Genomic DNA, 65,846 nt, shown 5'->3' with positions numbered 1-65,846 from the left:
CAGGAGAGAGCACTGAGATGCAGGTCATAACCCTGGGGAAGCAAATGTGAGGCTGAGACAGGCAAGAAATACCTGTAAACAGTGGGAAGCACTTCCCAGAGAGGGCAACATGGGCCCAGGGGAGGGTGTTGTAAGTGGAGGAGAAGGCGCTCCCCAAGTTGAGTGCCAGCGGGCAGCTGTGCCAGCAACATTGCACAGCACTGATAGAGCCAATCACGGGGGGGGGGGGGGGGGGAGAGGCACACATCTGTAATCCCAGCACCCAGGAGGCTGGCTCAAAGGGGATTTAGTGTTCAAAGCCAGCCTAGCTACATATCAAGTTCAAGGCCAGCTTGAGCTACATATTAAGATCCTTAACTACCAACCAACCAACCAATAAACAAAACACTCTACTGATGGGCCCAGAAAGACAAGATCTGAATGTGCCTGTGAGATTTAGCAGAGAGGTCCCTGGTGACCCCAGCATGATGGGGTATCGTAGTAGAGAAGCTGTGAAAGTTGCCCAAGTGGAGGGAAAGTAGGTAACACCTTCCAGGGGGTCTGGCTGGGATCAGAAGTATCTAAGTACACCCCAGTTGCTATATCAAAAGACTTCAGCCTGGGCGATTGATAGGTAACAAGTCTGGGAAGCTCAGGGTCAAGTGTCAGTGATTCCTCAGCTAGGCTTCATAAACGCCCTCTCCTAGCTGGCTCTTCTAATGGCGGGGGCCAGACAAGCTCCTCCTGGCACTTTTCTAAGGCACTGGTTGCCTGTGAGGGCTCTGCTCTTATGACCTAATTGCTCTTCCCACTGACACACTGGCTGGGTTTTGGTGTCTGGTCCTGTGTGGAATACTTTGGAGTTGAAGGTTCGTGGCATGACTGTTCTTGGTTGTCAACTTGACTGCATCTGGAACTGACCAAAACCCAAATGGCTGGGCACACCTGTGAGGAATTTTTTTGTCTTAATTAAATTCTTTGAAGTGGGAAGACCTACTTCTAATTCAGATCTCTGAGGTGGGAAGATGCACCTTTAACCTGGGCTGCACCTTCTGCTGGCAGCCCACATACAGGACATGGAAGGAGAAGGCTTGCTCTCTGCCTGCTTGCTCTTGCTCTCGCTGACAAGCCCAGTCCTCCACTGGCTTGAGAGACCATTTCTTTGGGATTCCAGTGTACACTGAAGACCAGCTGAGACAGTCAGCCTCGTGGACTGAACAACTCCTGGATTCTTGGACCTTCCAATGGCAGACAGTCATTGCCAGACTCACTGGACCACAGCCTGTAAGCCATTCTACGGCATCCCCTTTCTGCTGTTTGTTGGTGGGGAACCATGAGTGGAGGGTGAAGCGGGGCAGGTGGGGGGTGTCAGTTGCTTTTCTTGGCACTGTGGTAACATACCTTACTATGGTAAGGAAGGAAGGGTTTATTCAGGTTCTCTCAGCTTGTGGCTGCAGTCCTTCATGGTGGGGCAGGCATGGGAGCAGCAGGATCATGAGGTGGCTGGTTACTCTGCATCCACTGTTAGGAAGCAGAGAGCAATGGATGCTGGTGCTCAGCTCACTCTGTCCATTTTAAATAATTTTAACTCCCCGGGGAATGATATTACCCACATTTCGGGTAGGTCTTCCCATGCGAGTTAACTCAGTCCAGAAACTCCCTCATGATGGATGCGCCCAGAGCCTTGTCTCCTAGGTGAGACTCCTTTAATAAATTTTGTCAAGTCAGCAGTATTAACCATCCCTGGGAAAAAGGGATGGTGAGCAGAGCGTAAGATCTCTGAACCTAGGATCTGGGCTCTAGGCCCCAGGTCAGCAGAGGCAGGCAAAAGCAGAGAGCACTAAAGGGCTGTGAGCCGAGGTAAGGATTAGTGATGAGGCTCCTTTGAGACTTTAGTGGGAGCAGAGGCTGTAAGGCACATATGACCACCACTCAGCGGGCCCGGAGGCAGGAGTGGACCAGGCTCAGATCTTGGTGCTGAGCTGATTTAGACCCAATCCTTGCACATCTGATAATCTGTTTCCTTCACTATGGAACAAAGGACTGTTCATCAAGTGAGGGTCTCTTAAATGTTATCTCTGTGCTGGTACCGTGCAGGTAACAAAGGGGTGAAAGGTGTAAGCAGACCCCACAAACACATCTCATCCATGTTGCACAATCCGTGTCCCTCTCCTCCAGGACCACAGGAGGTCCACATGCTCACTGTCCCTTCTCTCCCTAATGTGAAATGGAGAGGTCCTGAGATGTCTCCAGGAGGAGTCACACATCTCAGGAGCATGTATAAACTCAAATCAGAAAATAGCAGGGCGGGGGGAGGCAGAGGGATGACTCAGAGTATAAGGGCCCCTGCTGCTGAGCCTGGTGACTTGAGTTCAAGCCCTGGAACCTATGTGGTAGAGGAAAAGACCCGAGTCTCATGAGTTTTTCTTTGTCTTACACACACACACACACACACACACACACACACACACACTCACACACACACACACACTCACACACACACACACACACACACACTAAATAAAGTAGAGAAAGAAGGAAAGGAAAGAAGGAAAGGAAAGAGAGAGAGGAAGAAAGGGAAAGAAAGAAAGGAGAGAGAGAGAGAGAGAGAGAGAGAGAGAGAGAGAGAGAGAGAGAGAGAGAGAGAGAGAGAGAGACCCTTAGCTCATACAGAGGCCAGCTGGTCAGCAGGCTGTGCCCCGCCTGGACACCACTCTACCCTGGGAGAACTGAGATGGTGACGAGCTGTCTCTCTCTGTCTGGCTCCCACTGCTCCTCCTCCTCACCTCCACCCCCTTAGAGGTGTGAGGTTCTGACAGACATGACAGGCTGGAAAAGGAAAGTGCCAAGGAAGAAGGGGAGTTAAAAATACATCTCAGGAGAGCCTGGGTTCCTTCCCAGCCGTGGGCAGGAGGTCCACAGTGCTCTGTGGAGCGGATCAAGCTCAGCGCTCCGAGTCAGGGCCGCTAGTGTGACTGTCCTTGTCATCCTCACTTCCTCCAAGAGCCAGTGTGACCAGAGCAGAAGTCCATTCGGCTCCAGGGCTAAATGCACCTGGGTTGGGATCTGAGCACCACCAAGCAGCTGTGCCCCTGGGCAACTTCTCCCTGTCCTTTACCTTTTGTAAGTGAGGGTGGTCAGACGATCGATGTTGTCTTAAGTGAAAACATAGTGAGGTGCTTTGTGTGAATGAATACTTTGCAAACGGAATAGCAGAGCAGCCCTCTATGCAGCCCTCACACCACTGCCACTGGGAGAAAACACACACATGCACACGCCCATGCACATGCATGCAAACTCACACGCACACACACACACATCCCTCCCTCTGAGGCTCTGTGCTGAAACGGCCGAGATGCTCCACCTGGTTTTCTTTAGGGCTGTGCTGCCCTGTGATAAGTGACGCCAGGGTACCTCCAACCTTAGCCTAAGGTCTTAGGTGAGGAAGAGACATCAGAACTGTGTCTTCACTGGGAAGACCCAGACTGAGGGCAGAGGAGCTGACTCGGGAGGTTTTGTGATGGGGCCAGACCACCAGGTGCTCTTAAGCCAAGGACCTGGGCACAGTAGGTGAGGCTGACGGTACCCATGTTCTTCCAGAAGCTCAAGAAACATTAGTCATCTGGGAGCTTGGGTGGCCCTTGAAGGATTCTGGAAGTGTGTTTGATCAGAGGAACTGCTCAGGCTCAGGCATGGAGAATGGGGGTGCACGGAGCAGCTCAGTGTGAAGACAGGCTGTATGGAGCAGCTCAGACATGGAGAATGGGGTGCGCAGAGCAGCTCAGGTGTGAAGACAGGCTGTATGGAGCAGCTCAGACATGGAGAATGGGGTGCGCAGAGCGGCTCAGTGTGAAGACAGGCTGTATGGAGCAGCTCAGGTGTGAAGACAGGCTGTATGGAGCATTTCGGGCATGGGGCCCAGGAATACATGGAGTTTCGGTGAGGCTAGGAGAGAGCTCACAGCTTGGAGGTGATGAGTGTGAGTGTTGTGTTAAAGAGCAAGTTTTGCTCCATGGAGTAAGCTGGGCACAGGAAGTTGGGAGCTTGGGGATCCATGGGAAGGTGCAGAGGATACCCTGGGATCAGGGACGTTGGAATTACAGAAAAGAGAGATGGTTGGACAAGGGTCCGGGAAAAAAGTGAAGTGAGCTCTAAGTAGGAGGTGGGACAGGGGCAGATAGGAAAGTGAAGGACATTGCCGCATAGGTTGAGGGGAGAGACGATGGCGGGGGATAGGCCTGCTTCTGAATAGATCTGGGGCTTCAGTTCTGAAAGGCCAGTTTCCAGGTGAGCCTTGTGTACCTGAGGCTGACACAGAGTGAAGAGACACACAGTTCGGGCGGGCTCTGCCCTGGAGCAGGACCCTTGGAGTCACTAGCTGGGGTTATGCTACCTGTCATGTGTGGAAACCTGAGATCTGACATAGGAAGTGGCAGGCCTTGATCTCCCAGACAGTTAGTTACCTGTGGACCAAGCCTGGATCCTTGTCAACAGCATTAACTCAGTACGCAGCTCACCAGTACTCAGCTCAGCACCCACCCCAAGATGTGAGGACTAGTGCCTGACCACCCAGTTCACGACTGGCCACTGACACGGTTAGGACTCTGACTACGGACTTGGCCAGACTGACTACGGACTTGGCCAGACTGACTACGGACTTGGCCAGAGTGACTAGGTTCTGGTCCTGACCTGCCCATTGCCAGCTGTGTGACCTTGAGCAAATGCTCTAGCCTCCCCGTGCTTCAGCTCCCTCATCTATAAATTGGAGACTCTAGTAGGGGGTTGGCAGCATCACCTGAGCCAATACATGAACTGAGAACAGCGCCTGACATATGGTGAATGTCAGTCATCATCAACGCTCCCATTTTTATTACTTTGCTTATTTTGGTGATTTTTGAAGCAGGATCTCACAATGTAGGCCAAGCTTGCCTCAAGCTTGTTGTGCAGCCCGGACTGGCCTCGCACTTAGAGTGAGCCCTTTCCCCAGTCTCCCGAGTGCTGGGATTCCAGGTGTACAGGACGATGTCTGGCAACGCACTGATTTATAGTCAAGGAGTCAGAAGCTTAGAAAAATCCAATAACGGCTCAGTGTCATGCAGCTAGTTATTGGCTGAGCTCAGGCCTAAATTGCTCCAAGGACTAGATCGGCTTGTTCACACGAAACTGCCTCCCCTTGCTGCCCAGTTCTAAAAGGTGGTTTCATATTTTTTAACCCAAGAGACTGGGGGGGCTGGGGGGATGGCTCAGTGGGTAAGACACTTTTGAGGCAAGCATGAGGAACCAGATTTGGATCTCCGGAGTCAGTGTGAAACTTTGCACGATGGGGTGAGTCTGTAGTCCGGGCACTCCTGCAGTGGCAAGAGAGGCAGAGACCGGGAATCCCTGGAAGCACTGAGGCCAGCTGCCCTGGCATGTGCTGGAAGAGATGCCCTCTCAAACAAGGGGCAGCGTAAGGACCTGACACCCTGGTTATGCACCGCAACGCTAACACACACACATACACACACACACACACACACACACACACACACACACACACACACGAGAGGGTGGGGGGTGGGGGTGGGGGGATCCTCCATCCAAAGGCAGGACTCTGAGGCCCACTACACTCCAGTTCTATGCCCAGCTCTTGTTTCAGCACCCACCGTCAGTCCTACTTTCTGGGGCAACCCCCTGCCCTTGCCTTAGGGAGACCACTCTATCTAAAAGACCCGAGACCTGGTTTCTTCCCATGTGAGGGTCACTGGGTCTGCTCTCCCTAACAGTAAAGAGAGGACAACATTTGCATAAGGCCAGCCTTACCCAGGACACTTTAGACATGTGTTCCAGAACCTAAAGTGACCTTGTGTGCTGGATGCAGGGCGTGTGCTGGGGTGATGGGAATAAGGCAGTCTCCAGATGCGAGCTGACGAAACCCTGAATAAACAGCAGTGGTGGAGACGAGGACACTGGCCCAGCTCCCGCCTTTCCTTTCCCCATAGTGTGGGCAACAGCAAACGGGTACCCTGCATAGCCCAGCCTTGGCTCCAATGCCAGGGCAGCCCTTCCAGGAGTGCCGTGTGATCCAGGCCCTCTGAGTGAGCAGCCCAGAAGCCCCTGCAGCTGTGGATCCACCAGGATTCTTGCCTTCCACCCTCAGACTCATGGGCTCACAAGCCATCAGGGAGGAAGTGAATCATCTTCCTGGATGGAGCTGGTGGTATGCTTCCCAGCAGCTGTCCTAACCTTTGAGACCTGGTAATGAATGCCGCAGCACCGTGGCCATGGGTTTCTAGACATCCCTGCTTGCTTTTAGAGAGGAAAGCAATTGTGTTGGATGAACACCTATTACCCCTTGATAGCTCCACACAGGGCACATGTGCTCAGTGCCACCAAGCTGTCCACCTGAAAGTGGGCAGGATAAGATGGGCGTGGTGGCACCCACCTGTAACCTCAGTCGTGGGGAGACAGGGGGATCAGGAGTTCGCTCCTAGCTACATGGTGAGTCCAAGGCCAGCCTGGGCTACGTGAGACCCTGCTCTAAATATACAGTAACGACAACTAAAAGATGGAATGGAGGAAACATGGCAAACTGGCTGTGGTAGTTCACACCTGTAATCCCATCACTCAGGAGAATGGATGCGAGTTCTAGTCCAGCCAGGAATACAAAATGATTGAAGACAAAATACAAAAAGATGAGAATTAAAAAACTGAAGAATGCAGTGGTAAATCTCATGCATGCTTCTCTACTATAAAGTGAAGTAAAGCAGCTGACAAGCAGAGACGCCAGAGCTCCCACAAATAAAGCATCCTTGTTTGTTTGAGGCCGGTGCTTCTAAAGGCCACTTCTGCCTTTCCTGGAATCTGGGAGGAAAGGTCAGGCTGCAGACTTCCTCTCTGCCTCCAGGGGGCAATGTTGCAAAAATCTTTGGGGGAGCCCTGCTTTTCCTCCAAGCTCTTCCTCCCTGGCCTACTCTGGTTCACACTCTACCCCACTCCGTCCGCACCCTCTCCCACCCTGTGTCCCTCCAGCTCTGCCTCACCTATCCGTGTCCTCTCCCAAGGACACAAATTATTAATAACTGTAACCCCACACTTGACTCTTTTGAACACATCCGTTTGTGTCATCCTTCCAAGGTCAGAGAAGAATGAGACCCCTTCCAGCCATCTCCCCATTTTATAATAAGGAGGCTGACAAGTGGGCAGAGGCAGGACCTGGCCAATGCCAGCGTAGAGATAGCAGGGTGAAAGCTGGGGGTCCCAGGCTACCCAGTGCCCAGCTAGACTCCTATGAGCGACGCCCCTAAAGCACCCACAGAGCTCTAGCTGTTAACACTGACCCCCACCCCACCCCCCAGCCAGTCTGCTGAGTTCCCAGTTTGCCCTTGAGCTCCCTTCCATCTGGTGGGGGCCGGGAGGGGGGCTTCCTTCCTGGTGATTTATTGATGCACAGCTGCTGTGATCGGCTCCTCCTTCCTCTGTTTCCAGAATCACAAGTCATCACTGTCGTCATGGCTGCCATATTAATAACGAGCCTGCCTCGGCTCAGCTCTCAGAACTTAGCAAGCACTAATCCATCCATCAGCTCATCCCGGCCTTGACAGCTCCAGAGAGGTATTTCACAGACAAGGGCATGGAGGATCAGAGGGGGCAATCAACTGGCCCCGAGTCACCCAGAGAGAGCCTCTCTGGGGAGAGAATCCTGCCTTCTTGGAGAGAAGCTGCCCACTCTCTAGGGAGATGGGGCACAATGATGACGTTCTGTGTGGTCCTGCCAAGCAGTTCCTTATCTTTTCTACTGCAGAGGAGGACACTGGCCCTCGGAGAATTCTTGCTGGGTCAGGATTGAAGCATCTAGTGCCTAAAAGGTATCAGGTGACCAAACTCCTGCTCTCTGGGAAAGAGGCCTGCCACTTCTAGAGGAGGATGCGGTTTCTAGCCCAGCATGGAGGCAGTGAGACCAGAGGAAGGCTGCTGAGACATAGAACCTGGGGTGATGCCCCCATAGTCTATGAGGTGGAGAATAGTGTTCAGGTGAGCTAAGCAGCCTCGGCAGGCACAAGAAGCTGAGCAGGTTGAACGTGCCAGGGGCTGCCCTGAGCCCAGTGAAGGAGTTTATGGCACAGCTCCTCCCAGAGCCCCTTCATCCAGCTGGCTTGCAGACCATGATTTGCTGGAAACAAAGCTGTGTCTCGTCAGGATAGAGATGGCCAGCAAAAGGGGAGGCCTTGACTCTTAGCCAGATGGAGGCTGGTTCTCCTCTACTGGCCAGGTAGAGAAACCCAGGGAGAGGTAGACAGCCGCTCCTGTGCTCATTGCACGCCCATAGCCTCAGTCTCCCAATCTGAAGAAGGGACTTGAATTGAATGAGCTCCCCATTCCTTCCCACACTGACCTCAACGCAATACACCCACCTTTGATGTCCTTAACTCACAGCCCACCTCCTGCTGTAAAGAAGAGAGAGAGAGAGAGAGAGAGAGAGAGAGAGAGAGAGAGAGAGAGAGAGAGAGAGAGAGAGAGAGAGTTAGTTAGTTTGGGTTGGCTCTGAGCAAGTCACCTTTTTGAGTGGCAGTGTCCTCATAGGAGAAGCAAGCATGACCTTGCCTTCCCTGGACAGAGCTAACGAGCCATACATGGAGCAGGACTATAGAGCAAGGATCTGAGCAGAAGTCTGCTTGTGAGGCTAGGAAAGCCCAGGCTCCCCGAAGACCTTCATTTGCCACCCAGCTAGCCTAGAGCTCATTTATAGATATCCGCTCCCAGACTGGGAGGCCAGAAGGAAGTGAAAATGAAGGTGCTGAGGGCGCAGTCTGGAGTGTTTGGGGGGAAGGCGCCTCTAACTATTTGTCCCCTTCTTTATCTCCTGAGCAAGGTCATGGGGACCATCAGGACCTTCTTGGAGGTTGGTGGTTTGAGGGCAGGGTTATTTAACAGATGGTAAACCTGGGTCCTAAGGAGCAGAGGATTTGCCCAGTATCCCGCAGCAGGGCTGTGACAGAGCTGGGACCAGAACAGAGCTCAGGAATCTAGTTCCCCACATCCTTCCCCTGTACCCTGAAGCAGATGGCTCCACAGATGAAGTCTCCTGTTGTGTCAGGTTTACAGAAAGACCTGTCTCTACGTGGGCTAGCTACTCAGAGGGAAGGGCTCAGCTTCCACCAACAGCTCAGGGTTTACAACAGTTATCAGGCTTGGCATGAACCACGGGGCTGTGAGAACAACGTCAGGGACCCTGGGAGCTGCGGCGTTTTGCAAACCATGCCAACAGCAGGAGGCACTAAAAAAGGCATCAAGTTTCACAAACAACGGGAATCTGCAGATGGTGTGGAGATCACACACCCAGTGGGTCTGCGTGAAAAGCACAGGATGCAGCCAACACCAGTGTGCCCAAGTACACTAAGCCACGGAGCAAGGCAGGCCACGAAGCTTAGCGCTCCTGTAGATGGACTCTCCTGAACTTAGTCCAGGAGCTGGTCTGAGGGCCTGTTAACTCAGGTTTCATAAGTTCACATAGGTCCCTGACCTTTGCTCCAGCTAAACACTCCTGAATTCAGGAATAGTCTGGTTCCATATAAAGAACCTCTGAGGCTAAGCCAATGATAAGAGAGCTTCTAGAAGTCTAAAGGGACCTCCCTTCCTGCCACTGTGCACCTATGACTTGAAATCTGGAGGGTTCCCGCCTCTGCCAGTCTCTAGGAAGACTCGGGGCCGACTGCGGACTGAAGGGCTGAGAGCCCAGATCTAATGTGGCTTTCCAGGCAGGACTAGAGTCCGTTCTTTCTGTCAGTCCAAGACAACTGCTGGCCTTCCTCCACGGTCACGTGCTCACATGGCTGGTCCTTCAACGACACCTTCATTCGGCTGAGTGCCTAGTAAGTGCCAGGCAGATCTGTAATCCACATGCCCCTGCTTTCTATGGCCAAGTGGGCTAAAGAAAGCTTCTCTATCGTTCCAGAGGAAGCTCGACTCTAAACCCACATCCCTATTGTATGCAAACGTCCTCTTCTGGAGATGGCCTTGGGCTCATTTTTGTATCTAAAATCTGGGCAGAAACTCTTCCACTGAGAAGACAGCCTAGGTTGAAGGGGGAACGCCTGATTCTAGCAGCAGAGGGCCAGGACATGCTGCCCCAACTAAGGGGGTACTCTGTAGCAAGTGACTGAGTGACTCATCTGTGAAATGGGGGGGGGGGCGGGCTCCCAGCCTGCTGGGTATAAAGGGCCCTAGGGAGCCTCACATGCAGACTCTCTATGCAAACCAACTGTTTTCTCCCCAGCCTGGGAGTGGCCCTGCCTCCTGCCATGCCCTCCAACTCAGCCTATGGCCTCCAGGCTTGGCCTCTTTATGTATTTATTGGCTCACTGTTCACATCAGCCCTGCAGAGGAGAATTTCTGTCTTTGACAGATGAGGTTACAGGCACTCAGAGAGGTGTAGAGACTCGCCTGTGACTCCTCGTCCCTTGGCTGGGGCCAGCTCTGGGATGGGACCGTTCCTCCAGCTGTCCAAGCTAAGAATTTCCCATTCACCCTTTTGTCTTACTTCCTTCTTCCCTCACTTCCTTCCCCCCTCCATCTAAGTGGCTGTGCCTGATGGCGCTTTGGGGGCCCATGATGCTTGAGGGGGCAGTTGTTCGTTAATCTGAACCCTTGAGGTGGATGGGAAGGGCAGCTGTTAGTGAGGGATGAGGGGACAGGGACAGGAGTGTGGTAAAGGAGGACCAGGGCTCAGTGGAGGCTTGCTTCAGAGCCCATAGACGGCCAGGGAGGCAGCAGCCCCACAGGAAAGGGGGCTCAGATGATTGGGACTGCAGCAAAGAGACAGAATATTCTGGAATATTTGTCTCCCGAATGGCCCTGGATTTAAGAAGAGCCATCAACAGCTTCTCGCTCTTACTTCTGCTGCTTTCCAAGGGAAAGAGCTAGGAAGTAACCCACACAAGTCACAGGGCGGGAGCTGCTTCCTGCCAGCCTGGGGGCTGGACCTAAACACACCCGCCTCCTTTACAAGTCCTGGGCTGTCCCGGCCAGAGATCAGAGGAATTAATTCATGGAGCGGAAGAAGCAGAGACAGCAAGGGTCAGGGCTAAGAGGTGGCCGAAGGAGCAAGCGCCCAGAGACAGGAGCTCTCAAGAAGGGCTCAGACTGAGCAGGGTCCCTACCACCTCTGCCTTGGGAGCAGCTGCTGTCCAGTCCTGAGGGACAGCTGATGTTCCCTGCAGCTGCCCTCTCAGAAGCTGTCTCCAGGAGGCCACTGACGGGCTCACTTGCTCTCTGCTAAGCTCCAGGTTGAACTAGAGGCCACAGTTCTCCGAATTGCCCCATGGGACCCAGAATAGGTAAGTGCAGGTGAAGGGCGGGAGGGCGTGGGGAGGGAGCCTGGAGGCTTCACCAGACACATGAAAGTATGAGACTACAGTGTCTTGGTAGTGTGCTGGGAAGACCGAGGTTCAGCTCTGCGTAGAGCAACCCACTGGTCTGTGGAACACCGGAGGGTGTATGGGTGAATGAGAGGGGCAGGAAGGGAAGCCATTTACTCAGCTGGAGGCAGGGAGCCCAGCCAAACCACCCTGGTAAGCTAGAGTCCTGAGACCTGCCCAGCCACCATTAAGCTGATGTCCCAGTGTGAAACAACGTAGGAATGAATGAATGGTCAAGGCAGAGAACCACGGAGACAAAGAAGAGAGAGCAAGAAAGGAGGGGAGAGAGCATGTGCAAAGAGACGCGGGGATCAGCAGGTGTCAGCAGAACTAAGGGGTAGCCTGGGAGGGTGGCCCTGAAGGGGGGGTCACAGTGAGGACGTGGAGGGACAGAAAAGAAGGGGACTGTGAGTGTGAGCCAGAAAGGCAGAGAACCACCAGACCACAGGGGCAGATGACCAAGGGGACTGACAGGCGGACTTTAGGCCCCATCCACAGGATCCACACAGAGGAGACTCAGAGAGAGGCCTGCATACACTTAGCAAGGTAGATGGCAATGGGGTATGAGGAGGCTAGAGGGGGAAACGCCTGGAAGGCTCCAGAAACCAAGCTTGGCATGGCATAAGAAAAGCACCAAGTGACCAGGGCAGAGCGGCACACCCACCTGTGACAGGGTGGCTGGGCTGGATGCCCTACAGTAACCCCTGGCCTCCCTGTCAGCTGCAGTGTCAACCTCACACCCGGCCAGGCAAGGCCAGGCTTGCTCCCAGGTGGCCACACGAAGGCTCCAGGCCAAACAGACTCTGCAGAATCACAGACACAGCTTGGGGACCCTGGCACACCAGGAAGGGTGGGGATGGATGCTTCCTCTCGGGAGGCCTCATAGGAGAGAGGAGGAGGAGGTCAGGTGTGAGGGGGAGGGGTGGGGTTTGTTTTGGTTTTGGTGACACAGGATTTTGCTTGTCCAAGGCTCATCTCCAACATGCTGTGTCCTCTGTCCTCTGCCTCCCGTGTGCAGGGAGCACAGGCGGGCACCAGTGAACCTGGCATAATGGGATGGTTTCAATGGGCTTACGGGCCATTGACAAACAAAATTCCCATTCATCTTCTCAGTATGAATGGGGGGGGGGGTTGGAGACCTGTGGCATGGGAAAAACTAGCACCCTCACTTCTGTACCTGCCTCCGCTCCCCGTAAAGGCTCAGCTCTGGGTCCTCTAGCGGATCCCTGACACACATGTGATAGGAAGCTGTCCCAAGCCCTCCCACGGAGTCACCAGAAGCCACCTCCACCTGTGCCTCCACAGCTTCCATCCGGGCTGTGGCCAGGCTCACTACAATGGGTAGGAGGATGAAGGAATGCAGTTGACACTCAGTCTTCGAAGGGTCCGGGGCCAGCTGTTCCACTAGGGACAGACATATGTATCTCCCACAGAGGTGGCCTACCAGCTTGCGAGTGTCCTTAGGCAGCAGAGTTCTGTGTGTGTAGGGAGGAAACTCAGATCCCCACACTGTCCCCATGGTGAGATCCAAGGAAGCCATTCTCTGGCCTCAGCACCCTTGCTCAGGGAGCCCCTGCCCACAGCCTTCTCTTGGGAACTTTGACACTTCCAGTACCTCCAAATGAAGCGCCTTCCTCCAAGCTAGAGGAAGCGTGTTAGCCCCACTGCACAGCGGACACCCCCTCCCCCCAGGTCATATTTCCTCACTCTAGGTATAGCCACTGTTGCTTGCTCTCTGTGGCCCTCCATGTTCAAATGAGGTCTTCCCAGGGCAGATATGGGAGGGAAAGAATCATCAGCCTCATGTTTGAATCCCGGCTCTGCCCATGGACAATATGAGAACTCAACGAAATCGTCCCTCTATTTTAATAGCTGAGGAAGCAGATATTCAGAGAGGGTAACTGACTGGCCCAAGATCACCCAGCAGCTGACCCGCAGAGTAGAGGCCAGGACACCAATCTTCCTAATATTAAGGCCCTCTCCTCTCTGTCACTTGCCTGGGGCTTTCTCTTTCTTCCCTACTCCATGCCAGTGAACTCTGGCCTATGTTGTATACTGCTCCACTGGCTCCTCACAAAGCAAATTATTTTCTGGGTGCCACTGCCTGGGGAGCAGATGTGGGGTATGTGTGTTATTTCCCCCCATGACTGGTCTAGGAAGTGCCAGGTGGTGAGCTGGCCTTGACCTTAGCATGGGGCGCCATGTGGTCGGTCAGTGCCCAGTCTGCCTGCCCCTGTTGCTTGCAGGGACTGTTTCTCTATGTTCACAGTAGGTGGCAGGGACAGTCCCTTGGTCCCCAGTGTGTTTATAAGCTTGATCTGTGGAGGGGGCAGCAGAGCAGAGGCTTCTTTGCAGGGACTGGCTGGGCCTTGACATCGGTGTGGGTGACTGAAGCATGGGGAGCCATGAGAATGGTGTTGTACCCCCATAGGCTGCAGCCAAGGCCTAGCAATTGCTCTGGAATGTTAAGGAGCCCACCCCAGGGAGCCGAGAGGGCTGGAGGATGAGGCTTGATTCCATCCATTCTTGAGGCCTTGGACCCAGCCAGGACTGGACAGAGCTGGGATGATTAAGATTGTTCAGTGAGTAAACAGCTCTGTGTCCTGGGTCCCAGCTCTGTGATACCCATCTGTGGAATCAGAAACACAAGCCACATGAATAAAAAATGCCAAAGTTTTCAACGCCTGTGATATAGGCCTGTCATGCCAGCTACCCCAGAGGCTGAGTCAGGAAGATTGAAGGTTCAAAGTCAGCCTGGTGAACTACATCAGTGGTATGGCATGGGCCTAGCATTCATAAGGCCCTACGCAATGGCCAGGATCATAGAAAAGATAAAGAAAAAAGAACACCAGAGAAAGGGGAAGGACAGGGCCAACAAGTACATCCTCATGGAAGAGAATATAAAACTAATTGTTTTTCTAATTTCAATTATTACGTTTTTCTGTTTTGTGGTGGACAAGTGCATTAAAAATATAATTGATAGTGAAAGCATAAAACCTAAGCAAGGCTCCATGGCTTCAGAATGGCTTACTTCAAACTATACAGAGGTTCACTAAGATGTACAGTTTGGAACTGGGCAAGTATTTGAGTGACTGCTTTAATCTAACTGTGTGATGTTTTTATTTGTAATTCCATTACAATAAAGTGATTTCTGCTTAAAAATAATACTGAAAAGAAGAAAAGGCCAAAGTTTGAAATAGGCAAAAACAGTTGGCCAGCAACTGGGAGGGTGGTCTGCCCCCAGAGCGGGTGGAGGGTAGGAATCTAGGCAGAGAGTACCAGCAATGTGCATTCTAGAAGGGCAAATGGACTGGGCATGTTTGTGGGCTAAGTGGGCAACCAGATTAAGGGACAAGGTCCCAGAGAGCTATCTCAGAAAATTAAGCCAAAGCCAACAAGCGCTCTGACACAGAGAGCCCATGTGAGAGCATCACAGAGACTAGCTTAGAGGCCGTCGGGGCTACAGAAGAGGTGACCATGCTTCAGTGATCTGTGTCCCAGGGATGCTCCCCAGAGCACCACTCGGGTGTCACAGTTTTGTGAGTCCAAGTGCAGACTTCTGTCCCGATGAGGAAAGCAAGCCAGAGAGGACCATGACCTGCCTCAGGTCACACATCTAGAGGCAGACCCAGTGACACCCGAGCGCCCTCTGGGTTCTGGGCTCTCAGTCCTCCCCTTTGTCCTCTTCAGGATGGCAGTGAAGGCTCCCAAGGCTCCACCTGGTGCTCCTTTGGGTGTCCTTGTGTGGCCGCTGAGCCTAACCAAGGTCCTCAGACTCACGCTGTGGTGCAAGAATGAGTGAATGGATGACTCGTGAGGTCAGCCCAACCCTGAGAGTGATCGATGAGCTACTCATGTTTAGGAGAAGAAGCATGGCCTTGGGCCAATGGCCTCTTGTTTAGAGCTAAGGAAACTGTCCTGCTTCCCCATGGGCTCAGAACCCCGCTCCCCAAGCTCTAGTCGCTAAAGGTCGTCACGGGTTTAGATGGGGTAGTCAGGGCCAGAACCGGGAACAGAAAGTCCCAGCACAGGGTCCCTGACCCAACTCGGAAACCACCAGATGCCTGCCCCCCTCTCCCCACCGCCCCATCCTGACAGAGCTCCTTCAAAAAGCAACCGCTAGACTTCAAGATCCTTTCCCTGCTGGCAGGCCACCCAAGGGTCCTTCCAGAAGGAATTTCCCAAAAATGACAGCCAAGCCCAATTCCTGTCTGGAGACTCCCTCCCATTTTCTGCCTTTGACTCTTCCTCCTTCACAGTGCTGGGCTGGGTCACATTGGAACTGGAGCTTGAGGCCTCACAGTCACCCTGTGTCACCACGACCACCCCCACCTATATATAGCCTAGGCTCCAGTCTTGTTGGCTATCTCATTTGGGTGAGTTCAACTCAACAAGCGTGCTTGTTAGCTAGGCTGAGGCTGAGAGGTGAGATGTGACAGGTGCGGGTGATGGAGGTGGCAGGGGTGGCGGGGGTGGTGGGGGTGGTGGGGGTAAGCAGTCAGTCAAGGGTGCGGCATGTATAAAGGCCGAGGGCAGCATCTGATTAGTTGGGCGATGGCAAGAGTCTGTTGGGGCTGGAGCATTGTGTTCTATAGGAATGGGTAGATGATGTCTGAGGCTCTCAGGGGCCTTGAACTTGAGACTGGGATGACTCAACCACTATCCACCACCTAGATGCCACCCTTCCCAGGCTCAGACATTGAGCTTTTAGTGCTGGGAGCTAGTAGCTTTTCTGGTGACACCGATCCACTATCTTGAAAGGTGGATCAATGCTGGAGGTCCTCTTTCTGCTCTCAGCTGGGGCACAGAGTAGGGCAGGTTCAGACACCGGCTTGTTGATGTCAGCTTCACACGACTCTCAGACCCCTAGACAAGTGACTTCACCTGGAGGCATGACCTCCTAGAGAAACCCCTTCCTGTGGCTAGTCTACTCACCCAACCTCATGTCCAGTGCTGAGCACACTGTCATTCTATCCTCCCAGTTGTCAGGGGCCAAGCTCACCAAAACAGTACACCAAGACAGGCATCGGAGCTCCCGCTCAGCTTGCCCCGTCACGGGTCCCTCCAACTTCTCCAGCCCCACACCTCTTCTTTCTTTAGTAGTAGTACATTGTGTATGTGTGTGTGTGTGTGTGTGTGTGTGTGTGTATGTGCACACATACCATGGTACACTTGACTGTGTACTTGTGGAGGTCAGAGGACAACTTGTGGGAGTCTATTTTCTCCTTCCAACATGTGGATTCTGGGGGTGGAAAGACAAGTGCCTCCCCCAAATCTTTGCTCTCACTTCTAGAGCCAGCAGCGCACCCCCTCTCTGCCCGCTGCGGTGTTTCTGGATTAGTTCTGGGTTTCCTGGCCTGGTTCTCCACTTTCAAAGTGGTTTTCCTAACCCAGGAATCATGGCCAGGGAGCTCCCAAGCCTAGAGTTGCTGTAGACAGACGGAGGACAGGGAAGCCCCCAGGCAGGTGAAAGGGCCCCAGGAAATGGTCCCCCACTGAGGGTCCAGCAGGGCGGACTTCTCTGAGCAGACACAGCACCATGGACCGCTGAGTCCTCTCAGAGGCTCTGCATGCCAGATCTGCTGAGCTTTCAAGACAAAAACATAAATCTGCAATTGGATGTGAAATTTCCTGATTTAAAAAAAAAAAAAATGCTGGCAACTGATTTTAAAAACATTGAGCAAGCCAGCATTTTGCAGGCTTCAAAACAAGTCCCCAGGCCTGAAGTGCCTCCAGGCAGGGAGCATCCAGAGGATGCCATCTGTCTCAAGGGACACCCCTGAGTGGAGGCCTTGGGCCAGAGTTTCCCAGTCACAACCCCTGCCTTATTGTCTGTGTGTTGTATGGGTCCCTTTGATGGCCTGGCGCGGTGTGTATGTGAGGGTGGCACAGAGGGGTGAGTGTGGTGTTTATTCTTGTACACCAAAGTTAGAGAGAAAAACAAACAGACGAAAAAACAACCCCTGGAATGCAGCTGAGGAGTGTGGAAATGGAAGGTAGAGGCAGTGTGGAGACTGGATGGTGGGAGGGGCAAGGAGCTGGGGCGGGGTGAGGGGCGGGGTGCGCTTCCAGTGGGGTCTTCCTGGATCAGATGAAACGGAGTAAGCTGAGCCTTCCAGAAGAAGAAAAGCAAGTTGTTCCAAGGCCTGGTGGCCAGACTTACAAACAAACTAACCGTTGAGTTTGGGGCTGAGGCTGACAAAGCTGGCCTCAGCGAGTCCCTTGGAAGTTGCCCAGGCACCTTATCCCACACAGCCTCGCAGCGGGTGGGAAGTGGGTTTGTTGTTCTTATCTGTCTGATCGCCAGCCACCAAGTACCCGGATCTCCATGGTCCTAGGTTTTGCTTTCTGTAAGGTACTGCCTAGAACAGTCTATAGACGGTATCATGCCTTGACCCTCTCAGATTTTGCTTTGGCATTTCTTGGCAACCGATGCTGTAGTTCTCCAGAAGGTTCCAACCTAGGGGCCTTGGTTGTGGGTCCCTGGACTGGAGCCCTCTCAACTTTCTCCCCACATTTCCTTTCCTAACCTTTTCAGGCCACAGAAGGGAACCCTTGACTGACCAGTGAGCTGGCCAACAAGCTGCAGAATGAGCTGGTAGAGTGACAGATGGCGGCAATACAGCCACCTTTGACAACTCACAGAAGGGAAACTGGGCCAGAATGAGAAGCGACCACCCAGGGACTGTCACTGTATTTGTTCCAAGGCCGTCAGTGCAGAGCTGATGCCTGACATTAGGAGCCCAGGAGTCAGACAGATCTAGGCTCAAATCCAAACCATTCACCGGTTCTGGGATCCTGGATGCTGCTTCTCCAAGCCTGTTTGCTCACAGGTGTCCCAAGCCCTGGTGGCATGCTCTAAGGATGTGAGGATACATGCATGCCCAACATAGCCTTGCATTTGGTGATGTTCATGCTGCAGTAGCCCCCTGCTTCCCCTCAGATCAAGATGGCACACACTAGCTAGGCATGGTGATACAAGTCTTTAATTCCAGCACTCAGGAAGCAGGGGCAGCAGATCTCTGTGAGCTTGAGACCAGTCTGGTCTACAGAGTGAGTTTCAGGCCAGTCAGATCTACACAGTGAGACCCTGTCACAAAAGAAAGAAAGAAAGAAAGAAAGAAAGAGAGAGAGAAGGAGGAGGGAGGGAGAAAGAGAGGAAGGAAGGAAGGAAGGGAGGGAGGGAGGGAGGGAGGGAGGGAGGGAGGGAGGGAGGGAGGGAGGAAGGAAGGAAGCATCCAGAGAGCACTGTCTCTAGTAGGGCCCTACTCCTGCCCACAGAGGCAAGCTTCAGCCTAGCTCTCTGGTTCTGTGGGTACTGATACTTGGTGCTTCATGGAAGCAGGTGGTGCCGCATGGCAGGACAGACAGCTGATAGACGGTGGACTCCCTGACAGGGAAAAGTGTGCCATTTATCAAGCACACACCACACCACACACCGTAGATTGTGTCAACACCAAACACAACCAACAGGAGATCCCAATGAGGCAAAGGTTATTGTGAGCTGCAGCTAAGACCCTGAAGTGTCACTGTGCTTTGGCTGAAAACCTGGAAATCTGATTTGAAACCTTTCAGTGCTGTGGGGGAAGGGTGGCCAGAGACCTGAGAAGGCTGAGATAAGAAACTGAATGTGGCAGTTCAGGATTGGCGGGAACTATAGAAAGATATGGACTTGGGGCAAGAGGGATCAAAGACTCTGAAGAAGTTGGGTGTGACCGCACATGCAGGTAATTCCAGCACTCAGGAGGCTGGGGCAGGAGGTTTGCACATTTGAGGTCATCTTGGGCTACATGGTGAGACCCTGTTGACAGGAAAGAAAAGTGGGGGGGGGGAGTGAAGGGAACAAGAGGGAAGGAGGGGAAGGAGGGAGGGAGGGAAGGAAGAAAAAAGGGGGGACTGGGGTGGGGGCCAGATGGAGGAAGGGCCCTGGAGGCCAGTACTCTGCGGACGGCTCCCCTTGAAGAATGGATCAGATAACGAAGTCCCGAACTGAACAGTTCAGCCATTTGCTTGAACTGGACAGACTAGGAAGAGACTACGAAGACCACAGACGAGCAGTGCCGTGTTAGGAGGGACAGGCAGTGGGTCTGGAGGCTCTAGAGGGGGGTCCGATGTGCAAGTAGGCAGGTTGGGCTCTCGGGGTGACTTCTGCCCTGGAGAGGAGGGGCTGCTGCCCCTGCCCTGTATGTCAGAAGCCAAAGTACCCCGAATCTAAGGCTACAAGGCTGAACTGCAGCTTGTGCTCCAAACCTGGGTCGTTGCCTCTAGGGCCACGGAGTGTACTAGGGGAAAAGGGTGAGGTTCTCTGGGTTTTGTGGTTGACTGGAGCCCGGATGAAAGAGAGAGAGAGGCGACCTAGAGGTGGACAATGGCTCTGCCAGAACAAAGAGGAGAACTTGGGAGCAAGAGGCGGCTCCAGGTGAAGTGTCCTCTCTAGGACATTTTGGAAGATTTATCTGGAATTAGTGGAAAATGGCTCCTGGTGGGTGTCGGTCAGAAGGCCAGTCCTGACAGAGACCTGCCTCATGGGCCTGAGGCAGTAGAGGGGAGATTTTTCCTTCCCTGATCCTGGCCTCATGCCTGAGACACTCTGACAAAAGACAGATTAGCAGGATAAGAAGTTCACAGAATTATTTAGTCCAAAGTTCATAAGATATGGGAGTCTTCAGCAGCAGACATGAAGAAATGGAGAAGTGTGTGTGTAGTGTGTTTATGCTAGGTCTGACGAAATATCTAATTGTAGAGAGGCGCGATTGAACAAATGGAATATGACCTGATGGTAATAAACCAAAGGGGATCTAGCCAAGCCTGCTTTGAAATGCTTCAAATGGTAGGGGAGGGGAGAAGGTCAGCAAGTAACTGACCTGCTGCAGGGGAGGGGGGAGGGGAGTAACTTGCCGAGGTCACTGACCTGCTGCAGGGGAGGGGGGAGGGGAGAGGGGAGAGGGACATCTGATTTCTGCTCTTCATTGCCCACATGTCATATTTGGGAGCAGCATGTCTTGGGTCCTGTCTTAGGTAGATACTGTCATTCATACTTGTAAGCTGAGGGAAACTAGGGCTCAGAAAGATCAAGAGACATGTTCAGGATCACCTTGGAGGCTTGCTGGGAGCTGGGAGTCCAACTCAAGCTTGAGGAAGCCTGTACTCAGTTCTATGATTTCCTAGGGGTTGCCTTTTGCAACCTGACCCTGGGACATACTATGGGTTGGGCCTGAGTCTTTCCCGGAAAAGAATGAGCAGAGAGGGAAGGGGCAGGCTGGTCTCTGAAGTATTGCCCCTTGCCACGTGGCTGCAGCTAGACTGAGCACCAGCTTCTGTTCGTGAGGAGCACGCAGCCTCGCACCAGAGGCTTGCACTGACCAGCTCCGAGGAAGCAGAAGTTTTGGCTTGCAGAGATTCCGGGAGATGACTGCTCTCAGAGCCCAAAGCACATTGCTGGGCTTCCTCCCCCACCCAGAGAGAAGAGATTTGGACTTTGTGCGCCAGAAACCGTCATTTCACCAACGGATCGAATAAGCCAGGAAGACTTTTTGGCAGGGGAGGCTGCAGTGGAAGCTTCGGGAAGACCAGGAGTGAGGCTGCAAGTAGGCGCTTACCTAAGGCAAGTGAACAGAGCTCTGTGAATGAGCAGAGGAGAGGGCCGAGAGGAGAGGGGTGTGACTGGCATATAGGAAGGACTGTCCCCAGGGTCTCAGGAGCCCAGGCTGAGGGTCTGGTTTTGGGCTGGGGGATGCACATGCTGAGGCAGCCCACTGACCTCCCTTCCCTCCCCCCATCTATTCCTTGCATTTCTTTCTGAGCTGGAACATCCTGTCAGTGACTTCAGACCTTCCAGCCTCAGCTGCAGCCCTGCTGTTTGGTTGACCAGGCTCTGGGGCATGCCGGCACGGCCGCCAAGGTGACCTGGCTAGCTTAGAGTGGACCAAGCCAGAGAAGGGCGCTGTGCGTCCTCCCCCTGTTCAGACCGGTCCAAGGAGCGTGGAGGGCTGTTGAGTTCGACATCTGGACTGAGCTGTTGGGAGTCCTCAGAAGAGACACAGAGGACAGAGGACACTGAGCTCTGGGGAGCATTCATGTGCTGGGGATGCATGTGAAGACCTAGATAGCAGAGGTGACAGGCCTTTCTGGTGACAGGAGCTGAGGTTCAGAAGTCGCGCCCTCGGTGTCTCTGGGGACAGTTGCCTTACAGGCCCTTACCCCCTCCTCTTTAGGTGACCCCTGCCATCTCCTCCTCTTTCTCTTTCCCAATGGCTCCCCGCCCCAACGCCTCCTGCCAGGTGTTACCTTCCTTTGTTTCCTCTGGATGTCTGTGTCCCCAAAGGAACTCCTCCCAGACGCACGCACTTCCGTTTCCTCAAATTCTTCCAGCTACTGTCTAGGCATTTCTCCGGAGAGTCATATAAATGACAAATGTGAACATAAAAAGATGCCTGCCATCATCACCAAACCATACACGTCACCTCACACCTACTTGGGTGAGCGTCACTGAAAAGACGGACCATAACATACGAGGAAAGGTGTAGCGAGATGGGAACGCGGTTGGCGGGCTTGTGAAATGGTGCATCGCTCCACAGCCCATGAACAGGACGGACGAGGGGAGGAAGTACAGTGCCTTTCTCCATCTGGGCCCCTCAAACCTAGCCAAGTCACTGCACCCCTTCCCCCACTCCCCGCAGCAGTGCCAGCATGCTGCAGGGCTCCCCTACCCCCCCCACCCCCCACCCCCATCCCTCCCACCCCCACCCCCCCATCCCCCCTCAGCCAGCACAGGGCTGGTGCTGAGGCTGGAAGGACAGCAGCCAACAGTTCAGTGGTTCCTCAAATAGCCCAACAGAACTGTCACAGGACCCAGCAATTCCACTCCCAGGCGTATATGCCTGAGAGGACTGAAAATGCAGGCCGCCCACGTAAAACGCTGTAATGACGGTTCCCAATACCCCGAATCACCCAACTGTTTATCAGTTGACAAGTGTGTGAACGAAAGGCAATCCAACCACACAGAGGAGTGCCAGTCATCTGTAGAAAGACATGAAGCACTGACAGTTGCTATGATGTTGAGCACCCTTGGAAATATTATGGGCTTTTAAAAATTAGTTACAGGTGACCAACCACATGTTAGATTATTTCATCCGTGTGAAATGTCCACAGTAGGAAACCCACAGAGCCAGGGAGTAGATTAGGGTTTCCAGAAGTCTGGTAGTGAGGAATGGGAAGTGACAGCTAGAGATGCCAGGCTTCTTGCTGTGGGAAGGAAGAGTTTTAGGACTGGACCGTGGTGATTGCTGTACAATTTTGTAAACATACTAAGATCCATGGATTGTGAGCTTTAAGAGTTTTATGGCCTGTGAATTATATATCACATCAGCCATTTTGCTAGTTGGAGTCAGAAATACCTGACCATAGAGCAACTTAAAGGAATGTTTGTTTGGACTCATAGAGTGAGGCTACAATGTGTCACCATGGAAGGCGCAGCTGCAGGAGCACAAGATGTCAGGTTACATTGTATCTACAGTCAGCAGACAGAAAGAGCTGAATGCGGGCAGGCTGGTACTTCACTGCTGTGTCTGTTTATTCAGTCAGAAACCATAGCTCATATGATGGGCCACCTCACTGAGTGGATCTTCCTCAGTTAAATCTCTCTGGAACCACCCTCACAGGCATGCCCAAAGATGTATCTCTTAGGTGACTATAAATCCCGTTAAGTTGACAATCACAATTAACCATGATCGGGGCTAATAGTTCTCAGGGCTGGAAGGATAGCTTAGTGGTTAAGAAAGTGTACTGCTCTTGTACAAGACTTGAGTTCCACACCTGTCACCCACATCAGGCGACTCACAAATGTTTGGAACTCCAGCTCCAGGGAATCCAATGCCTCTGTCCTCTATGGACATATGCACACACGCATACATGTACACTTTAAACAATAGTCTTTGGGCTCCAAGCTACCTTGTGTGAGGAACACAAAACCTTGGCCTATGGAGGTTCAGGGTCTCAGGAGCCCTTTTGGGTTTTCTTCTGGAGATGAAGATGAGCTCCACGGCTGAGAGGTATTCTGAGTCTTTAGCAGACCATGTGAAATAAAAGGAAACTGTAGCCTGTGGTGAGGGAGACATGGAACAATGGAGGAGGCTAGCCACAGGAAATGGATGGGGGGTTGGAAGGGAAGCTCTGGTCTCCAGCTGAAAGGATGCTGTACTGCAGCCTGGAGTTCTGGGGTTTCCACTGAGAGCCAGAAGCAGGACAGAATAACGGACGTGTTTCCATAGTTACTGTGTGAGAAAGCCACCATGGCAGTGAGATCAGGGGTCCCTAACAGCTTTGCCTCCTGGGTCTGGTGGGCCTGTTTGTCCAGAAGGTTCCGTGACATACATCTGAATAGCTGTGTGCTTTGATGTGTGATTTGCAGTCTTGACTGCTTAGCTCTGTGGCTACACGTGAGATGGTGTCCTAGGACAGCAAGGGGTCTCTGTCTTATAAAGGGAAAGCCTTTATCCCTTGGCTCTGGACCCAACCTTGGCCCCACCCCTGGCCTAAAAGCCTACGGAAAGACTACACAGCTCATACTTGATGTGAAGGTGGATGCTCCAGAGCTTGCTGTGGGGTAAGAGGACTGGAGTGTGTCTGAATGGAGTGAAGGTCTCCCGCAGGAACACATGGGACCCATGGCCTCTCAAGAAAGTCCCTCCCAAGGGTCTTAGAATCAGAAAGGCTAATAGACCGACTTTCAGACCCTCACAACCGCCAAGGTCACGTTCTCCAGAAACTGTTTGCTCCTGAAGTCTACCTGGGTCGAGGACTCTTATCTGGGATTTTATCTCATCATCTGGTTGGATATCCCATTGGGCCCACAGGTGAGGGGCCCCAGATGCCAGACAGAGACACCAAGACCACAATGGGCACAGAAGACATGCCCGAAAGCAAAGTCAGCATGGAGCCTCGGGACTTACATCAGGATTCACAGCCCCGGTGGCTGTTCCACAACATCAAGGTAGGCACTGTCGGGACAGGGAGGGGAGGGGCGACCAAGGCCAGCAGTATGACACCAAGCAGCTGCCTCTCACCTCCTTGCCTGTGGGGTGGGTTTCTGGGTGACTCAGGGAAGCTCTTAGCTTGGCTCTGGGCACAAAGAGAGTGAACATGTTCTCCTTGCAGATGATGGGGGGAATGACCTCTTTGCCTCTCACTCCCTTGGAGAAATGGAGACATGCTCTGCGTCCTAAACTTGTGTGAATACTGGAGTTCTGGCTCTGCAGCAAGAGCCCGAGAGACTCACCCAGGAGGTGTCCGATCCTGTGCAGGGTGCTGTGCAGGGTGCTGCACACCTGACCTCTTCTGTTACTGTTTTAATAACAAGGATGGAAATCTGGATCTTGCACTTGCTAGGCCAGTGTTCCACCCCTGAACCCCACCCCAGCCTTCAAGATCTGAGTTTCCTCAGTCATCCTAGGAGGCGGGGCCCTTGCCCTTGGCCTAAGGAAGAGACCGAGGCTCCAAAGTATTGAGCAAATGCCTCAAGCTCTGGCCTAAGTGCTCTTAGACTTTGGTTCTTTGAAGCAAGTTCTTCTTCCTCTAGGAATTCTGCCAGCTTTTTCCAGGCAGGCTGGGTTGTTCGGGGTGAGATGAAGTGGGACAGCTTGGAGAAGTCAGAAGAGGGAATGTCTCCATAGCAGTTCCGTGAGAACAGGGTGGGAATGGGGTGGAAATGGGGCTGGGAGATCTAGGAGAATCTTCTGGTAAAGGGAGTGGTGATATAGAGCAGGGAGAAAGGGCCAGCCTGATGCCTGGGGAGATCAGAGGGTCGGAAGGGCCCTGATGCTCCTGATTTAGTCAAGTGTATCTCTGGTAGCACCCATGTCCATAAGTTCTACCTTAACTTGTCAACCTGATGAGATTCCATGGGTTACTCCAATTGACGCTCTCTCTCTCTCTCTCTCTCTCTCTCTCTCTCTCTCTCTCTCTCTCTCTCTCTCTCCCTTCTCTTTCTCATCTCTTCACTTCCTTTTTTCCTTTTTCTCATACATCTCCCACCCACCCACCCCCGACTTTGTTTACCCAACTTCTCTTCCTTGCTCATCTTTTGGCCTCACTGTCCCTCGGACCCAAACTCTGTCTCTGTCTCCCTGACTTCTGACGGTGTCCGCCCACTGCCACCGTCTTCTCTCCTACAGTTCTTTGTCCTGTGTCACAGTATACTGCAACTGGCGCAGCTCATGATCTCCGGCTACCTCAAGAGCTCCATCTCCACGGTGGAAAAGCGCTTTGGACTGTCCAGTCAGACCTCCGGGCTGCTGGCTGCCTTCAACGAGGTACTGTCATCCCTAGCTTCGCCTCAGGAGTGCACGCTGAGGGAGCCCTATACTCCCAGCTCTGATAGCCTCCTTTCTTACACCCATGAACATTTCCTCCCAGTGCCCCCATGGGGCCCCCAACACTGCCTGCTCCCCAAAACTTTCATAGCTCTCCTCTCACAGCATGCTGGCCTAGTTTTGAAGCCCAGAAAAGCTTCCTCCTGCCCTGGATCATCCTAGTAGAAGAAAGGACCCAGCCATCATGCCCTTAGGAGCCCTTTGCTAGGGGACGCTATTGGCTGTCCCAGGAAGGAATCACAGAAACTCATTTCTGCTGTCCCAGAGAGAGGCTTGAGTTACCTCCAAGACACCCTCTGACCGACCTTGGGGTGACAGGAGGGAGGGGTGATGCCGCCGCGGCGGAGGTCTGACCCCAGGATGCCCTGGATCCACAGGCCCCTGCCTGTGGCCCTCAGCCAGGCAGGGAGAGGCTCAGCTGCTCCACGTAGACTTGGTGGAAATCAGTTCTGCTGGGCCTCAGCCATCTCTCACAGATGTTGTCTTTCTCTGGGAGGAAAAGTCTGCTCTCCCCAGCCCCATGGGATTTCTGTGAAATTCTCTTCCCTGGATAATAAACCACATTCCTCTAGACCCAAGTCCTGGCCCACCAGCTGCACAGTGTCCCATCCCCAGATGAGTCTCAGCACGATGCTGCTCTCAGATCTCACATGTGGGGAGGGGAAGTCAGTCCATTTGGTAAGTGGGGGTCATCCCTCTACCCCACAGTCGGTACCCGACAACCCTTTGATGTAACTCACTCCTTTGAGGACCCTGGAGTTCACCCACCCGACTCCTAGCTCCCTGGGATTATGAGTCTAAGACTTGAAATTCCAAGCCTCAAACCCTTGGTTTCAGACTTTATTTCTGCCTCTCATTCTTGAGGCCCCAGAAGTTCCAAGTCCCTTCCCTCAACTGCTCACCCCCCTCCAAGATGAACTTGACCAGCTTTCCTCATTTTTCTCCTCTAAAGAGGCAACGAGACCCTTCCCTTTCCTAGGAAGACTCAAATTCTGCATGGTATTGTCAGTTTGTGTTGTGTGTGTTGATGTGGAAACAAGGTCTCACAATGTAGCCCAGACTGGCCTTGAATTCCCAGCCATCCTCCTGCCTCACTTACTCTCTGGAGTAGTGGAATGCCAGGCGTGAGCCATCATGCCTGGCTCAGAATCTCCAGTCAATACATATCAGGATGGTTCTTTTTCAAACTAGTCAGTCTAGTGTACAGATGGGAACACCAAAGGGAGCCACAGCAAGGAAGGACTTCACCATGAGAACACCAAAGGGAGCCACAGAAAGGAAGGATTTTGCCATGCTTTAATTGCCACTTCATCCCATTGCAGGTCGGGAACGTATCCTTGATCTTGTTCGTGAGCTACTTTGGCAGCCGAGTTCACAGGCCCCGTATGATTGGCTGTGGGGCTCTCCTGGTGGCCCTGGCAGGTCTGCTCATGGCGCTCCCACACTTCATCTCGGAACCATACCGCTATAACCACAACAGCCCTGGTAAGACACTGGGAAAGCGATGACTGAGGAATTTCCGTCCTGAGCACGGGGCCCTTCTCCAAGCCTGCATCCAGGTTGGATGTCACTCCAGTGTACCTAATAGTCCTTCCTACTTCATCCCCAGTCTTTCTGATCCCAGTCCATGTTAGAAGGGTAGCTACAGGGCAGAAGTGAAATCTCCTAGCCCCCTCTGGGCAAGGACCTGCTCATGTGTCTCTGTGGGGTTTTGAGGTGGGAGTGAACTTGTAATAGAGCCTGCTTGAGGACCTGGCATGCAGAAACTCCTTAGGGAAAGTCTGTAGAATAGAATAACAGTATCATGCGGCACTTCATGGACGCCGCACATAGTTTAAACATTTCCATCTTCCATTTGTATTTGTCCATTTAATTTTCACAAACATCCAAGACTTGGTGGAATACCAAGGCTTGGTGGAATACCCTGGCACTTGGGAGGTGAAAGCAGCAAGATCTGGAGTTCTAGGCCATCCTTGGCTACATACTGAGCCATGGGCCAGCCTGGGATGCATGAAACCCTGTCTCATTTTTTTGTTTTTGTTTGGTTTGGTTTTTTGTTTCATTTTTTTTTTTTTTGGTTCTTCTAGACAGGGTTTCTCTGTGTATAGCTCTGACTGTCCTAGAACTCACTCTGTATAACAGGCTGGCCTCAAACTCACAGAGATCTGTCTGCCTCTGCCTCCAGAGTGCTGGGATTAAATGCATGTGCCACCAATGCTTGGCTGAGACCCTGTCTCAAAAAGAAGGAAAAATATCAATGCTTGTCTTAGTTGGGGTTTCTATTGCTGTAAAAAGACACTATGACCGCAGCTGTTTTTTATACAGGAAAGCATTTAATTGGGTGGCTTACAGTTTCATAGGTTTAGTCCATTGTCAACATGGAGGGACAAGGCAGCATGCAAGCAGACGTGGTGCTGGAGACGGAGTTAAGAGTTAAGACATCTTGACCCATAGACAACAGGAAGTGGTCTGAGTCACTGGGCACATCTGGGGCATAAGAGACCTCAAAGCCCACCCCCACAGTGACAAACTTTCTCCAAATCCGCACCTACTCCAACAAAGCCATACCTCCTAATAGTGCCACTCTTAATGAGCTTATGGGGGGCAATTGCATTCAAAATACCACAATGCTTGAATAAGTGGATGAATATAGTTAAATAAATAAATAAATAAATAAATAAATAAATAAATAAATAAATAAATAAATAAATAGTAATAGGATTTTGTTAAGAGCCTAGTTGAAAAAGGGGTGTCCCTTAGAGCAACCAGCTTAAGTATTTACTTTCCTCCCCTCTTCATCCACTCACACATCCATCCATCCACCCATCTACCCCCCCACCTATCCATCCATCCATCCATCCATCCATCCATCCATCCATCCATCCACCCATCTACCCATCCATCCATCCATACATCCATCTACCCATCCATACATCCACCCACATATCCATCCATCCATCCACCCATCCATTCATAAATCCACCCATCCATCTATCCATTCATCTACCCACCTACCTACCCACACATCCATCCATCCACCCATCCATCCATCTACCCTTCCATCCATCTACCCATCCATCTACCCTTCCATCCATCTATCCATCCATCCCTCCATCCATCCAATGGTTCATGTAACAAATCTATAATACTGCCTACTCTATACCCAAGCCCTCAGGGCATTCAGGCTTCTCTCCAGGAGGCTCCCAGCCTAGGAGAGGAGACAGACAGAAAAGCCAGCCTGCCAGTTTCACCTCTAAAGAGCTAAGACCCAGAGGTGGGACCATGAAGCAGACATGTCCTGGAAATTATGGGGTAGAGTGAGTATGGCAATTCTACACAGCACCTGACTGCTTAGGAGACAGGGAGAGTAAGCCATTGGAGCACTGGGTGGGAGAAGAACACCTGTAGCTGGAGGAGACTCCCAAGGGCTAGAGGAAGGAGCGTGGGAGAAAAGGGGAGTGGGGTGTGGCACAAACAGGGTCCCCCAAACTGAAAAAGTGAAGTGAAGAAAACAGAGAGCCAAGCTTGGTGGCTCATACCTATCATCCTGGCACTCAGAAGACAGAGGCAGGTGGATTGCCACAAGTTTGAGGTCACCCTGGGGTGAGTTCCAGGCTGCTTGGGATACATTGTGAGCTCTCGTCTCTTATTTTTTTTTAAATGCTGAGTGGATATCTAGAGCAGAGAGGATAGTTGTCAGCAGGGCATCTTAAGATGCTGAAAAGTAAGACTTCCTGTTTCTTTGCCCACAATTTCCGCTTTAGCAGAGAGTTTTCTGTGCAAGGTCACACTTTGTCCTCCCTGCCAGCTCTGAGCTCTTCTCCTGCCAGAGCCCCGGTGTTCACAAGATCAGGTCAGAGTTTGCTATGGCCCTCTCCCTGCTCTGACATGCACAACTCTTTGCTCACTTTATCCTTTCTGTGGTAACCATGCAGCTGTGGGACAGGCCAGGCCATCTACAAGACCCTGAAGACTGAGGGATACTAAAGGCAAATGTGACCTCTAGGGTGGCTATTGTATGTAATGTCTACTGGGAACAGGGCACCGCTCACCACGGCATCAGTGCTCCCACGGGGCAGAGGTTACCACGATGGCCCCAGGACCCCGAGGTGGAAGAGGGAGGTGCAAGTCCAGGCCCACAGCTGGAACCGTACCTAGACCCGACCCAGAACTATTCTGCTTTTAAACTTCTAATGTCTGCAGAATGTCTAATGTCTGGGAGAGTCGCTTGAGGGGTGAAGACCAGAGAGGCAAGGGCCACACAGTGGGACAGCCCCTGATGACTTTGGTTGCATGGTTCTTCCCAGTACCAGGTGTGGCTCTCCAGGTGAGCTCGACAGCCTTGTCCCTGCTGACACAAAGGGAAGGTCACTGCAGTGGGCTGGGGACAATAATAGAACGAGGGTCTCACCAAATACTGGTGAGACCAAATATTGCTCACCAAATATTGGTCAAGGAATAAATAAATGTCTGGTACTAAATTAAGAAAATGCCCTTTCCTGTGCTCTGTTTTCATGTCCTGAACCGACAGCTTCTTCCCCAATATGAATGCCAAGGACATCAGAGCCCTGCCTGTAGCCCCAGCCTGACCCTACTCTGTGACTTGCTGTCTGGAACATCTCATTTCAACACTGTGTCCTTTTGAGGCCCTGGGTTTACCCGACTGTGAACTCTCCCAGGAATATCCCTCCTTCCCTGTCTTTCTGGAAAATTCTTATTTGTCGTTCTCCACCCAGTTCAAACTCTACCTTTTTTTGGTCACCCCTGTCCTTCCACCCAAAGAGCCACCACTGTCATGACCCTTCTGAATGCCCCTGCTCAGGAAGGTGGCCTGTAGCAAGTTAAGAACAGGAACTGTGAAGCCAAACTGCAGAGCCCAGCTGGTTGACATGTTTCTGGTCTGTGAACCCTAGGTTTTGGGGCTGTTGAATGACTTGTATCCAAGCACTTACAACAGTTCCTTACATTTGGTGAGTATTGTTCGTCTTAGCTCTGGTTGTATTCTTATTGTCTTCTCTCAGAAAATCGGTCACAGGACTTTGAATCTTCCTTGTGCCTGCCCACGACTGTGGCCCCAGCCTCTGTACTCTCCAACGACAGCTGCTCCAGCCGCACAGAAACCAAGCATCTAACTATGGTGGGGATCATGTTCACAGCACAGACCCTGCTCGGCATAGGTGCTGTGCCCATACAGCCCTATGGTATCTCCTACATTGACGACTTTGCCCATCAAAGCAACTCACCCCTCTACATTGGTAAGGATGGTCTCTTCCCTTAAACTCTGAGAATGGGGCCAGGCCCAGGCAGAAAGAAGAGAGGCCAAACATGAGGATGGGCCAAGAGAATTCTGGAGAAGCCCTAGGGAACTCCCCATCCCTGACCAGGAGACAGGACTGCTCTTGGAAGACTGGGTAGGCAGAGACCCACTCGGGGCAGGCAGAGATACCTACTCAGGGTGGTTAGAGACACACTGAGTATAGGTAGGGACCCAGTAAGGATAGGCAGAGACCCACTGAGGTCTGAGGAGACATACTGATGATAGGCAAGAGATGTTGATGGCAGGTGGTGCCACAGGATCCCCACCAAGGCTTTGTATTGCAGGGATCCTGTTTGCAGCGACCACAATGGGGCCGGGCATGGCCTATGGGCTGGGCAGCTTCATGCTACGGCTTTATGTGGACATTGACCGGATGCCAGAAGGTGAGTCTATAGAATGTTCATTCATCCTCAAAAGCACACACACATACACAGAGAGAGAGAGAGAGAGAGAGAGAGAGAGAGAGAGAGAGAGAGAGAGAGAGAGAGAGAGAGAAACTGACCACTGGTCTTATGGGAGGCATAAAACCCGGAAGCCATATGGGAGTCCTGTCAGCAGCTCTGGCCATGGACAAGCCTCCTCCCTGGGCCTCAGTTTCCTCATTCTTGACATAATTTCTAGCCTCCTGTTTCTCAAGAGTGTTGCCAGAATCTAGTGAAGTGTCAGAGATAAACTGTCAAGTGCTGTCTTCTGAGGAGCTGCCCTCTGTCACCACCCCACCCTCCTGCATACCCTCCCTCCCCCAGGGGCACAGGCATACTGTTGATAGACAATAAAATACGCCCTCTTAGCCTGTAGGGAGCACCGTCTTCAGGGGGAAAGGCTTCCTAAGACCAGGGCCATAGCATGCTGAGAATTGAAGGCAGAGCTCGGTGACTCGTGTGTACCCCCCGGGCCTCTCCCAGTTGAGACACAGCCTGGAAAACCTCGAAGACCCTTTTGGTGAAGAGACTACCTTAGAATCTGAGAAATTTCTGGAGGCGTCATTTGGAAAACTAATCTCAGAATCAGCTAGAGGTCAGAATGGGCCAAGGAGTCTGGCTAAAACTTGGTCTGAAGGTGGCCAGGAAGAAGGTGTGTAGGGGCCTCAGAGCCCTGGATCCCTGCATGTGCCGGGGGATGGGGGTGGGTGGGGTGGGGGCGTTCTATTAGAGCAGGTCACTGTGGCTTCTTAGCTGACTGCTTGTCATGCCAGCATGTGAGTTCCAGGTGTGCCTCTGTCTCCTACTGCTCAGAAGTTCCGTCCCTTCCTTAGAGAGCCAGCAGCCACACTTGTGTGACAGGGTGGTCATTCTCTAGCTTTTCCCCACAGGTTTCCCCAGTCAGGACAGGTCTGGACAGTTCTGCCCGACCGTCACAAATGACAATTCTGCCCATATCTCTCCCTTCTAGAACACTGGGCCCCAACACCAGACCTGAGCTCTGTTACCAGCCCCTTGATACCCTGAGAGAAAGGCCCTGGGAATTGGGGTGACCTAGGTTTCCTAGTCACCTCCACTTGGGAGACTTCTGCAGGGATCCAGGGCTCTGAGGCCCCTACACACCTTCTTCCTGGCCACCTTCAGAGCAAGCTTTAGCCAGACTCTTTGGCGCATTCTGACCTCTAGCTGATTCTGCGATTAGTTTCCCAAATGATGCCTCCAGAAGTTTCTCAAGTCTCCTACTTGAGAAACAGAATGTGTTTCCTATTGCTGTTGATATCACCTTGGCATACAGGGTAGATGTTGGCTCCAAGCCACCTCCCAGGTCCTTCTTTCTTCACGGGGTGGGTGGTTCCTGCCTGCTGCAGGCACGGACTAGCATGTGCATGAAGAAGAGCTAGGCTCTGTCTGACATGGAGCCAAGGCAGACAAGCAATAAGGAAGGCATTGAGTACCATGGGTGAAGAAGCCACCCCAACCCTGCTCTGGAAATCCATTTGCTAACTGCCAGCTTTTGCTCCCTCACCCGTGCCCGGAGAAGCTCAGGACCCAGCCCCTGGAGAACAGGCTGTGTGAGCTGCTGGCTGGGGCTGCCGGGGACTTGTATTTTTATAAAGTACCTGTGATGCTGGGGTGTTGTGTGACTTTCCCTGGAGAGAAGTGAGCGAATGTCTTTTCACCTCAGATAGGGCCGTGATGACAGACCAAGCTTAGGCGAGCTTGGTGAGCCACTGGGTTCACTGGAGTTACTCAGAGGAGCGTGGAGGTCTCAAGGGCATCCCCCAGAGACCCACCACAGCATACATGACGGCACGCAGAACCTGTCTTAAAGGTTGAAGACAGTTCTGCCAGGGAGGCTCCTCCCACCCAGAAATTGCTTATTGCTTTTATAACTGTAGAGAGGGGCTCTGTGGCTCTTCTAACTTTCTCAGCCTCCCGAGTCTGACAACCCTCCCTTCAGTTCAGAGAAAGTAGCTACCCAACACAGGGAGACCGAAGGAAGATGCCCCCACCTCAGCCTTCCACCTTAGAAGTTTTACAGACAGTTATGCATCATGTTCTAATTAAGACAGGTAAGGGGCCGAGGCCATGGGGACGGGACTTGTCAAAGGAACACATTCTTTAGTCCCCTTCCCCCAGCCCTGTGGTCATTTGAAGCACGTCTTCAATAATATCAAATGCTTCTGTTAAACGGTCCCAGTTATTTTAAACATGCGCATCTGAAAACAACAGCAATCCCACCTTCATTTGATTCAGTAGTAATACTTCATTTGATAGTGGAAATTGCACTAGAAACAGAAGCAGGAGAGAGAGAGCTCTACGTGTGTGTGTGTGTGTGTGTGTGTGTGTGTGTGTGTGTGTGTGTGTGTGTGTGTATTAGTTTCTGTAATTCTCCCAACAACCCTATGATGTACAAAACTTCATCTCCTAATGTCATTGACACCTTTATGTCACAGTGGAGAAACTGAGGTACAGAGATATGAGTTATCACTGGGTTCCTGGGATTTCCCTGCAGCACTCCATTGGCTTAGTGGTTAAAGGTTCTCAGAGGTAGAAATGACAGCCAGCTGTGACACTAACACCATCATTTTTCTTTTTTCTCTTCCAGGAGGTATCAAGTTGACCTCAAAAGACCCGCGATGGGTGGGCGCCTGGTGGCTGGGCTTCCTCATCTCTGCTGGACTGGTGGTATTGGCTGCCAGCCCCTACTTCTTCTTCCCCAGAGAGATGCCCAAGGAGAAACACGAGCTTCACTTAAGGCAGAAGGTCTTGGCTGGTGCCGTGTCCATTGTCAGCAAGGTAAGTACCCTCACGTACTGGCCACAGCTCAGGCTCCAGAACCCACCACAATGCTTCCTGACAGAGGGGTCATCCTTCCTGAGCAAGTTCCGCTGCCTGCTCCCAACAGGCCTGCACAGTGACCATCATGGGTCCCATCCATGATCCAGGAGATGTGGGGCCTGAGGTAGAATGAAATGTGCAAGTTCACCGCGCAAGTCAGGGAGTCCTGCAGTGAGAACACAGGCTTGCCGGGGCTCACGTCCTTCAGTGTCGGTCACTTAGAAACTCTGGAGATTCTGACCGTGCTGGGCGATGCTAAGAAGTGGGCGTTGTCAAGCTTTGGTCTAGGAAGAGTTCCTGAGAGCAGAGGGATCTGAGCTGGGCACACAAGGACACAGGCAAGCACAGAGAGGAGGGTCAAGAGACGCTGGGTACAGACGGCCTCGCCACAGAGTTCCACAGAAGACATGAAGCCGGCCCTGTAAGGCACCATGATAGGGTTAAGGACACATTAAGCACTCTGGGCCAGGCTGGTGGGAGGCCTTGTCCAAGGTCACACAACTGACAGAAAAGCCAGGAGCTGTGACCCACAGGGCGGGATAGACGAGTCTAAGCCAAGGACTCCCAGTTTTCCTGGAATTCACAAAACCACGAGGCCAGAAGACAGTAAGTTAATTCCAAATGAAAAAAGAAATGACAAAGAAAACACAGCTCTTTCCCCCAATACTGGGGTGCGACCCTCTCAGGCCTTGCACATGCAGGACAGGGACACTAAGCTAAGTATGTCTGGCCCTGGACACAAGTTTGAAAGTTTATTTTAACAAGATAATTTCAATTTCATTGGTATTTTTAATACATACACACTTGACTACATCGGAGGCTTTGTGCAGCGTTTTCTCTTTTCCCAAGTACGTAAGGTGCTTGTTAAAACCTCCAACGTATAAATTAAGTAAGGTGCTTGCTACTAAGTCATCCTAATTGCAAAAGAACAATTTATGCAAATCCTGCTAAATGTTCTGCAGCAAAAGGAATTCTACTTTCCATAGCCACATAGTGCTTTGCTTCTGGGAGTGTTGACTGCCGTGTGGGGAGGGCCTCCCTCTTAGAACAAGAAAATTTGACCTAGGAAATGGACCTGAAAAGACCATTTCTTCTTCATCAAGTTTTTTTGATTGGGGGTCAATTTATTAGAATGTGAGTTCAAGTCTGTCTAAGCCCAGGTCCATCTGCCCTGCTGAGCCTTGTCAACCACCTCACCCCAGGGCCAAAGACAGCTCAGGTTAGGACAGTCAGCAGGGGCCAGAATCACAAAACCTTTGCTGGCTTCAAGATCTTGGTGTATCCCTGGAGGGACCGGAAGCAAGGACTATGCAGCTGCTTTACCAGGTGCTGTGTGCAGAAGGACTGAAGGCCAGGAAAAGTGTGTAAAGAGAGGCCACTGCGGCCGTGGTGGCCATGATGGGAGCAGGCATCAGAGCACCGGGGGCGGGGGGGGGGGGGGGGCTGGGGCGGGGAAGAGGGTGGACACAAGCTCTCCTGCTCTGGGACAGGACTTGCCCAGAAGTGGTGCTATTCTGCAGTGGTGACTCCAAGGCATAGTACATGTCTGGGCTTACGGTGTCTGTGCTGGCTCAGAGGCAGGGGAAGGCATTTCAGCAGAAAATGAGAACTTGGCATCTCAGTTCTAGCTAACTTGGCCCAGCTCAGGCCAAGATTCAAATTCCCAGAACCTGGAGAGGAGTCCTTGGAATTAGGACTGTCCCTTAGGAGGACAAGAGGCTGTGTGGCTGGTGACAGATACTCCGAGTTGGGCCCTATATTTGGACAGAGAACAGTAGGAGTGGGTGGCTGTCTGCTGGACTCAGTCACAGGTCAGCCATGTGCTTTTGCAGCAGGTCACTTCCCTATGCTTGCCGTCGTGTGTGGTGTGTATAAGGTGCAGAGGTCAGGCCGCTGGAACACTGCGCAATTGCCTTGGGTTCTGAGAATGTGCAGTCCCGGCAGCTGTGGTCCCTGGAGTCTGCGCAGAGAGCTGTGTGCTGTGAAGCCTTGTGACGCTGGTCCCGACTGTGTGCCTGTCTGGCTGTCTGCATCCACGCTGTCAGCTCGCGGGGTTCTGGGAGGCGAGGAGCTGAGCGGTTCTTAAGAAAAGACTGAAGGCTGAGAACACGGTGATCTGCTTCCAGCGGCTCTTGGGCAATAAATATTGATGTGGGAGGAATCGATCCTCTACCTCCACCTCCTCGAGGCTGCCAGGGCTGGCCAGGCTGCCTGCAGTAAGATTGACTGACCTGGCCCCTGAGGGTCACTAGTGAAGAGCATGGAGGAGAAAGGGTCCCGTTGGGTGAGGTTGGCCCCTAGATCCTGCACGTGTCTCTCCTGCAGGGAGGGGGATGGGTAAGAAGGAAGCAGTCAAAGCCAAACTGTTTGGGAAATCTCTTCAAATGTCTTCTCCTAGACTTAGGGTCCAGGAACCCCCTAAGTACCCTAAAAGTAAATGCAGCCATTAAAAGTATCCAAGAGATTGTGGTACACAATCTGAGGCTTGTCTGATCGTGAGAGGGTCTAGCCTGTGTCTAACGAGTGGGCCGTAAATTAGACAAAGACTACCAGATCTACAGACTGAGGCTATGTGCTCTAACTGGCTCCATGTCAGTGGGTTGTCTTTACAGGGGAGTTGAGGGAGACACCCATACACCTGCCCTGAGGAGTGGAGGAGGGCCAGGTGCGGGGAGATGGTGCTCAGGGATGAGGGCTCTGCAGGGTCTTTGGAGTAAAAATGGCCTCTGACTGACTCCTTGACATTCATCATCATCAGATTCCTGGATGCATTTCCCCTTGGGTAGTGATGCCCCATTCACGGCACTCTCCAGTATTCACAGGTCCTGGGAGAATCTGCTCTTGGGGCTGAGCCAGGAACTGGGAGCGGCCTGGCCACCTGCTTCCCTTCCTGGCAGGCCTCTTGCTTCTTGCATCAAGGCTCCTGGCCACGCCCAGACTTTGAGCACCACTGGGTGCCATGGCCTTCTATTTGGTCATATTTCCAAGATATCTCTGTGCGTGGGTTATTCCTACAATAATTCTGAGTTTAGAATTCCAAAGGTATAGTCTTAGTGTTCTGGGTTTTGTGTTTGTTGTTGACTGGTTGGGGTTTTATTTTTTAGACACTTGGGCCTCAATCTGGGCTAGCCTAGAATTTACTGTGTAGCCCGGACTGATCTCAAACTCATGGTGATCCCCTGCCTCACCCTCCCAAGTGCTGAATTGAGAAGTCTGAGCTACCACAACCAGATGAAGTTCTAATAGCTGGGGATTTTCAAGCGCTTGTCTTCTAGAATCAGAGGACCTTGTGTGTGTGTGCCTGTGCATGCAGGTGTATTGTATGTGTACCCGAGCATCTGTGTGTACCTACCTATGCAAGCGTATGTGTGTGCACTAGTGTGTACGTGTGTGTGTGTGTGTGTGTGTGTGTGTGTGTGTGTGTGTGCAGATGTAGGTACACGTGTATGTGCATGCCTGTGTAGACCAGAGGGCAGCCTAGGGTGTCTTTCTTTGGTGTTTGAAACAGGATCTCTGTGGCTAGGGGACCTGCCTATCTCCATCTTCTCTGTGCTGGGACTACAAGTGTGTGCCACTGTACCCAATTTTTCACATGGATTCTGGGCATCAAACCAAGGTCCTCACATTTGCATGGCCCATATTCCCCCTGGACTTCTGGGTTCCTGCAGCAGCCTCTTAGAGTATGAAGTGACACTGACCTCCCTTGTCACCTGTGCCTCCCCCTTGTGGGTCCTGCTCTAGATTCCTCCCCACCAGCCATGAAGTTCCCTGTATCTCCCCCCACCCTGGCAGTGCAGGGCTGAGACTCCATCCTTACATTCCCTCTAAGCCCCAAGACTTGAGTGATCATGCAGCCCCTTCTCCATCTCACAGGAGGAGGGACTGAGGCCTATAAAGGAGTCCAGAGGGGCCCAGCATGTGGTGGCCCTGTGTCTGTCTATATGAGGCTAGTTTCTGACCCAGAAGGTCAAAGAAGAGTCTCCCTTTCCTCACGTCAGGGCTAGAGTTCCTTTCAGGGTGTACTTGAATGGACTTCAAACTGTACCCCATATAACACCACGGATGACAACATAGAGAATGAAGAAGGACTCTCTCTCTCTGTGTGTGTCTGTGTGTCTGTCTGTCTGTCTTTCTCTCCCCATCTCTGAAATCCCACTCTGTTTTATAGCACCATGGTTGTTTCTGTCTGTCCAGCGCTGGCTTCTGGTCTCACACACACTAAACGCATGGTGCACCACCCATGTGTCACAGCCTTTATCAGACATCACGATGGGATTTCAAATTGGATGAAGGTTTGTGTTGCTAAGAAACAGCTGGTCTAGACACACCACAGTTCGGCAGAGAAAAAGACTGAGGCTAAAGAAGGGATGGAACCAGTTGTGGCATCTCATTCTCGTAATCTAAGCATTTGGGAGACTGAGGCAAGAGAATGGCCACAAGTTTAAAGCCATCCTGGGCAATGTAGTGAGTTCCAGTCTTTCCTGGACTACAAGATGAGACTCTGTCTCAACACACACACAACAACAACAACAACAACAGAGAGAGAGAGAGAGAGAGAGAGAGAGAGAGAGAGAGAGAGAGAGAGAGAGAGAGAGAGAGAGAGAGAGACTGCTCTGGCCAAAGAGGCCTCATGAAAGTCTCCCTGGCATCTGAGCAGCAGGGAGAAAGGGAGAAAGGTGGGGTACTCACGATGCCTGTGCCACACTGACCCAGCTCTCTGCTTACTAACCCTGGAATCTACAAAGCATCTACATTTTGGAATGACATGAGAATGAATGAGGCAGAGGCAGAGTGTGGGTTAGGTGGTCCAGTGCCTGGCCCAGGCTCAGTGAGCAGGGGGCTTATTCTTAGCACTTTTCTCTATTGGGTCAGATTTTAAGGGAGAGAAGAAAAACAAAACAAAACAGAAAACTACCTTTTTTTTCTAATATTCTTAAATGCTTTGTTTTTTTTTTTCAAAATTAAAAAGACATTAGTTGTTTATTTGTTTGTTTTTTCAAATTGATCTTTTAACAGGCAAGTAAAACATGTGCCTATGTCTGGTACACTAAACATTTTGATCTATGTAGACAGGAGGCCGAGGCTACATCAAACTGTCCTGCAGATGGCTGTCTGGTGTGGACACTTAAAAATCAGTTCTTTGAGCGATTCTCAAGTTTCCAATACTATGCCGGGTCACTTCGTCACCACGATGTACAGCGGTCCTCTTGACCTTGTCCCTCCTGTGGACCTGCACTTTGTGTGCCCTCTGCGGCTGCTCCCTAGTCCTCCCTGACAGCCCCTGGGAACCACCACTGCACCCTCCCTTCCCTGAGTCCAGTTCCTTAGACTCCACCTACAGACACCCGTTTGCATCGGACTTCTTACACTTAACATAATGTACTCCACCATCCTGAGAAATGAAAGAGTGCTGTTCCTTGTTGAGAACAGTTCTCACCTGGTCTTCATCCATTCACCTGCTGCTAATAGACTCTCCGTAACTGTGAATGATACTGCAGTGAACATGGGCATGCAGCTCTCTCTAACACCAGACATGGCTGATTTAGTTTACTGTACTAGTTGACTATTTACTTTAGGGGTTAATCGTAGGACTATATATATGCATGCTCGGCAAGCACTCTACCACTCAGCTAGATCCCCAACCCTATTTTCACCTTTTTTTTCCTTTTTGAGACAAGGCTTTATGTATTCCAGGCTCATTAGGTAGCCAAAGAGTCCGTCAGTTTCTGATCTTCCTGCCTCCACTTTCCATGTGCTGGGAAAACAGGCAGTTCATGTGGTAGTGGGGCTCGAACCCAGGACTTCATGAGTGTTCTGCAAGCAGTGTACTAACTGTACACTGTACAGTGTGCCCAGCCCTATATTTAGTTTTTGTGAGGTACTTCCATACTTTTTGGCTTATACCCAGTGGGGTGCGAGGGCTCCTTTCCCGCTGCCGCACCAGTGCGTGCCTCCTTTTTTGACCAGCCACTCTGACTGGAGTGAGGCGATTGACCACTGCATTCCTTTGCTTTTCAATTTCTTCCTTCCATTATATCCTGGAGAGCGTCTGAGCACTCCCAGCAACCCCGGGTCTGGCGCTAAGGACAACAGTAGGGGTTAACTGACCGTTAGTGTTCTTCCCTTCACTCCGCTGGGTTCTACGTGTGGATCCTCTCATCCTACTATTCTCCCACTGCCTGCCTGGGCTGCCGGGAAGTTTGGATGTTTACCCCTGAGGGACTTGAGTTGCAGAGAGCAGATAGCATAGTCACAGGGCTCGTAAATGCCGCCGAGGTTCAGTTCCAGGTAAACCTCTCCCCATGCCCGTTCTCAACCGGTCAATCAAGCAAGATGAAAGAGTAGCAGAAACATAAATATGAGCGAAGGGTTCGGGGAATGACAGAGTAGTGTGCTGATACGGGAGTGGAGAGATCAACTCAGGGATGGCAAGTGAGCTGCTTAGTTGACGCAAAGCTTCTGATGGCCAGCTTCAGCCTCACTGGAAGAAGCCGAAGGCCAAGATGCCCTGGTGCTCTCCTCCAATCCTCTGCCCCACCCCCTTAGAGGGCCACTGGCTCTCGGAGAGCTGGTGCCTGTGACGACTTTCTGGGATGACACAAGGTAGGCACTGAGAGCTGGCAGCCCAGCTCTGGCTACATAGGACTGGGACCCAGCCCCAGGATGAAGCCTTCAAGGACTCAGATGCCCCCAAAGATAACTTCAGAAAGGCTGGAGGCCCACAGCAAGTCCTATTTCACAGCATGTGTGTACTGGAGGCTTGCAGTTGTCAGCACCAAGCCCCAAGAGAGGAAGTTCTACCAGGCTTGCTGACCTGGGCAAACCGCAGGCCAGATGGGCCACCCCGAGCTCTACTTTGAGCAGCACAGTGCTTCCTGTCTGAAGAACTCACTATTAGTCAGCGGTCCTCAAAACAGATGAGGACTGGAAGGTAGAAACAGATTGAAAGCATAGGGCGCACGAATCTGGGGTGTTGGGAGAATAAAGTCTCCATCTCTTCATCTGGCCCTGGTCTGTCACTTGTCCCCAGCTGCTGTCCCCAGGGAGTACGGGTTGTAGTCAGGTTGCAGTGGTGGCCGCGGTCTGCCTCGATGCAGGCTCCGGCTCCCTCCACGCCTCAGGCCACATTGTGTCCTGCTCTGTCACCTTTTCTTCCCAGGCACACTGCTCTCTGAACCCCTCTTCTGACCCCCTGAGCCCCAGCAGATCTATCTCTCCTCTCCTGTCCCCGACCCCATCTCCTCTGTCACAGCATGTACTGGGGGCTGCCGGAGAACCTGAGTTTGCTGGCCCGCTCTACCACATCTCCTTGGTGGCATTTCCCACTCAGCGTTGTCCTTCAGCAAACCCACGCAATAAAAAGTCCGGCCTCAGACAGACAGTACCTGCACTGAAGTGACTGGGCAGATGTGACAGGGCAGGGGACCAGACAGGAATGTACATGCAAGGAGCAGGTAACACTGTGACCCGGGCACAAAGCTCACAAGACTCCGCCCGCTCTCAAGGGCGAGGGTGCTCCTCGCTGGTGAGAATGTGGGGCAGTTGTCGGTCTGTGCCATCTAGCGTCCCCTCGTTTCTTCCCCTCCTGGCCTCTTTCCCTCAGCCCTCCTGACCACACCACTCTCCCGTGATGTGACCAGGAGAAAGAAAAGTTCCCCTGGTCCTCTCTATGGCGGCGTGTCAAAGGAGGTATCGGATGGATTAGTCCTGTGTGGGTGGTGCTAAAGTCTCTAGTAGCTGCATTCAAAAGTCGATGAGATTTCTTTTAGTAATAAAGTTAGACTGGGCATGACGTCACAGGCTTGTAATCCCAGCACTTGAGATGTAGAGGCAGGAGGATGAGGACTTTGGAGTCAGCTGTATGTGATAGATAGCTCATGGCTGTCGTCCCAGCACTCTGGCAGTTGAGGTAGGAGGATAACCATGGGTTTGAGGCATGGTAAGCTCTAGGCCAGCCTGAGCTACATAGGGAGAGTCTGTTTTAAAAGGAGTTCAAGGTCACCTTCAGTCAACCTGGACCACATGAGTCCTGTCTCAAAAAATAAAAATGCCTAAACTATTCCAATTTGGGCATATAATAATATAAAGAGTTCATTCCTATATCTTGAAAATACAATATATATTTTACACTTGTGACATATTCTGGTTGGACTAGCCATATTTTAAGTGCTTAGTCCCACATGGGACTGGTGGCTGCTGCATTAGATAACGTGGCTCTAGCAGGCATGTCCAAGCTATAGCCCAGAGGCCGCTATAAGCCAGGACAGTGGTGAATGCGACACAACACAAAACCCTGAGTCTTAACTGTACCACATTCTAGCTGCGCAATGCCCATTCTTAGAGCATGTCTGCTCACAAGTGAAGAAGCAGAGGATCCCACCCCACCCCCTACTCTCTTCAGGTACCAGGGAGGTAGAACAAGTCCACCCAGCTGAGGCCTAGCATCTCCTAGCATCTCACTCAGTTCTGCTAGCCCATAATTCACTGCTGGATTCCAAACTATCTCATTCTGTCTGAGGGCTGCCCCTGGTGTGACAACATCTCCTCTTGCCGTTCTTCTTCTTCCGAGAGCTTGGCACTGGCCACAGCACTGTTGGGGACCATCTCCAGTTCTTTCGGTGGAGATTTGTCAGATGTGATTTTGCTTCGGGCCCCTGTAATGAGCACCACGGTTCAAACAGAAGGAGATAAATGCAAAGCATGCTTACGCAGAACCCTGTCCAGCAGGGGACAACACAATCCCAGAACAAGTTTTGACTCAGACCTAAGTGTTTGTAAAACAGATATTTATTTCATTTCTATAAAAACCGATTTCATTTCTATTCTGAGTTCCCAGTCTCCCAGATCATTCGGAAAGTCAACCTTACTCTTTCTCAGGGCTCCCCCGCCAAGGTACAGCAAATCCTGAGACTCAGCTTACACTGTGACCACTCACCACAGAGGCCCCCAGCTCTCCCCACAAGGACAAGCATCAGTCAAGCCTGGTCACTATGGCAATGCCTGCCTGCCACCTTGGCCTGTATGGTTCCCCTTGGCATGCTTGGAACAGAAGCATCCTGGTGTGTCAGGAGTCTGGGAAGCCTGTTTCTCTGAGCCAGGTCTCTGAGGTACATGCCCCCCACCCCCACCCCCCACCCCCCGCTACTTACAGAAGCTAAAGGCTGCTTGTTGCCTGCCTCATACTCATTTCCTGCGCGGTCTCATTTCTGGTCTTCATCACAGAGAGAATGGCAAAACCCATTAGTGCTTTCGGCCCTGCCACACCCCTCCCCCCAAACCCAGGCCAGCAAACCCAAGCTGTGCCCAGCTAAAATGTCAGAAGATGGAAAGGCAATGCCCACGGGAGAGGGCATGCTTAGACTAATATCTGAGTGAATTGCCTGCCGGGACAGGTCAGGCTCTGGCAGCCAGTGCAGGGCAAGAAGGGGAGCTCGAACAAGTGGTCTGTGATAGAAGTGGCCCATGGAGTTCTGAAATGGGAGAAGCAAGCATAAGGCTCTCTTGAAAGAGATGGGAAGCCGGGGTACAACGGCTCATGCCTAAGATCTTAGCTCTCAGGAGCAGCGGTGAGAGGATCACTTGGCCACATTTTGAGGCCAGCCTGTCAGAGTTACATGGTAAGGCTGTGCTGGCTGGTCTTATGTCAACTTGACATAAGCTAGAGTTATCTGAAAGGAGGGAACCTCAACTGAGAAAATGCCTCCATAAAATCCAGGTGTCAGGCATTTTCTTAATTAGTTATTGATGGGAGGGGCCCAGCCCATTGTGGGTATTTCTACCCCTGAGCTGGTCTCCTGGGTCCTATAAGAAAGCAGGCTGAGCAAACCAGTGGAAGTAAGTCAGTAAGCAGCATCCCTCCATAGCCTCTGCATCAGCTCCTGCCCCAGGATCCTGCCCTGTTTGAGTCCCTGTCCTGACTTCCTTCAGTGATGAATGGTGCTGTGGAAGTGTAAGCTTTTTGGTCATGGTATTTCATCACAGCAATAGAAACCCTAACTAAGATAAAGACTCTTTCTCAGAAAGAAAGAAAAAATTAGATGAATGCATTGAGAAAGAGGTATCCATCTCTCTACACCCACAAACTTAGTTCCAGAGAACTGGCTTCTCCTTACACTGGGACAAAGTCTCCCCACCCCCCCCCATGTTTCTGGCTGCTGACTCTGACCTCAGGCTGCACAGAAAAATGTAATGACGTCAGACCACAGGTACCATAGGTGCTTTTCATGTTAGGTGAAGAGTGGCAAAGATGTTGGTAAGGGTGATGGTGACATTGATGACTGATGATAGTGGTGATGGTGTTGGGTCCGGGGTCACACAATAATGGGGGACAAACCACCAAAGTCTATTAAACCAGAAGCAAGCTTTATTTAAAACAAAATCACCACGGGGCACAGAAGCTTACCAGTTAACTGGGACCACAGTCAGAGTCGGGATTCTGAAGCTATGGCAAAGGGGTGGGTTTCAAGCCCCTTTTTATAGCAAAGGTAAGCATCAGACATGGGATGCATGCTAGGAGTCACATAGAAACAACTATTAAAAGTTAACTCTGGTCCAGGCAGTTGTTGGCTATACGGCGCACGGGAGTTATCATTAAAAGTTCACCCCTGGCTGTTGATAGAGGAGCTGGCTGGAAAGCAGAGAACCATTGTTAGAAGTTAACCTTCAGAGCTGTTGACTGTCAGCTTTTATTTTATCTTATCTTAGGTTTACCATTTTATATTTCTATATTCCTGGACCCTTCAATGGAATAGATAACCTTGATGGTATGTTCCAATTTAATTTCCTGTTGCTGGGATAAACCCCTCAAACAAAAGCAACTTGGAAAGGAAAGGGTTTATTTCATCTCATGGGTTACAGTCCATCCTTGAGGGAAGTCAGAGCAGAAACTCAGAGAGGGCAGTTCCAATAGGGGAAGTTCTTGAAGTAGATCTCATGGAGGAGGGCTACTCCTGGGGCTTTCTTCCAGGCTCAAGATCAACTACTTTCTTATTGCAGCCCAGGCCCACTTGCCAAAGGATAATTCTGCCCACCATGGGCTGGTCCCTCCTACATCAATTGGCAGTCAAGAAAATGACCCACACACATGCCCCTAGGCCAATCAGAAAAAGACATTTCTTCAGTTGAGGCTCTTAGGTGTGTCAAGTTGATAAACAAGACTAATCATCACATAGTGTCAGTGACATTGGATAATGATGTCAATAAGGGAGATGTTATTGGGGACTGCAATGGTGATAAGACTGTGAGTTGAGATGTCCCTTTTGGTGGCATTAGTCATTTGGTGATAGAGATGAGGTTGGTGACGGTGACACCAATGGAGATGATTATATTAAAGACAAGGGTGATGATATAATCACAATATTGGCAGTGATTCTGAAGGCACAGGCAACAACAATAATGATGGAGATATCCTGGGGCTTAGACCGAGTCGGTGATGATCGTATTATGATAGAATCGTCATGAGCAAATTGGCCACCTAACTGGTTGTGAAGATGGCGCTGAAACACATAGGGCTGTCAGGACTGATGGTAGTCCTGGCTGTGGTAATAACTGTCACCGGCACCATGTTTAATTTGGCACGTTAAGAGCATGTTACAGTTTAACCACGAGAGTGTCATTCAGTCTTTCAAGTCTTCCTGTTGAGTTCCTAGAGGGCCAAGAACCAGTGGAGCAGTGGTAGCCTGTGCTCCTGGTGAGGCACAAGAACTCCCTCGCCTATCCCCCTGCCCTCCCTGAACAGGGTCTCTTGCATCCAGCTGACTGGACCTGGCTGTGTGTCTTTCCAGGGTAAGGAGCTCTCCTCTCAGCATGAGCCCTTAAAGAAAGAGGCTGGGTTGGCCCAGATTGCCCCAGATTTGACTGTGGTCCAGTTTATCAAAGGTAAGTGAGCCCAGGGAAAAATGGAGGGGAGAAACCAGAGGTGCCTTTGAGATTATACTGAACACAGCCCCTTAAAGCTCTTCTTTATTAATTAATCTGCATCTATGGGCCTCTCATGAGCCCAGACAGTCCTAGTAAGGGTGGTCCTGTACCCCTCTCTGCCAGGACATCTCTTCTTACTGATGTTAATCACAGTCTTTCTTCTCCCTCCAGGCTATGTTCCAGAGCCGTTCTGTTCTCTAAATATGCCTGGCTCCCGTCAAGAATGAGGCTACACACCTCCATCCTCTGGGCTCTTAGCATCCTTGGGGCTTCTGTCTCAGTTCTGGTCTGTCTTTGCCCGTCACTCACTTTCCTCTAAGCCTGTAAGCAGGAAGCCTTGAACAAATGCTCGTCAATCTCCAGGCTATGGCATGAGTACAAAGCCAGGGACCTGGTTTCTTGGTTCTTTGTCCTTGCTTCTCTGTGGGCCTTGGTTTCCCGGGACAATTTCCCAGTACAGTAAGAAATAGACTCACTGACAGAAACTTCATGCTACCCTGATCCTGACACAAGAAAATCAATCAGTCAGGTACCAGAGCCCACAGTGGGACCAGGCAGCATTCTCTAAAGAACTCAATCCTGTGGACATTGAATGCCTGCTGTGTGCCAGACAAGTCAAAAGGGCCTGATTGTAAAGCCTGCCAGACGCTGGTCAGTGTGCAGTCTTGTGAAGTTCTTCTCTGCTCCAACCTGAGCTTCCTCACGCAGAGATTGTGTTGGTGATGTTTATTTTGCCTTTCTCAAGGATTGGTATAACTGTCAAGTAGGGGGTGGGCATGGATCCCCTGGCTGCTGTTTGGAAACTGCCTATGTAAGGTATGCGCTGTACTAGGAACACATCTACCTTGCTGTTCTTATCCATGCCCGAAGAGAAAGTGAATCTATTGTGGTTTAGGAAGGTATTCTCCAAAGTGATCCTTCACCCTTCACCAAAAACGTTTGGAGCAGGAAAGAACTGGATCCAATTCTTGGCCAGTTTTCTAAGATTTTATGTTGGGTTATCTGGAGAAGGGAATTTCAGAATTCCATGGGGCTGGGCTTAGAGGCAGTGACCTGCACTGTTGATCTCAGTCACCCCGACTGCTGGAAGGCCTCAGCACACTATACCATGGAAGAAGATATTGATCACTGCTCTGCTCTCCACCCAGAGAGCAGCTGGGGCTGGTTGTACAAGTGAAACTCTAAAACTGGTCTGGGCCAGTTCATCTCTGGACCGTTCAGCTTCTAGAGGAGCCGTACAGGACCTGGAGACAGGGCTATCTGTAGGGCCTGTGGCTGGTTAGCCAACTTGGCCACTGGACAGCAAAGCTCTACCAGGGCCATTCTGACTCCAGGGCCTGGCTTTGAGCATCTGCCACCATGGGAGAGGGAGAAGGAGAAGAAACTCTTGGAGAAGATAATCCCTGGCTGGGGAAGTTACCTGATGGGGGAGACACAGTCTCTTACAGCCTGCAAATGGAGGGGGGAGGTGTCTGAAGGAAGAGGCCTGGCCAGGATGCTAGAGGAGGGCCCTGTCTGATGGGAGCGACATGGTCCAGGAGTTAGGAGAGGCCTTTGACCTGAGGCCGGAAACAGCACTAAACTGAAGGCACACTTCTTCTGTTTAAGGCCAGTGCCTGGCCTCTGAGCTGGGCAAGGCTGGTGAAGGAGACAGACAGTCACTGACTTGAGGGAGGTCCTGGCATGTCTGCTGTGGAGACCTTGTGCTGAGTGAGGGAAGCCCTGTCTTTAAGAGAAAGCTGAGCCTCTGTGCGGGAGACAGGCCCTGGAATTCCCCTTCAGGTAGCTGAGGGAAAGGCATGGCCCTGCCCTCCAGGAATTTTCCATCCTTTGTGGAGAAGGCTGTTGCTGCTGAGGAGAGATGGGGGATGGGCTTACAGCCCACAGTGTTGATGAGCACAGCAGAATGAGCAGAATGGAGGAGCCCTCTGGAGCCAGGCGGCCAGAAAGAACCAGAACAGAGTGGGAGGGGCAGAAGGGAGAGCGGTTCTGTGGTAGAAGTGAAGAGAGCCAGAGGTACCCTGGCCTCTCTGGACAAACCTGAGTGTGTCCCTGCCTCTCTCTGGGGCCCACCCTGCAGTGAAGGTCAAGTGATAGAAACATCTCTCCGTTTGTATGGAACTTCAGATGCCCAGGGAAACTCATGGAGGGAGGGAGGAGGAGAGGAGGAGAAAGGGAGACGGGGAGGAGGGAGAGACGGAGGGGAGGGGTTGCAGTAGCTACCTGGAAGGAAGTCTAGGGCCACCTACCCCATTCCAGATGCTAGGTCACTGCACGGGTGACAAGAGACGAGGGACTTCAAGAAGGATGCAGCCACGGCGCTATCCCCTCTCACCCCACCTGGGCTGACTTCATTTTCTGGCTCTGGAGGACACAGGCCCAGGCCGTGAGGACAGGGACCAGGCCACTTTGACTATGCTCTGAGGACTGACAGGCCATGTCTCCTGTAACTCAGGGACAAAGGCTCTGGTCTGACAGGAATCGAAGGTCCTCTCGCATGACCTCCACGGCCCTGTCTGTCTGCACCAGCACACCCTGGTTTCTCTTCCCCTCTTCCCTATACCTTATGTCTAACAGTGGAGAACCCCAGGAGTCAGAACAGAAAGTGTCCTTGGACACTCCTGAGCACCCCTACTCACCAGGACACCGAGCCCAGGAGGAAAGGGACTTGCCTGTCCTTCTGAACTCAAAGGTTTAGCACTTTCAGGCAGGGCGGCGTGAATGAGGCACCGAGGCAGGATCCCCCATGCCAGAACAGCATAACCACAACCTGTCTCCAGGCTGGTGTCCTGGCCACACACCTAGTGGGAACACCTCTCCAAGTCCCCCGATTCTCTGCATCCCAACTCTGTCCTACATCCAGGAAGCCTCCTGGCCCAAGGCTGCCCAGGATTCATTTTCTCTGGAGACCTGAGATTATTCTGTCCCAGGCACTTGGACATTTGATCTGGTCCTCATTCATTAAACAGTATTTACAAAATGACTAGCGTGCCTTGGGCTCTAGAGATGAAGCAACTGATACCGTAAGAATGACTCCACTCTGAAGTAAAACGGGGGTGAGGAGGCAGTGAAAAGCTAAAGGAATAGAGTGTGTGATCGTTGGGTACAGTGCTCTCGGGAGACACACACTCGCTGTGAGGGGTCAGGGCAGCCATGGGCACCTGGGTCGAGGACAGAGAAGGGAGAACTCAAGCCCAGGCTGGCATGGAAAGACCAGGACAAGATGGAAGGGGCCTGGTGGGGGTGGGGGCATGGGAGAATAATCCGACAGAAATGGAAAAAACCTGAAATGAGATGTGGGTGAATGAAATAGACTCAAGGAGATGGCATGAAACAAAACTGTATCGACTCAACAGAACTGAACGGAAATGAACGAGTTAAATAAACTCCCATGTCACTCAATGAACTGGAAGACACGGGGAGAATTTCAAAACTGAAGCAGGATAGGAAGGAGTCAAATGTACCAGGATAGCCTGGGATGCACTAGAACGAAATGGAATGGAATGGGAGAAGCAGAAGGACCAGAAGGGGTGGGGTGGACAGACACCGAGGGTGTGGCTGGCTGCCCATGCTGACCTCCTTCCCACTTGTCCCAACAGTCTTCCCCAGGGTGCTGGTGCGGACACTGCGCCACCCCATCTTCTTGCTGGTAGTCCTGTCCCAGGTGTGCACCTCATCCATGGTGGCAGGCATGGCCACCTTCCTGCCGAAGGTCCTGGAGCGCCAGTTTTCCATCACAGCCTCCTTCGCCAACCTGCTCCTCGGCTGCCTCACCATCCCCTTGTCCATTGTGGGCATGGTGGTGGGAGGCGTCTTAGTCAAGCGCCTCCACCTGAACTCCATGCAGTGCAGTGTCCTCTGCCTGCTGGGGTCGCTATTGTGTCTGCTGCTCAGCTTGCCACTCTTCTTCATTGGCTGTTCTACTCACCATATCGCTGGCATCACCCGGGACCTGGGGTGAGTAGGCGCGTGCAGGGTGAGGGTAGGTCCAGTAGGTCAGTGAACCACCTACCTCTCTCGCCTCCCCTGGGGCACTGTCTCCTCCCAATGCCTGCAGAGCTCTATGCATGTCCCTCCTTGGGCTCAGGTACAAGCAAGCAGTGGTCACTGGATGGCATCCAATGCCATAGAAGAAGCATGGAGGGAACATCAGGGGCAGGAGGAGGGCCAGAGATTGAGTCAGGGTGCAGCCACCTGTGGGATGGCATTCCCAGGGAGACCTGTGGACCAGCGGAAGTGGGATAAAGGCCATGCCTAGGAGGTAGGACCCAGCATAGCCTGAGGGAGGCTTTTGCTCCCAGCTGAGTTTATATCTGCCCAAGAATGACAAGCTCCAGGCCTTGGAGAAGTGATGAGCAGGCAGCTGGGCAGTCCTTCTCAAGGAGGGAGAAGAGGTTAAGAAACCCTGCCTCTTCCTAGATGACCTCATGTTCCCTGGAAGTTGTTGTAAGCTTAGCTTGGCCCAGCACCCAGCTAGAATTCCCCAACTTCCTTCTTGGCACAGCCTCCCTTGCTCAAGGGCCAGTTTCCCTCACCTGGGCTCCTACACATGATGGGAGACTTGGGGCCCAGATATCTTGGTTCCCACCCTTATCACTTGGCTCCCTTCCTTCTCCTTTTCCCAAACAGCCAGGTTCTCTGGAGTAGGGCCTTCCATATATGAATTGTGTCCTAGACCCTGCAGCTGGGTCCTCAGAAAGCCCCAAGTCTGAGCAAGGGCCAGGTCTTCCCAACGATGCTTCAAGTGAAAAGTCAATGGGTATCTTACCATCAGTTTTTACGAGTCAATGGGGAAAGCAATAGAACAATGGTAGAACCCATTATAGAGATCTCACGGGGACCCAATGAAACATACAAGGGAAGCCTTGGGCCTGCTGGGTGTGTAAGAGACCTTGGCTCTGGACAGATGTCTGTGATGCTAGTGGTACAGGAACTAGCTCACTCAATTGGTCTCAGACCATGCTGCCTGCCTGTGTTTTCCTCCTTCTCCTCCTCTTCCTCCTCCTCCTCCTCCTCCTCTCCCTCAACTCTGACATGGCATTTCACTCATATTCTTACCAAAGCTCTTATAAGTTGATTCATGGGTCCTGGGTTCTAATTCACCGAAGCTGCTGAGGCCAATTGACTTTCCCTCCACTGTTCTGTTGAGTCTCCATGTGATCTCTATAATGGATTCTATCATTACGTTTACTGGTGGTACAATGTCACCCGGCAAGGGAGCTGTGTTTCCTCCTAGCATGAGGCCAGGTCCCAGCCTATGTCCCAAAGTCATCCCCTGCCCCCACCCAGGATGCTCACCCCTTGTTCTCCAGCTAGGGCACGAGCACTTCCAGGATCTTGGAGGAAGCAGGTGCTCTGGTGGGCGCACCTGACGCAGTGAGCAGCCCAGGAGAATGAACACAGAGGCCATGAGACTTCAGGAGGGTGACTGAGACAGGAGCCCCAGCCCAGATAACAGAGAAATTAAGGTCCCAGAGGAAGGCAGGCACAGGTTGGAGACCCCACAGCTGCTTGGCCTCCTTGCCGGGGCCCCATCACAGCTGTGCTTTGCTGAGACAAGGCGGCAATTGAGCTCGTAGAGAGAATGGCCCCTTTATCTGACACTCACTTCTGGGAGGAATTTCTCTTGTGTTCCGTCCAAGCACAGGGATATTTGCAGAAGCTTCCAGACATGTAGAATCCAGGGTTGGAAGGGCGCGCTGCAGACTCTGGCCCAGACTCCTCACCCCACCCACCCCCATTAGAAAGTCCCCGAGTTTCACTGTTTCTCCCTCAGGGAAAAGCTGCAGCCGAAATCCCTGGCCACTGCTCTCAGCGTCGGAGCCAGGCTGCAGAGAGGGCCCTGAGAGAGGAGAGCCAGGCTAAACACATTCGCTTTCTCTCTCTAGTGCTCAGCCAGAGCCAAGCCTGTTTCCTGGCTGCGCAGAGCCCTGTTCCTGCCAATCGGATGGCTTTAACCCGGTTTGCGACACCAGCGCCCACGTGGAGTACACCACACCCTGCCATGCAGGCTGCACAGGTCATGTGGTCCAGGAGGCTCTGGGCAAAAGCCAGGTAAGGCCAGCCTCCCACATAACCACTGCCTCCAGGCCCCTACCCCTCCTAGTCTGGGCTGCCTATCATTCTGCCCCTCTCTGGTTCTCTCTCTCTGCCCTCCATCATTGTCTTGTTCCTCTGCTTCGGCAGACACATCTCCCCGCATCATTCTCCCAGTAAGTTTCATTGCCAGCCAGGGCCCAGGGAAGGGAGCCACAGCTGGCTCCCAGCTGCTGGTCTGCTCGAGGAAATGACCCACAGGAATTTCAGACTGCAGGTGGGCAGAAATGGTCCCTACCAGTGCATACAAGAGTAGAGGGGACACGGTCCACCTGGGAGGGTCCCAGAGGACTCCAAAAGAAGCAGCATCTGTGACAGATCTTCCAGGGTCATTAGGCAAGCAAAGACTTGGGAAGGGAGGGCTTTCTAGGCAGGGAAAACAGCCTAAGAAGAGAATTAAAGAACACACAGTGAGCGTGAGCTTCCTGGACCCCAGGCCCTGCACTGAATGGCTTACCTGGGTGAGCTCACTAACAAGGAAGCAAAGAGCCACAGTGCCTAAGAGATGTTAAGCACTTAGTCTGCCCATTGTACAGATAGGAAGTGAAGGCCTGGGAGAGGACCAGGCAGTACCCAGGGTCTTCTATCAGAGCAGGGACTAGAATCAGCCCAACCTGCACTGGCTCCAGAGGTGGGGGTCTGGACGTAGGGGAGGGTCAGCACTCAGGGGCAGCTTTCCAGCCGTCAATTATCCTTGGTTCAACACAAGCACCCGGGGGTCTGGGATGGGCTGGTCTAGCCGGGGTGCACTCAGGTAGGTGACAGACTGAGATGGGGGAAGGTAGACACCGACTTGATCTCCACCTTATAAGGCGAAATCAGCCCTGTGGGAAAGACTGAGACATCTGTGAGAACTTCCCACCATGGACATCGATGCCTAAGAGAGAAGCCTGGGAAAGAACCTAGAAGGCAAAGTGCCCAGCCTTGGTGCCCATCCCAGCTGTCTTCCCAGGAAAGGAGCAGTGTGGGCGCTACCATGCCAGTGCCCTGCTTTGGCATGTTTCTGCACTACCTGGCTCCAGGGTGTCTCCAGCCCAGTGCGTCACTTGGCATGTAACTGAAGCCCAAAGGCCACTTTTTGGTAATGTGAAGTGGTGAGGGTTTATGATACTAGCAGTACAGCCTGGTGATGCCTCCCAGCTCTGCACAGCATAGGTGGGCATCTGGGATGGGCAGCGATCCAAGCCCCAGGGACCTTCCTCTGCCATCTCATCTCTCATCTTTCATCAAGTCTATCCCCTAAATAACTCCGCCTTAAAATTCTTTCCCCATGGACCCTAACAATGGGACCTTCTGCTTGCTCATCCAGTCTGTCCCAGGAGCACTGAGCTCAGATCCTTCCAAGGCTCCTAGATAACACCTTGGGTTTCTCAGCCCTTTCCATACTGGGAAATATCTGAGGTTTCTGTAGTAAGCGGTAGGAGGCCCAGGGGGTTCCAGGTACCCTAGGCAGAAGTACCACCTTTGAGGACTGACGGGACCAATCCCTGCACACTTGACCTGGCCCATGGTAACTGTGCTCCCTCTGTCCTGGTCTGCCCTGGTGTTGCAAAGATAGTTCCATGGTTCGAAGTGTATTGCTCTTGCAGGGGACCCTAGTTCAGTCCCCAGCATCCACGACCCGCAGTTTACAACCATCTGTAATTCCTCTCCAGAGGATCTGACACCCTCTTCTGGTCTCCATGGGTACCTACACTCACATATACAGATAAACACACACACACACACACACACACACACACACACACACACACACACACACACACAAGCACACAAACACGTAGACACCCTGACCAATAGGAAAGGAAAAAGAAAAAGAAGCCCCAGCCTTGCTCGTTACAGGCACCAAAGTGGCACTGGTGGCCAGACCATTTCCTAGCTTATCCCCGGCTGGAGGTTCTGCAGGCGGCCATCAAACACACCAGGGCTCGCCTAGGGACAGTCTCTCTGCCTCACAGCTGTGCCCAGTCTAAGCACAGTCAGTCTGCCTCCAGGCACCTCTCTAGACTCAAGTGATCACAGATCAACTGATGTCAGAGTCCGGGACTCCAGCCAGCTCTGCCTTGCTGGCTGTAGACACTTGGGAGCTCCCCAGGCCCGAGGCCCTTGGCCAGCTGCTGCCCTTGGAGGCTCCTGAAGGTCTGTCTCCTCCTCCTTCTCCTCACTCCAGGTTTTCTATACCAACTGCAGCTGTGTGGCAGGGAATGGCACTGTGCCCGCAGGTTCCTGTGATTCAGCCTGCAGCCACCTGGTGCTGCCCTTCATTCTTCTCATCAGCGTGGGCGCGACAGTGGCCAGCATCACCTACACACCTTCCTTCATGCTCATCCTAAGGTGACGGGAGAGCAGGCAGGGTGGGTGGGTACCAGGAAGCCGTTCACCACAGCCAGGATGGGACGTTCAAGGGAAGAGTTGAAAGAATGAGGCCGCTCAAGTGTCCTAACTAGCTCCTCCCTGTTCTGCCATTAGTCCCCTGGCAGCCTGAGGACATGAAGCTTTCTCTCCCATCTTGCAGACAAGGAGCCTAGGGTTAGAGAAGTTCAGAATCTGGGGCTAGTTTTATGCCTAGATGCTTCCTTGCCTGAGGGTAGGGGAGGTCTTGGGCACTGACCTGGCCTCCCTGGGTTGGGGGGTGGGGCACCCTGTGGTGAAGAAGAGGTGGATGGACACAGGGATGTCTAGGAAAGCAACGGAATCCCTGTGGGCTGGTCCTGCACACCCCTCAAGGCTCTGAGCATGTAATGAGGGCCTGCTGTGGACCCAGAACCTGCAGGGTGCTGCTTCTAAGATCTTCCTGTCCCTTGTCCTGAGAGTACCAATGGGCCTAGCAAATGGTCGTCTAAGGTAGTCCTTGAGTAGGGACTGGGACAAGGAGACCCGAGAGCAAGATAATTCTGTTGTCACTCCGCTGGAACTTTTCTGCTCACTAACGACAGTCTAGGAGATTAGAAAGTAATATTAGGTACCGAATGTGGTGGCACATGCCTTTAATCCCGGTGCTCAGGAGGCAGAGGCAGGTGGATCTCTGTGAGTTCAAGGTCTGCCTGGGCTACAGAGTGAGGAGCAGGTGCCTACAGAGAGTTGAAAGTGCAGGTGGCTTGAGTCCTGGCTCAAATCTCAACAGTTGTCAATCTCTTTATCTGCAGAATAGGGCTGGTGACATGCCCACCTCCTGGGGTGAAGTGAGCTGAGTGCAGAATCCCTGAGTTTTAGGGAGCACCCCTAAGTGCCAGCTGTGGGCACTGTTTAGAAGCCAGTTGCTGCTGGCTATCCCTGGCCACAGGGTTACAGCACTGGGAAAACTGGACCTGGTGCATAGCTATCCTGGTATTGGCTCTCTCCGTGGAGAATCCAGCGGGACTACGGGATGGGCGTGACTACAGTGATGTCTGTGAGCCTGGCAGTTGGTATATGGGCCTAGGATGCAGGGAACTGGACTCTGTAGGTTGAGGGGTAACAGGTGTAGGCTCTGAGCCTCCCTGACACCCCTGACCTTCAGCCTAGCGGGGAGATTGGCATGGCGGGTGGAACCCACCTACGGAAACCTGCTGCTGTATGGTGCTGGGACTGAGTCTGGGTCTGTCCTCACACAACCACGTCTTTCTTGGTAGGGGAGTGAAGAAAGAAGATAAGATCCTGGCAGTAGGGATGCAGTTCATGCTCCTGAGAGTACTGGGTAAAGAGCCTGCCCGGGGACCTTGGTGGTGGTGATGGGCATCCAGATGTCTGCTGTGTGCCAGGCCTGGAAAACACAGGCCTGAGTGGGACCTTAGGGCCCCCAAATGCGTGGGGTAACAAGACCTGACCATGTCTTTGGAGGTGATGTGCCTTGGCTGCACCAAGCCTGATGGAGGGCTCCCTCTAGATACATGCTAAAGGGTGGCTGGAGGCCAAAGACTCCTGGGCTGAGAGACTTGCGGCTTGCATGTGCCGAGGGTGGGCGACTGGGGCATGGTGACCCTCTGCTGCCCCCTGAGCCTCTCCTTCTCTAGCCTGGATGCCCAGCCCTGTGATCCATGGAAGTGCCATCGATACCACCTGTGTGCACTGGGCCCTGAGCTGTGGGCGACGAGCCGTCTGCCGCTACTATGACCATGACCTGCTCCGACACCGGTAAGCATGAGGGCGGGAAGGCCCATGTCAGGGCACACCCACCCTCTAAACCAGAGACTGCCTCTAAGAGAGATCTCACACACACACCTGGTCTGGATCTCCCGATGTAACTGAAGCTGGCCTTGAATTCCCAATCTTTCTGCCTCCTAAGCACTGGGATTATAGGCATGTGCCACTAAACCCTGGATTTCTTTGTTTTGTTTTTTTTGAGTCAAGACCTCATTCTATGCCCGGGATGTTCTTGAACTCACTAGGTCAGCCAGGCTGACCTTGAACTTACAACAATCCTCCTGCTTCATCATTTCAAGTGCTGGGATTTCTCACATGAGCTACTACACCTGGATAGCTCCCCTTAGTATGGGTGAGGAAAATGTAAAGCTAAAGTAAGAGGCCCTAGGCTCTGGTGACGGAGCCATCTCTAAGCTGTCAGTCAGCAGAGTCCCTGTGGGAACCTAGGGGAGAGAGCCTTGACCCCTCAGTCTTTCTATCTGTACAATGGAGGGCTCAGAGAAGCCCAAAGACATGGATATCATAGGCTGAGTGGATATGGAAGAACTTGCAACCAGGCCAGGACCAGCCAGGGAGTGGTCACCTCTAGCTCTGAGCTATGGGACCCAATTCCTGCAGGCTGGGACGGTCTAGGGAGGCTTTGCCGAACAGGGGCCTTCAAGAGTCAAGTAGAAGAGGCCTAGTCTGGGTCATACATCCATCAGTAACAGAGTGAGAGGGATATTTAGTCTCTCCCCCATGCACCCAGAGTCCCTGCAGAGCTTCCCCTGTCCCCAGACCTCAATGTCTCTATACCACGTCTACTAACTCTATCATTCCCACCCTGAAGCTAAAGCCAGTCCCTGAAGAGTGGGCTCCTGAGTTCAAGGTTCCTCCTTCTTCCCCCAGATTCATAGGCCTCCAGTTATTCTTCAAAAGTGGATCCCTGGTGTGCTTTGCCTTAGTTGTGGCCATCTTGAGGCAGCAGAAAAAAGAGGCCAGCATCAAGGCCACTGTGAAGAGCTCTGACCTACAGCAGCAGCTGTAAGCATCAGGACCACAAAAGAAACCCAAGGACTCCAGAAGGTCAACAGTCCCAGTCCCACCAGGTCAGGCGTGGCAGCCACAGCCTTGTATCTTCTGAGCCTTTTGCCCAAGATGGGGTGTTAGAAGTACCATGTTCCAACTCTGGTTCCTCCACGAAACTGTGAAGTGACTTTGAACAAGCTTCTGGCTTTGCTTGCTCTTTGGAACCAAGGAGTTGTTGTGTTGGTCATGTCTCAAGCAAGAGGGTTGTCCTTATTCCTTCTCCAGTCAGATGACCAACCTGGAACCAAGCTTTGTTGGTGGGGAGGAACTGTACCGCATCTCTGTTCCCCCCACCCCCCACCCCCGATTCCAGGATAGACCATGCTGTACTCCACACAGAGCCTCAGCCAGCTCTGTCACTCATGGAGACCCTCTCCAAGGATTCCAACTCACAGGCTCCAGCTGTGCACATCTGTGAAGGCCTCCTCTCCAAGTCCAGGCTGTCTTCAAGAAATGTCTATTTGGCGCCCCCTGGAGGCAGAGTCCAGAGACAAGATGAAGGCAAGCCCCAAAAGCAGGGAGGAGGAGGAGACCATATTTGATGAGGTGTGTGCACAGGAGGAGCCTTTCTTAGCTGGGATGGAAGAGGGCCTCTCTGACCCAGAATGTCTCAGCTTTTGTCCTCAGGGAGCCACAATTGGGGAAAGGGAGGTGTATCCTTTCCTTTAGAGGTCTTGTAACTTCAGAGACCAGTTTATATTTGGAGTTTCTTCTACTAAATGTGTGTTGTCAGGATCTCACACATATGACCAGGGGCCACCAAAGTCACTGTGGCTCTTGGGAATAGAACCCTAGACCATATCTCTGGATCTTTGTAGCTAATACCTGATTCTGTAATGACCAAGCTGGGTTGACCTCCTGTTTTCTAAAAATCCCTGGATCAGTGTGAGCACAGCCCAGCTCTGTACAGCCAGCTATGGTACAGCACTCTTAGGTCAGGATCTCTGCAATCCCCAATTCTTTTCCAAGTCAGGCCTTGTCTGGCTTTCTGGCCAGTCTTATCTGGCCTAGTTGCTTCAAGGCAGCAGAAGAGCAAGCCCTGTTCTGCTCCCAGCCCAGTCTGTTGATAGCACACACCCCCACCCATGTGGCCACAAAGAGAGGGGAGAAGGAGCCAGCCGCTGTCTCCCTACTCTGTGTGCCTAGCTCTTAGTGAAGGGACAAGGTGCTTGTCTCCTGTGCAGAAGAGGGGGATATGGAAGCCCTCAATTCTGTCAGGAATGGTGGCACATGTCTGTGACCCAGCACTGGGGGACAAGATCGGGAATTCAAGGCCTATCTCAGCTACATAGTGAGTCTGAGTCTAACCTGGGCTACATGAGAGTGTCTCAAAAAATCCAAAAGGAATAAAGAGAAAAAGGAAAGAGGATAAGAGGAGGAGGAAGAGGGAAGAAGAAGGAGGAGGAGAGAAAGACGAAGAGCCTAATCACTGTTCTATCCTACAGTTGAGTGTTTAACCAATACCTGAGCCTACACTAATCAGTGCCAAGAATTTTGAAGTCCCTTCCACCAAGACAAGGCTGTTAGCAGGTCTTCATTCTGTCCTTTCTCCTGCTCCCCAGGTTGTACAGGAACAACCTGGCCGTATACATACAGCTTATTATTAAATTTGCCTTTGCATAATGCCTCTTCCAAGACAAGAATTTATCCTTCTAAACTGCATTAGAGGTTTGCGTCAACCGCGTCGCTTCCAGTTACTTAGATTTCGGCCTCACCGAGTTTATTCACTCTGGCATTTTGCATTGCGTTTTCTCTTTATATTCTGGTCTAATTTTTCCTTTGACTGGTTTATTTCCTCTAGCAATTGTTTCAAAAATGGAATACGATCACAAAGCTGTCCAAGTCCTTACTTGTTTCCATAGTAAGAAGAGAAGGTTAAGTGAGGTGCTTGGGGCTACAATAATACATATATAATTATATGATTATATATGTATGCACACACACACACACACACACACACACACACAATGGTGGGGCCAGAGCTGGATTCAGATTTGTGGAAATCGAAGCTAACACAACTCAAAAGAGTTCTCTTTACGAAGGAAAGAACGCAGAATAATGAATGCAGGTTTACTATGGAGACTGTATTTCATCAAAATGCCCAAGACCAGAAGTATTTTGTATTTGAGATCTTATTTTGAAATGTTTGCATCACTATCATGAGATCTCTCAGGAGTGAGACCCTAATCTAAGCACAAATTCATGTGGGTTCCATACACACCTTATACACACAGCCTGAAAGACTTTTTGCAATACATTTAGTGCTCCTGTGTGTGACGAGGACCAGTCACCTGAAATCAGGTCTGAAGTATTCCGTGTGTGTGTGTGTGTGTGTGTGTGTGTGTGTGTGTGTGTGTGTGTGGTTGCATTAGTGCTCAGGGAGTTTGAGTGTTACAGCCTTTAAGATAGTGGGTTTCATGTTGGGAAGTCAACATTTACAAAATTAAATTAGAAAGTAAACACCCAGAATGAGGAAAAAAACTCACTCCATCCAGAAAAATGGCATATTTTTAAAAATTAAATAATTACGCTGCATATCTGGTAATCCATCCACACACCTCCATGGTTAGGATTCTCCACACACTGGCTTCTGGCTCCATACACTTTCATATTTCTCCACTTCCTCCTCTGCTCCTTTTACGTTTCCAGGGCCACAAGCCACAAACAGAAGCCACGACATCAGTGTTTGCCTCTCCGACATCATAATGCCAAATGAGGTGGGCAGCGGCTGAAAAGTTCCCCGGAAACCATTCTTTATGCAGAGATGGCCACAGTGACTTCCCTAGGCACAGCAGTAACTGAGGTGGACACAAGGACATCTCGGGGACCCCCGCCTCCTCCTCGACCACTTGCTGATCCACGAGGGAGGCTGGAGTGGGTAGAAGTGGTTCAAGTGTCTCCCCTTTGCAAATTCCCCACTCTGAGACCAAATGGCATTTCTGGAGGGCCTCACTGGGTCTGAGGAGTAGCCCAGAGGCCCGCCAGGCACTCACCTCACTGGAAGCTAGCCTCTGGGGGAGCTGAGGGGTGGAGATGAAGCCTTCATCCCACTGTAGGACCTAGCCCTTGCAGAAGCTGAGAGCTGGGGACCACAGTCTTCTGTTGGGCAGGTGAGGCGGCTTAGGCATCAAGCCACATGTCAAGAGTGGGGTAAAGAAGGTAAAAGAGTCTTCTCTAAACTGTGAGAGAAAATGATACACACAAACACACAAGTATAAACACACATGCATGCACATGGCACAGACATACACATGCTCACAAATACATGGATACACATTCACATGCACAGGCATATACCTCCTAACATACACGCACACATGCATACAGCCAAATGCACACACATGCAAACATGTATACATACACAGAAACATAAAAACTCACACAAGCACCTTTGCACCCACTTAATAATGTGCACCCACTTACACACATAATAATTCACATGATCATGTGCACACATGCTCACATGATATTCACATATGTGGTCACACACGGACATAGATTCTTACACACATGCATGCACTCACAAAACACAAGCATAAACACACACAGAAGCTATACATTCTCACACACATGTGCACATGCACATACATGCCCACACTTACTCCATACACTCACATGCACACTTTCAGACACACACAATTTCACACATACATTCAGACATATTCACATGTACACACTCATGTACACACCAACTCACACTTAGAGTGAAATGCATACATATTCATGCACATACACAGATGCTATGTACAACAGACACACACACAAAAAACATGCACTCATGTTCACATGATCATATATGTATACACATGCATACACAGAGGCACACATGCAGCTCCACATACATGCATACACATGTACACCCACGAACTCATGTTCAAAAAGTCAAACAAACATGAACACACACCTCGCCTCCTGTTGACCAAGAGCCGTGAGCGTCTGCGAACCACGGTCTCTCTACCCTGCACCAGGCCCTACCCGCTTCACTGCTGGTGAAGCCCAGAAGCAGATGGGGCAGGCACCAAAAACAGCATCTCAGTGTCTGGCTTTCAGTTTCTGTTGCTTGGAGAAGCTGGAAAGCTCCGGGTCAGGCAGATGCCCCTGGGGCCCTGGCTCCAGGAGCCGTGGCCAGCTCACTCCACGCTCACCGTTCATTACCTGCACGTGCTGAACATCCCCCTTGATAGACCCAGCTGTCCTGTGTCCCTCCCGCCACCCCTTCTTCATGAAGTCCTGTCCTCCATCAAGGCCCAGTTCAAAAGCCTCTACCTCGGAGGAGGCAGTATGACATGGCAGTGAAGGGACAAGTTAGGGAAGTAGCCTCATTAAAGACACAAGCAACATTTAAAAAAATAAATTTATAAACCAAGCCAGGTGTGGAGCGCATGTCTGTAATCCTATCACCCAGGAGACAGAGGCAAGAGGATGGTAAGTTTGAGGGCAGCCTGGGCTACAAAATGAAACCTTGTCTCAAAATCCTAAATAAATAAATAAAAATATAAATAAAATTCACCACCACTTCACTCCCCCCCCCACACACACAAAGATGCACAGTTGTTTGTGGTTTCAAAGGTGGGGGCGGGGCTCTAAAGCCCTGTACAGTCTTCCTAAGAGGCCAATATCTCAGGTCAAAGTCCTTCATAGTGGAGCTGAGAGACATCGGACTTAAGTCCAGACCTGGAGTCTGCCATGCAGTCACAGCAGGACCCTGAACAACTGACCACATCCCTCTGCGCCCAGCTCCTTACCTGTAAGGCAGGTAGATCTGCCCTGTCTCCGTTTCCCATGATCGTGGGGCCGGGTAAGGTACCACCCTGGGCTCACAGGCTCAGCACCTGATGATTTGTGGTTTTCCCTTCTCCTGTGTCGGAGAGGATTTAATAAGCACCTGGAGCAGAGGGTGGGAGGGGCAGAGGAGACAGGAGGTTCACCCCCATGTGCTGCCCTGGCTGCAGTTCCCCTGCTCCCTAATCTCTTCTCCGCTGTCAGTGAGGGTTCAGCTGGCCCAGTCTTATCTCTCCCCACAGCCAGCTTGGGACAGCTTTTCGCCTCCAGATTTACATTTTTATTGATTTTCTTCTCCCTCCAGAGCTGCCCTTCCCTTCCGCCTCCCCTTTGGCTATAAAATGGGTCTACTGTGGGGCATCACAGCTCTGGGGCCAACAGAGGTGTGTGACGACGGGTCAAGCATGGCTTCGGCCCCATTCCCTTACTCAGTCAGAAACCCACCCAATCAGTATGTCCCACAGGCATCTGGGGACACGGCCCCATGTCCAACATAGCCTGCTCTTCGGAAAGCTGCTGAGGGTGCGTGGGTGCAGGACAATCAGGCTTTGGATGCCTTCCTTGAGGGCAAGGAGGAGCCCTTGAAACATTGATTGATGGATGATTCCATTGACTGGTTATTTTAAGCAGGGAATAACAAGACGTGTATTTTAGAAAGGGCCACTGGCTGCAATCATGGGGGCTTAGGGCCAAAGAGAGAAGCTGGAGTTTTGGCGCTTAGGCAAGTGGCTGGAGCGGTAATCAGGAGAAGGCGTCGAGCTACGTCAGAGGCGGCACCCTAGAAGTGGAACAGCCAGGTTAGGTTCTGAAAGATGAGCAGGGTAGAGTCGGGAAGGGTGCCGGGCGGAAGAGCTGCGGAGATAAGGGAAAGGCGGACAGAAAGCTCCTGGCAGGCGCGGAAATTTCCACTCACTCTGAATAGCTCAGCATGACCTGAAAGGGCGGTGAGGGGCAGAGGCTGAAGAAGTGGGTCAGGGCCCTGGGCCCCTCAAGCCCTCTGTCCCCTGAACCTGGACACAGGTGGAAGAAGGATACAGACAGAGCTGGGCTGGACTCTGAGCTCCAGGTTGGGGTGCTCCTTCCTTAAAACAAGCCTTCCCTGTCCACAACACTGCCACAGTTTATAGAAAGGAAGGCAGAAATGGGTGTTCTTTCCATGGAATAGATTAAAGCACCTGAAGGCCTACAGTGCGCAGATTCGTCAAGCTGAGCATCATGGCACACATCTGTTTATCCCTGCATTTGGAAGGTGAAGGCAGAAGGATCAGAAGTTTAAGTTTAAGGCCAGCCTTAGCCTAGGTGAGGCCCTGTCTCCAAGTACGTAAGCAAACAACCAACCAACCAAACACACACACACACACACACACACACACACACACACACACACACACACATACACACACATACGAGAGAGAGAGAGAGAGAGAGAGAGAGAGAGAGAGAGAGAGAGAGAGATAAGAAAATGGATCAGCAGTTAAGAATGCTTGCTACTCTTCCAAAGGACCCAAATTCTGTGCCCAGCACCCACACTGGGTGGCTCACAACTGCCTGTAAGTCCAGCTCCAGCTCCAGGGACCTGACACCCTCTTGTGACCTCCTCGGGCACTTGCACACTCCTGTACACACACACATACATATACATAAATAAAAACAAGAGAAAAGAAGTTTAAAGAAAAGAAGCGCAGAGGTTTGTGTTTTTGAATCCCACGTCCACGGCAAGTGGGATGAAAAAGAAGGAGAGAAAAACACAGCAAACAGAGTTGGGCTTTGGCTTCAGCTTTTTCATTTTTTCATGTCCCCATGTCTTCTTCAGCCTTTGTCCCAGGTATGCATAGCCCAGCTCTGTCACTCCCCAGAAGAGTAATGTCACTGCACAGCTGAGTCTTGATTTTTTTTTCCTTTGTAAATAATAAACCCCAATCATCGAAACAATTGAGGAAGGAATACAAAAGCGTAGCAGTGTATAGTTACCTATTACTGAATAACAAATGACCTCAGAATGTACCAGGTTAGACCAACAAGTATTTTTTTTTTTAATCTTGCACCATTTTTGGAAGTCAAGACTAGTGAGTTACACGGGAGCTGATGCTCGGGGTCCTCACTGCGGGAGCTGCATCTCGGGGTCCTCACTGCGGGAACTGCGGCTGGGAGTCCTCACTGCGGGAGCTGCGGCTGGGGGTCCTCACTGCGGGAGCTGCATCTCAGGGTCCCCACTGCGGGAGCTGCGGCTCGGGGTCCTCACTGAAGTTGCATTCAAGTATCTGCCAGGACCATGGTCAGCAAAAGGCTCAGTGAGGGACCAGGCATAATAACACACTCCTCTACTCTCAGCCATCAGGAGGCAACGGCAGGAAAATCGCCACAAGTTTGAGAGAGACTACAGAGCCAGACCCTGCCTCAAAAATAAACATAGGGCAAGGCGTGGTAGCACACATCTTTGAGGACAGCTCTTCGTAGGCAGAGTCAGGAGAATCTCTGAGAGCCTAGTTTATATAGTTACTTCCAGGCTAGCCAGCGCTACATAGTGAGACCCTAATAAAGAAATAAATACGGCCAGCAAAGTTGCTCAGTGGGTAGAGACACTGGCTGGCAAGCCTAGTGATTTCAGCTCCGTCCCTGGGGCGCACAAGGTGGCAGGAGAGAAGATTCCCGCAAGCTGTCCTCTGACCTCCACATATGTGAGCCATGGTAAGTGTGTGCCCGCACACGTGCACACACAAGACAAGCAAACAAACAGGCTCAACTGAGGCTAGAAGATTCATCTCAAACCTGGCAGTGGACTGAAGTCTTCTGTTCTTTGTACATGGTCCTCCCCCTGAGGCTGCCCATCCCATGTAAGCCAGCTTCCCTCAGAATGAATGACCCAAGAAACAGACTGTGCTATCAAGATGGAAGCCTTGGTGTTCTGGAGGTGACACACTGCATGCAACCTTAGCCACATTCTTTTGATCATCAGACTCACCCTACTACAATGTGGAGGGAGAATACAAAATGTACAACTACCAGTTGTGTGTGTGCTGGGGCCATTTGGAAGGTGTCACCCACATGCCCAGAATGACAGCTGGCACCCAGTGGGTACCTATTCCTTAGAGGCATCTATTACTCTCACAGTGATCACAGCTAGGCTGAGAAGGCAACATTGGACAAGAGAAAGGAGAAAGTACTGCAACCGGGAATGCTCTCTAATTAGTTCAATTGCAGAAAGAATAAAAATATTTAGATAAAGGGGTGCAACCAGGGAGACTTCCTAGCAGAGGTGGAGAGTGATTCTGAAGAAGAAAGAGGTGAGTATGACAGACTGATTGCCACTGGCCATGGCTTGGGTGTGATGTCCTCTCCCACACACAGCTCACGGGTTTGGATACTTGGTCCCATATAGTGGCACTGTTAGAGGAGCCTTCTTTTTGAGAAGTGAGATCTCCTGGAGGAAGTGGGCCCCTGGAGGGTGAGTCCTGAGCATCCCAGCCCAGCTCCAGTTCCACCTGGATTTCTCTGCTTCTTGCCAGCTGATGTGATATAGCCAGCCTCTTCAAGC

General features: G+C 51.8%; 1 protein-coding gene across 3 annotated transcripts; it reads left to right on the top strand.

Moving 5' to 3' along the window:
• The first annotated feature begins 11,007 nt into the window (after positions 1-11,007).
• Slco2b1 (solute carrier organic anion transporter family member 2B1) lies at positions 11,008-61,895 on the top strand. Of its 3 annotated transcripts, none has more exons than XM_006982158.4 (14): positions 11,008-11,294; positions 24,230-24,366; positions 25,547-25,684; positions 27,067-27,229; positions 30,766-30,999; positions 31,346-31,444; positions 34,092-34,282; positions 46,108-46,201; positions 49,843-50,200; positions 52,132-52,297; positions 54,510-54,673; positions 55,951-56,015; positions 56,332-56,452; positions 57,350-59,152. In XM_006982158.4, the coding sequence occupies exons 1-14, from the start codon at positions 11,279-11,281 to the stop codon at positions 57,486-57,488; spliced, it is 2,085 nt and encodes a 694-aa protein (XP_006982220.2). In that variant the 5' UTR covers positions 11,008-11,278; the 3' UTR covers positions 57,489-59,152. The 3 variants fall into 3 exon arrangements, with proteins under 3 accessions (XP_006982220.2, XP_076404263.1, XP_076404257.1); XM_076548148.1 differs by lacking the exons at positions 11,008-11,294; positions 57,350-59,152 and adding exons at positions 20,836-20,962; positions 60,179-61,895; XM_076548142.1 differs by lacking the exon at positions 11,008-11,294 and adding an exon at positions 20,837-20,962.
• Positions 61,896-65,846: the final 3,951 nt, after the last annotated feature.

This window comes from Peromyscus maniculatus, chromosome 1 (genome assembly GCF_049852395.1).
Source record: "Peromyscus maniculatus bairdii isolate BWxNUB_F1_BW_parent chromosome 1, HU_Pman_BW_mat_3.1, whole genome shotgun sequence".
NCBI lineage: Eukaryota > Metazoa > Chordata > Mammalia > Rodentia > Cricetidae > Peromyscus > Peromyscus maniculatus.
This window is presented reverse-complemented; position numbering and strand designations above follow the sequence as displayed.

What these genes read in the sequence shown, in the direction of transcription:
- Slco2b1 (XM_006982158.4), top strand. An exon ending in CATTGACCGGATGCCAGAAG is followed by an intron (nt 31,445 to 34,091) that starts GTGAGTCTATAG and finishes TTTCTCTTCCAG; the next exon opens with GAGGTATCAAGTTGACCTCA. An exon ending in CATGACCTGCTCCGACACCG is followed by an intron (nt 56,453 to 57,349) that starts GTAAGCATGAGG and finishes TTCTTCCCCCAG; the next exon opens with ATTCATAGGCCTCCAGTTAT.